Source organism: Saccoglossus kowalevskii, chromosome 7, assembly GCF_978046115.1.
Source record: "Saccoglossus kowalevskii chromosome 7, keSacKowa6.1, whole genome shotgun sequence".
In the NCBI taxonomy this organism is placed as follows: Eukaryota; Metazoa; Hemichordata; class Enteropneusta; family Harrimaniidae; genus Saccoglossus; species Saccoglossus kowalevskii.
This window is the reverse complement of record NC_140647.1, coordinates 19,993,904-20,065,992: the sequence shown is the minus strand read 5'-3', so window position 1 is coordinate 20,065,992 and position 72,089 is coordinate 19,993,904. Positions and strand designations below refer to the sequence as shown.

The 72,089-nt window shown below is 35.1% G+C and overlaps 1 protein-coding gene across 1 annotated transcript; it reads right to left on the bottom strand.

Moving 5' to 3' along the window:
• Window positions 1–30,206: 30,206 nt before the first annotated feature.
• LOC102801432 (gamma-aminobutyric acid type B receptor subunit 2-like) lies at window positions 30,207–69,526 on the bottom strand. Its single transcript, XM_085501843.1, has 19 exons — window positions 69,269–69,526; window positions 44,711–44,848; window positions 44,181–44,351; window positions 43,969–44,070; window positions 43,286–43,351; window positions 41,802–41,993; window positions 40,987–41,220; window positions 40,831–40,891; window positions 40,001–40,078; window positions 39,548–39,698; window positions 38,918–39,050; window positions 38,130–38,237; window positions 37,004–37,126; window positions 36,491–36,601; window positions 36,027–36,251; window positions 32,971–33,135; window positions 32,658–32,833; window positions 31,830–32,074; window positions 30,207–31,171 (listed from the first exon to the last, which is right to left on the bottom strand). The coding sequence occupies exons 1-19, from the start codon at window positions 69,524–69,526 to the stop codon at window positions 31,137–31,139; spliced, it is 2,772 nt and encodes a 923-aa protein (XP_085357969.1). The 3' UTR covers window positions 30,207–31,136.
• Between the last annotated feature and the right edge of the window lie 2,563 nt (window positions 69,527–72,089).

Here is a 72,089-nt window from a genome sequence, read left to right as displayed (position 1 = left end):
TGAGCTATCAAAACTTTGTGCATGTTTTATTGACGGATTCCCTACTTGTCAAAGGTGATAAACATTTGTAGTGGCCGCTGGTAACAGATATTTGTCCACTATATATATTGGTCGGCTAATCTAGTGTAATCTCACGAATCCTATGTTAATTCTATGTTAATCGCAAAATACTGAACTGGGCGTTTGGATCAAACCATTTTACAAGTAATATCAAATGCTATTTTACCCAATATGTCCAATAGGCCGTCGGTCGCATGGGATACGTAATCCGTTCGATATGAGAAGGAGAGTGAAAGATAATTTCGTATTATGCGTTAACATATGGACCAAATGTGGTTTGACGACAAAACGCGTTCTGATATACATTGAACAACGAGTCGTAGATTGAACAGACCAGTCCAATATACACAGAATATAGCAAAAGACTCAAAAGACATGTCATTATATATTCTTTGCATTTGGCGCTCGCTATGTTACGATGTTTACTACATCAGAACATTGTATTGATAAGTACCGGCTACACATTGATCAAGAAAATACGCTGTTTGGGAAATTTGTTACACTAACGCAATGTGACGACACCCCTGTGAACATAACCGGGGACAAATAATGACAAATAGTCGAGACAAAAAAAATATGCAAAGCAGAAAAATTACATGAAGAAAATAACTTAGTTTAAAATCAATGCATTTGTTTATAAATTGTTGCAAACGAATCTCGAAGCTTGCGCCTCCGTTAAAGTAGTTTTTATAAGTGTCAAAATAATTCAGAATGAAGGAAATCTTAAAAATCTACAAAACATTGCTATAAGACTGTGAACAAAAATAAAGTTAAAATCTGATTCGTGTTTCTTGAGAAATTAATTGAAAAACTGAAATTGGTTAAAGGGCAGTGGTCGTCGCGCAGCGCGTGCTCGTATTTCGTTTAAACAACGTATTTTGCACGCGCTATAGACGTCGCTATGGAACCCTTAATACACAGACGCGGCAAAGATCATCGTCCTTTTTGGGTAATTATTATGCAAGGCTTTCAAAAAAACACACAAAAACAAACATAACACAAGTGCACTGATATAACTAAAATTTGTACATATTTAGTGGTCATTGCAATCTCAGTGACAGCTGAAATTGGCTAATTATTATACTAATATATAAAAGAATCTATTATCACACGTACATACAGAGATAGTACGGGTAACCGCAAAGACTCCATCGTTCGCTTCTATAATGTACAACAATATTTGCTGTCACCATTTTTCAATGAAAGAGACTATCACAATGTTGGTCTGTTTCCGTTTATCTTGCTAATTACACCGACGGTATATCAACGCACTTGCATTGATGTAGTAGACTGTAGAGGTATGTCGCCATCGTATCGGTCGACTGCTATGCCGTATGGATACAATTGCATCTACCGGTGTTTGGGTAACACAAATCTGCGCCGACTGATAAACATCTTGCTAAGAGATCGAAATCTAGTGTCTACTTATTGTAACCTGAAACGCTGAGAAGGCATATCGTACACGCGTGTTAGGCTTCGGGTGAATGGATAACGGCGTATTGGTAGATAAACTAACTATTCACCCAAATAGTAGGCATTTACTAATAAGTACCCGCTATATAATTCTGATCCGTAGCAGTGGAAATAGTTTTCATTACATTTCAAGAATTATTATATTGAATGACTTTACGGTGCCTCGGTCTTAGGAATAGCAATCATTTGTTTAAATGTGTGATATATTAAATGAATCATAATCATTTGTCGTAATCAGAAACGGTGAATTACTAGCAAATGCATTCTTTCAGAATTTCACTGATTTGCATGTTTAAAAGCCATAGGATAAACGGAAAAAAAGATAACAAAAACACACTAAGTTATCAGTATGCTGAATCATTGGGTTAAGTTATCATCGAAATGTGTTTAGAAACGTAGAAAATCACAAAGCATGCTTTACACTAGACGGGCGCCAAGGAGACGAAGATTACACATCTAATACGACGGAATGAGCCGTACTATGTAATCGGAGCAGCTGTCACTGCCTACGGGGCATTTCGAATGCAGATATATGTTGCATCTATCAACACGATATGAAAGTAGTTGTAACACTAGTATGTATACACTGTGGGGGTGGACGTTTCAATTCAACCAATGTAGGGGCTACTATATAATTGAATGTTGAGCAAAATTTTGTTGAACCGAATTGTACTCACAACCATTTTGACCACCTAATTTTGCTAACAAGTTACCAAAACTTGCTTTCAAAAATGTTGACTTTAATTTCTGTTTATAGTAAGTTGTTTTATGCAATGACCCTGACTGTCATTGCGTAGTAGTTAAACATGTGATGGTATAATTAAATGAAGAAAATAGTTAATATGAGAAAATTTGATTTAGTGGGAGTTACATTTACTCCCTATATACATAGCATAGTTCGGTAATTAGCAGGGTGGCTTTGAATACAAGTATGATCTATTGAATTTATTGCTTCTTATATCAATTCATTACGACGCACGACGGTTATATTCGCTTTAATATTGCGTCATGAAAACTGTGCATTATAGTTTTATGTAATTACATTACGGTTCCTGACTCATGCGCTGTTCTTTTAATTACAATGTTTATCTTTCAGTGACCTTTGCAATTATAGCACTGCGTGATACTTAAATGATAACTAATACTATGAAGCAGGGAAGTAGTTATAAAACATGTTTCACAACTTGTTTTCATTTTAAATTTACTGCAAAAGTTTTCACCACTCTGATGATAATGTCACAAATGTGATACTCTTAATTACATACATCATGCCTGTTCTACGTGATTGCGATGTCGCCTTAAAATATGCCAAAAACATTACACATTTGACGAATTTGTAATAACTTATATTCAAATACCTGTTTTGAATATGTTAAAAATTAAACATTCTGCTATATACCGAAAATTTCGTAAATTCACCGACGTGTTTCAGTGTTAAATCGCATATACGGTCGTTTTTAATTCTCTCATAACCTCTTTGGCAGCCCAATCGATGTACAGGTCGCCGAATATTCTAAATATGAAAAATATAGTAGTAAAACACGGATCGAAAAACCGTTAACATAATTATTTCCTAGAAATTAAAAGTCTCTCTTAGTGAAGAGTCTTTATATCCCGTATGTCATTTCGCAGATTTTGAACGCAAACAACCAATTCTCTTAACAACACTTGAACGCGAGCATAGGAAGTAAAGAAGAGCGTCATTTCTTATTTCAATGACAGCCCATCATGTACACCTTTTCTGCCAATGATCCGTCGTGCTATATAATAGTGTGGTTATTTGTGAAGAAATAAGTATAATTTTGGTTCCGGCATGATTACAAATTGTAAATTCGATTCAATTTGTGTCCCTTATACAAGACCACGCAAAGTAATCACCGGACATGGGGAAAATAAACCTGCGGGGCGCGTACTAGGTGAGATTTAAATTGGGAGAATTACAAATGTGGCATTGAGTATATGTAACTTTATAACGAAAACACACGTAACGAGTGGCCAACTGAAACTACTAGAAACTACTACTATATACGAATTGTTATTCCCTAACAGTTATTCTCAACAAACCAAAATCTTAAATATTGACGTATTCTTTGATTGTCAACCAAAATATCAGATTACAGAGTTTTCTTTTGCATACTATGGAGTTATTTTAAATCATTACACTACTTTATTAGTAGTAACATTGAACTGTCATGATATATGATATACATGTAATTATAAAGTTCAGAAGTGCAATGAACCAATTATCCATAAAAATTCGATTACATTCGAATCCCTGACATTTAGCAATATTCGTTGAGTGATGAATCTAACAATATGATCTATTGACTACAACGTAAATCGTAGGACCATAAAGAAAGATACAAATGTTAACAGTAATATTGCCAATTCGAAGCTAATCGGACCAACCATTATAATTATCAATAACGAGCTTTTTACATAGAAAATAAAAATAATTACAATTTTATATACAAATGTGGTCACCAACTATTCTATGTTAATACCAGTGCAACTCCATCTCTCCCACAACATATTAATCAGATTCTAAAAAAAAAAAACTATTATATTTTTGCCAACATACCAACGTCGGAAATGTGTGTTCAAAGATGTTGTAAATGTACAAACACTTTTGACTCACATGTGTAATTATGCACAGCCGCGGAGTCCACCGCCCTTGAAGTAATTATCATATATGTTGGTAATTTATTATAAAGTACGTAATAAATTGAATTACGGTCGAAAATTAGTATTCATTTTACAAATACATCCCCGGAACCATCGCGTATATTTGTTTATATTTAAGCAAAATCTTCCAGAAATTATTAAATATAAGTCATTAAAAATTAAACCATTTTCTATTCTATTCATCAAAACATATGACACGCCATGTGCCGACACATACTACCTTTACTTGACTAATAAATATTTTATTTCGATTAAATTAGAAAGAAGCTTTATTTATAAATATTCTCGGTTTATGAAAAAATAACATTATCATCATTAGTTCTATTATTAGAACGAATCATTTATACTGACAATTGAAAAAATGGAAACTATATTGCCACAAAGTCATTCAAGTGAAACAATGTTAATGTATCTCTATGGAGACAAGATATATACGGTTACGTGAAATAATATGTAGTAGTAATTTATGACGTCATTTACGTGCCCAATGTAAAATATATTGCACATATGAGGTGAGAATATACTCATAGCGAATTGCCGCATATGAACCTCTCACGTGACATCAAACTTTAGTATTTTAGACAACGTTTATATAGTCGTATTTAATACTGATAAATGATTATAAATAGTGAATGAGTGGGCCATGTGACGTCATGCGACTGATTTCTATATTATATACAAACGTTACGCTTGACATTGATGTATCCAATGAAAAAAATGAGAATAAGAATAGTAGCACACGGAAATTTGTTCTTGAATGCAACACTGAATTAGGAGATAAATGATCCGTAAATTATTGAAACTATTTTGTATATACGAATCTCAATTCGTGTGCTCCATAAACCTATTGTACATGTTATTTTGTATAGGAAAGTGGCAATGTGCTCAATCCTCGCAACAACAACTAATGCGACTGACTGGCAAAGATTATCTTTACCTGTTATTACATAAATTGCGGCTATTACACATTATTGTTCATATAAATTGCGTATAACTGCACGTAATTTACACACGTACTACTCAGATGGTGATACGTATCCAGTAGTTTCCCGTGAGAGGACAATACACAACAATGTGTTTCTTCTTTGAATGTCACAAAGTTTGAAATAGTATGTCTGAATATTGTCTTGCAGAGTACGACGCATAGCTGGTTTTTGGTGTACAGTGCGTTTGTTTTGGCCAGTTAGTCAAAAAGGCAAGGATTTTCTCCGTGTTGATTATAATTGTATGTATATGTATCCTATTAACTTATTAACTCTAGTTTCCAATAACTCATGCTTATTCTTTTAGCTTGGGCAGAGCTGGGTGATTTTACCAGTTAATGTTATTCTTATCTCTGTATGTTTTGATCAGTGGTTTGACAGTGTTTCATTGCTTATTCAGTTACAGTGACTGTATTATATGTATATTTGTTGAAACGTTTCTTTATACTTTAAATAATATATGCTTTTCCCCCATTAAAATATATTAATAACGTAACAAAGACTACCTTTTGCTCACGGTTGCGCCTGGAAAATCCATAAATTCTGAATTAAAATCAGCTTTTTCTACAGTGTCAGGTGAATGCGATTAATAATTGAAACGTTTCGAAGAAGTGCCTTGAGCAGTTTTATATAATACCCACATATAATACACCATTTTTTATTTATGATGTGTATTTTAAAGCGATATATCGTAGCTGCGGCTCCACTTACACGATTAGTTAGTAATGGAAATCCGAATGGGAATAAGCTTGTCGTTTTCTAAGCGGTGAAAAAAACCCTCTTTTGCTGAGTCAGACCCATTTATGTAATGTAAAACAATGTTTTGTAAAGAAAAGAAAGCTGGAGTATGCCTTAGCTCATTGTGAATACAAAATAAAACTCCCGCTGTTTAATGCATCACAAGAGGTACCATGATTAAATATATATATGTGTGTGCGTGCGTGAGTTGTTCGGATTAATAAAGTAAATCAAATTGAATTAAATTAAATATTATTGTTCGGGACACCATTTTTAAGCTAGCGGACTTTTTTTTTCTATTCACGAATGAAACTGCAAGTTAGACTACATGAAATCAAATACTGGTCCTACCTTAGTGTCATATGATGTTATTCGCAGGTGATATCCCTGTAAAAGATTGGTGTTGTTATTCACATGTTGTAATGCTAAATCAACGGCGGGTTTAATACCCCAGGCGGTACGACTCTCTGGTTGTGGTGACGTAAAAGGAAACAAAGCAGCAAAGTTAAGATCTGTTCGACCGTCTTTGACACTGTGTTTCGGCGTCGTCGTCGTCGCCCAGCTTCTAATATCCACGACAATGAGTGGCAGTGCGAGTTGGAACCACTGCATCGTAATGCACAGTGTTCTGGAACCGGCTGAACTAAACGCCGTCGCTGCCTGAGTTGCTCACCAGCGCGTCGTCCCGAGTCTACCGAACTCACCCGATCAATCTATCTAAAACATAATTGCGATATCCGTCTGCAAAAGTGGAGCCCCGTTGACAACGTGATTAATGAATGGGATGTTACCATGTGTATCCGTACATCATAGACCTTATATCGCCGCATCTACTCATAAAACCAACGTCCTCTACGAACGGCGATCAACCTACGTGCGATGTTAGTATTCTATACCATACGATGACGCGTCCGGCAGAACACACGCATTAATGATACGAACGGCTACATAAAGTACATCTCACTAATACCTTGTACATAATAATACTAATGTGACCAATACTGTTCCGTCACTGCTACGAGCTCTCTGACCTGTGCCACTCCGTGAATTGTGCGCCCTCTATGTGGGCTGTGATGGTGAATATCTGTCACAACGCATATAATATCGTGTTTTTTTTAAATTAAATGAATTTAATTTAATTTATCATGTATTTGACGGGTTTATCAAACGTTTAGATACAACAATTATATTTTTATTAGAAGGTAACGCAGTGGTCATGTTTATTGTCGGGTTTAGAAAACGGAATATACTGTGATCTATAAGTAAATACCATATCAATCTGTACCAACAATACCTTAGATACTGTATGTAACAGAACGGGTATAAATTAAATTCACAATTATGCCTCGTTCATATATAAAGAAAATTGCGTCTCTTTTAAACGATATATTGGCACCCTGATAAAAAGAGAAAAAACAAGTCCATCAAAAAGATATAATATATATATGTAATATAACATATATTGTTCCTCAACAACGTCTGGCATTTTTTGTTATAATTCGCAATATTTAATCCGCAATTGCCCATTGTCTGGGTGTATCTAAATTTGAAATTGAGATGGATATCACAAGGATGCCTGCGTTATATGCAAGTGTAATCTTTCGATCGTGCTAATCCGCCGTACGATACCATCTGCAGTGAGTTAAGTGAATAATATCGTCACCATATGTGACCACATTATCCGAATTCCAACTGAATTGCAATGCTTTGCCATTATAGTGAATATATGTTTGATATTTGTTATTTGCAATAACACCGTTTCGTTGAGAACTCTATGCACGTACATAACTATCTCCCACTGGACGATCTTTGATAGAAACCCGATTAGTGTGTACGACTAACGACAATGTTACCGAATACAAGCAGCCGTGTTGACTAGTTTATATGTTTCGATAATAAACGTGATTTGATATAATTTCGTGTATTAGCTAGATCATGTTAGTTGATAATAGCCGTGGACTTCAAATCTGACAGCTGATAGATTATGTAGATTTCATTTACAGTTGACTAGTAGTTATATGCTAATTTCACAGTACGCTGACCGGGAACATATATCAGTACTTACAATCACAGATACACACTTTTGTTCATTGGAATTATGTAAAAAAAAACATATTATATATGTGAATGTGGAATTTACTTGTTCGCCCATGTCTCTCACAAAAAGGTTATTCATACAATTGCAGCACTATCGAGCGTTTAATATGCGAATTTATGATTCATACTGTACTTGCATGTCAATATCCAAATCCGTAGTAAAGACAATTTGATAGTGTGTATAGTGTTATGCAAACCATACTATAACTTTGTTTTTAAACGACTTAAACATACGTTGATATTGGTTAACGCCATGCATAATTGCATCAAATGCTGTTGTTGTATTTGCCTGGGGCGACTATGTGCATGTGCCAAACGCGTCCGCGTCTTTAGAGTAAGCCTTACAGCACTTGTCATATCTAGAATAAATCGTCTATGGAGTTGATTCCCAATAATTTTGAAAATTAAAACAGTATTTTTAGAAGTGTATATATATATACATGAAAGTCTTATGAAATTGCCGATTCTTTGTGAATAGATTGCTTATTAATGTATTTTGCGGAAACAAAATTGAGGTCGAAGGCTAAATTTCCATGGGGAAATGGTTTGGCCCGTTTCATTATGAAAATCCTTAAATGTTTGTTTTTTATATCGAGACAATGAGGCAATTTGTTAGAAATTGTATTTTACATACTGTAGCGTTTCAATAGTTTGTCGTATGTACAGCTCTAGTGCGTCCACTTAGAGCCAATCCTCATTCCTTAAACTATATTGACCAAACTCAAAAAATATTTCATAAAAAAAAGTATACTAAAAATATACAAGAAAGTAGTAACATCGATTATAACACAAGCAAACTTTATATCATATATAAAGTAACTTGAGGACTAAAAATCCAAATAAATCGATCAGTTTTATGTCTTTTAGTATTTTCTTCGAGATTTGTCATCTAATGTTCTTAATAATACTAAAGTTATAAAACTCTATCGTCCTGGAATCGACGCATCGTTCATTTCACTGATCCATTGCGTCTGGGGATATATTAATAACTAATCTTCCAATTGCTAAGTTTATTTCGTTCGAAACCGTACAATTCATGAGTATCCACTTTTCCCGTCTTTTGGTTCGGGGAATTGTGGGTGATACGGCTATGCGATGTTACGATTGAACAACTTACATGTCTGAAAAGTTTATCCAATCGTAACATCGCAGCTGCAACTGAGTCACATTTATCTACTAGTCTACCGTTAATGAATCACAACTCTTGTTTTATAATGAAGAAAATTGGACTTTATCGCCGTATTTCGGATTTAGACAAAATTTTATGAACGAACATATGTTAAGTTGACATTTCTCACTATCGGAAATGGAAGTAAATTGCTTTAAATTTTTTAGTACAATATATAGCCCTCTACCGAATATTGTACGACTATATTCATTGCTATGTATTATGTCTATTCATCAAGCAAATAAGCACTTCTACACGAATGCGTAGGACAGACATAAGGATTTTTATAACGTTTTTACTACTGCGTTAGCAAATTCAACGTGGTACATTTGTCACTAAGCCTGTACCCACGACACTCCGGCGCGCCATGGTATTATAGCTAGCTTATTATCATACATTGCACAACAACAACAGTTGTTAATTGCATTTCAAATCTACCTCTTTGTTACATCATACAGCATATACAGATAGCATAATATCACACGAAAAAACATGATATCGAAAGAGAATTCGTGATATAATTAGGTAACATGTTCATCGAAAAGTCAACAATCAATTACCGGAGAGCACCATGACAGGAACTAATGGCTGATCAAACATATTAGACCCCCACCGGGATTTGTGTTTCTACACCTGTGTATCATTAATAACATGTGATTGTCGAATAATAACAGCGGATGATGCATAATTTACAGCCAATGTATTAGGTACTTTATATAGGACATGTGAGTCAGTGAGAAGCAGAATATAATCATAGAACTATTTTTGTTTACTTGCGTTAGGCTATAATAATATATTATAACACATCACTCGTTAATACTGTACTGTAATTGCTCAAAACAGGATCACGTGTTATCAGCTAAATTACCATAGCAGCGCCAGGGAAATTACTAGTTCCCTAGGGAGACTAGTGCCTGGGGATGACGTCACTCGACACCTGATTGTGTGATTTCCAATATGTCGTCTGCTAGTTAGGTCGCTGATATCGATGGTCCGCCTCGAAAGACTGGACGATTTAGCTTCAGTTCAGAAGAAGAACTTGACACACTAATAGAAATTAAAGATGCACCGAAGATGAAGAACGCAATCAGGTTTTCTAGAAGCGTCTTTACATCGTTTTGTGAAAAAAATCGAGAATGTGTTATAAAACACATATTGCATGGCCTAATCTGTGCTCAATATACAACTGTCTGTATATCAATGCCATGATTATTGAGGTATTTGGGCCTTTGTTAAATGAATCTTTCAAAATAGCTGAAATGTTGTTTTGATAAAAGAAAAAGAAAAAGTTACATTTTCCAATAACAAAAACTGAAACGTAACTACTATGAAAATATCAATATGCAAGTCGAGTGGACATCAGTATTGTCAGCAGATTTACAGTGCCTGTATATGATGACGGCGTCAGGTAGAATGTACACTGCTGTTCGCTTTGTTTCAAATGCTGAAATGCCTATTCTAATGCCCATGATTTTACCGTGCATGCGTCAAAAACGATTCGTTGAAATTGTATTTTGTTTCCCGGATTGTGGACGTGTTTGTTGAATCTGCAGGTGTTAAAATCAGCCCTGGTGTATGTTGAGTTTTATATGTGGATATATGCAGCAAAGTCAGGGTCGTACATTTCCGATATATACTGTATTTATTTCTGTGTTCTGCGCTGTTTAATATGAAGAGATGGAGTTATCTACTTTATTAATGACTGTGTCATGGATGTAGCACATGGTTAATTATACTAAATGGTGATTAATTAACATAAATATGCAATCACATGTGTCAACTAATGATGCATGAGAACATAAAACCTGAGTGATTGTCAGTTGAAAACAATTACCCCCAAAGTTCATCATTTGTATATGTGTTATGTAGAAATGATAAAGCAACAGTGAGTATAGTTTTTACGAAGCGCCGCAGACTAAATCATATTATCCAGTTTGTGCGTACGATTTCGACAAACGATGCATACTACTCTTACATAAATTCCTCAACAATTACAACTTAAAATAAATGATGCATGTAGAAAGCTCACATAGTACACTGTCATTGCAGACATCAACATTACGGGTGGCAATAAAAGACGATGGAGCCGATGGCATGACGTTTACACTGGATGTCGTACAAACTATCGTATCGTTAATGAAAAATGAATTGATTTGCTTTATAGCCATTAGTGTCCGACTCGAGTTCATCTAATACCAACCGTATGTATGTATGTATAATTTCCGTTAAAGTGCCTGTGAAATGGCTGCTATTTTCTGGCCAAAATAATTCATCGTTACATCAATATTATTATTTTTTCATGTTTCTGAGCATAACATTTTTTTAAAGTGAAAAAATGCGTTTCAAACTCAGTCTAGGACAACTTTATTTTTGTGTATTTTATAACGAGGCTCCTCATTAGTTTCTCATTTGCATACAGAATTTCTTTTTGTGATGCCAGAAGGGGAACTTGCTGGGCAGCTTGCATTGCCGCTACATGTATATAAGGCGAATTTCTTGTGCTGTTTTCTCATCTTTGACTGAATTGCCACTTATGTACTTGTTCATTGAGGAAGAATCGACAATAATGAACACATAATATCAAGTTTGTCGCATAAGGTAGAGTTAGATGCGAAATATGTCCTTTCTGGTATGGCTGGTCACCGTGATCGTCGCCGTCAACAGCGCTCGTCTGTACATTAGTACTGTCTTTGGACCCCGGCACTGCACAACATTCAAGTCGGTAAGAAGTTAGAAATAACCCCAAGGGGGTAAAAATTGGCCAGGACTGCAAACTAACTTATATGGTAGTCAGTCGAAGTGCCTACTTGTATTTCCACGGTACTCTACGCTTCAGTCGATCATCGCCGAGTTTGTCAAAATCGAATCTGACGCCTGAATTGTCTGGTTGTTTGACATTCAAAATTAAAATATATTTTGACATTCTAAACATTTAACTATAGTGATCAATAACATAGAGAAATAATTAAAAAAAAGCGACAAATCGCTTACCAAATGAACGACAGCCGCGTGGCAATAAATTGATATTCTGTTGAAATGGGTGAACGCGTCTGGTCACGACGACAAGTGTGTGAATGGCGGCGTTAGATTGGATAACAAAAATAATTGAGATAAAGAAAAAGTTAGATTGTAATAATTATTACATCATATTAAAAATTTACTTGGTCAAAACATATTGAGATCCCAATCCCGGATTCTTATTTTATAAATTATTACGCAGATCAGACTGCAAGTAAAGGTAACGGATGTGTCACAGTCAGCTGGCGCACACGTGATAATAAAATAAATACGATATTTACTATATGGGGGCCGCCATCTTGAATGACGCATAAAACTAAATAAGAGACAAGTTGTGAAACGCGTTTTTCAGATTCCTACAAATCAGGACAAAAATACCAATCTTTCACAAAAATATGGTCCGTTGGGGTTATATTAAGCCAACCGATAACAAAATTCGGCCGAATTCGTCGTTTTTGTGTGGAAAAATCCCTTGCATACGAACACCTAATTACGCGAAGAACATAGAAAACTAAGTCGGGGTATTTGAAACTAAAAATTGGCATTCCAGCACAGCAGCCAATCAGCGACGGCCTAACGCTTAGATGACAATTTCGATTTCAAATACCCCGACTTAGTGTTCTATGTTCTTCGCGTAATTAGGTGTTCGTTTAAAAGAATGTTGAATGACACAGTGTTATAAAAGTAGGGCACAAAAGTATGGCCTCCCCTCAAATTTTGGCATTTGATGGCGCACTTTAACTTCGGCGAGAGTCGGAAATCCGGAAACAGTCGACCGTCGCAGTATAGGTGGGCGTGATTACAGCACTATAAATATCTACTAAATAACTTACTTGAATACGAGTAGTCATTTTTGTCCATTTCAGTGGGACACAGATCTAAAATGGTAAACGTGTGAGTGAACATTTCACAGGCACTTTAAGAACACACTGACCTTATTAAGGGGCTTGCAGGGTTTCGAACTCCTAAATGTAATCGGGAATATGTCGTCTGTCTGGTTTGGGATATTCCTTACGTATCGTTCTTTCACTGATTTGACTCTGTTTCGTTATTGTGTTCAGAAATTTGATATGGGTTGTTTATTTTCACGTCATCACTACTTTCGCCACGTGACGTGTGGCGTGATATGTGAAGCAATTACTAGTATATATTAATTTCAATGACATTTTCATTTTCTGAGAGAGTTATTAGGAGGATACAAAGTGATAACTGAAACATAAACATAGTATACAAATTTATATATAAAGTGTTTGCTTTCTAGATGTTAGTTTCACCTATTTGTCTAAAACATTATGATACTTTATTCGTAATTTCAACACTTTTGTTAACAAAAGAAATTACCTGAATGGAAGTCATACACGATAAGACGACTTATCTGTGCTTTAATGAATATTGATCTGTATCCCGGAAGATATATTCTATTCATATTCAGTAAATGATGTCCACGTTATGAAGTGTATCTCATTAGAATGCCTTTGAGTGTATGGGGCAATATCTAATAACTCAACTCCACAGCGAGCCAGCTAGCACAATGTATCAGGTATAAACAAAAGAAATTGAATATCGCCCTCTGGTGTTCACTATTTAATTTTGTTTTATAGCCATCAGCATTATTATCAGAATATTGGCTTTATTTTACACAAATAATAACACCTACTCATTTTATGAATGCTACACAGCGTACACGCTGGTACATGGAATGCACATATACTCATGAAGGAGAAGATTGCTTATTATTTCCACACCAATGTTCTCATAGGCCCTCAATGCTGTAAAAGTATGGTTCGGGTCAGAAAGATTGATTTGGATCGAAAGATTGTGCTACACGTACGTAATGTTAAGGTTTACTGTTCATCGGCATGACAACAATCTACATTACAGTCATATTATAATGACGATAGTTATGAATCTCTGACATACGACAAATAAATAAACTACATACAATTGTGCTTATACGTAATATTAATTGTAGTTAAACTAAAATGCGCTGACAATGAAACATCGTGCATATGCATTAGAAGGCAACCAATAACAACAAGGTTTTATTACAGGCATATGTATTTGAAAACTTATATGAATTATAGTGTCGTGGTTTAATATATGTCCTTTTTAGATTTACATTCCATAAATGGTGCGTTGTTTTTTACTTGACATAAATCTATCCGCATGGAATTAGTAGATAAAAAAGTGTACGTGTTTATTGCTTGAACCAGCATAATTTACTCCATGTGATAAACCTTCGAAGGCGTATTCATCAACCATGAACTCAATTCCATGTATTGCTTTTCAAAAATAAAATTGGTATTGATGTTATTGGGCGGTAATCACCAAGCACATTTGAGTCACCCTATACCCTCAACAAGGACACCACTTTTGAACACATCAGAGAAATACAAGATAGCAATGCAAGCATTGACAAGTTGCATTAAAATACAATTACCGTGGCACATAGTGTAACAGTTATTAATACCACGCGATGTCGCGATTGGCAGTGTATTCAAGACAATATTTTTATTTTTATTTTTACTTAAAATGGACACTTTATTGAATTATTCATTGCCACAACATGTTGTGCCAAAAGTCATTCATGTATTAAATAACTTTACGACTATTTTCCCTATAATAGTATTGTGTACACATGTGTTGGAATACTGCATGCAACATGGAACAAAACGACTGTATACATCATGATATCGAGTCAGTGTTTGCTCGAGAGATCGCCCAACATGTTGTGTACAACCACAAATGGAAGTTTGGCCACCATGATAGAGTGAGTCTTTTTAATTTGAACAGCGACTCCGATTGGTTCTCAGCGCACTCAATCATATCACTCGAAGCCTGTTATTGATTCTCTAACACAAAGACAAATACATATAAAGTAATAGCAGTCTTTCAATTTGTTGTATCTCAGTTCCAGTGACAAAGCATGACTGATCGCACAAGAGCAACGAATCCGATCGCAAACAAGTTTTCTTTTTCCGGTTGTTCTCCATCATAAGCTCCTTGCCAGAGCCAATAACTGCTCGATATGTGTACGGTCATATTAAAATTAATTACGACTGATTATCAAATTATGTATGTCCACTCCCTCTCTCTCTCTCTCTACCTATTTAGTATTTGATCATGTATTACGTAAACGATGCGCATATGCATACAATAAGTATTTCGCAATCTCCGCGGTATGTGGACTGCGTATGCCAAACATGACATGCTACACCTCAATTTTGACAACGCCCTAGTAGATACTAGTAGATTCTTCGGTGTATTTTACAAGTTGTCAGCACATTAACATTCATCCAAATCAAAACCAGCCTTAGTCTCAATTCCGAGTGCTGATCATTTTATGTGATATATTACACGCATCAGAACACATATTAAACATCTATATATCTAAAATTGTACATCACCGAGTATGATCAATGCATTCGGTCACGTGTCCTATGCGCCCAATTGTAGCTATCACCAGTTAAAACGTCTTATTTAGTGATTTGTTGCTTTCTGTAGTCGATAACTAAATGTCTATTCGTGGAAAAGTGATTGTCAATTAGGAACGTGGAGACAAATCGCATTAATTCAGTAAATTGCTTTTCGGTGGACTCAATTACTACAAGTAATAAGGTTTCTAAATAGGTTGTATCGTCAGTTCCCTGGTTTAATATCAGTGTCTCTTAAGCGTAACAAAAGCAATGTCGTTAGGCCAGCATTGTATATTATTATTTCTTCATGATCTTAACAATATATTAGCATTTATTTTGTCTTTTATTAAAAAATGTATTAAAAAATTGCATTTCATAATATTCTAGCTTAAAACATAATTTATGTCAACATTCCATGACTATGACATTCAATTATTATTATTATTATTAATGTTTTCAGTGTCAAATCATGTTCACACTGTTTGATCAATGTAAAAGCATTGTGTTCACATTTCTTAAATATTTATTTGAAATTAATGTATGAAGAAAAATAACAACATGCTAATTTAATAAAATACTCAAAATTTACTGCTGAAACCTACTTTATTATCCTTTTATTTCACGGCATCGTGTGCTACGTGTGATTCGACACCGTTCCATTTCACTGCTCTGTCCCCTCATGGTACATTGTGTTTAGATTTTTGTGAATTGAGGAGTTCGAATTTATCAATCAAGTCGTAAACAATAAAAACTGTAACAGTGAGTCTATGAGCGGTATGAAATATAGGAATATCCAGGTTATGGAACGGGTCGTTGCACACTTGTACGCACATCGTTGTTATTCATTGCAACGTGGCACTGGACCCAAAGTGTTCCTAACAGCGGATGGCCGACATTTACATATTATAGCTACGTACTTAAAATTTGAAAATATCATGCGTGTTTTTTCTCAAGGGTTTCACCTGATGAAATTATTCCGTGCAAAAACGCTCATAGTCTCTCAGTGATATCCGATCTCAAGTGTGTCATATTGAAGATAATTATTGATTTGTTTAATTAATTAACTAACATAATAAAGCATCATATAATTGTTGATGCTTATTTAATATACGTTAACAATTATGTGGCGAGCTACATATGACGTTATTTATTGAAAGCACACACATATACATACAGAAGTAAAATAAATGTGTTCGTTTTCGAGATAATTGCTGTGTACCTGTCGTGAGTTGGATGGTTTGTATTTTTGTAGAATAAAGTTTCCAAACATACCACTCTGTCCCTTTCCTAACCATACCTTGTCGTATCATGTCATTTACATTTGCTAGTTATTTCCCCGGGGACGCACGAGCTTAACTGTCATTACTGGGTATGCTAGTCGGGATTATGCCGTATTATCCAACAACGTCCAAACACATGCAATCTGCTGAATTGGGAAGCCACCAAACTTTACTTCACAGCTGCCAGAATTTCTAATTGATATTCTAAAGAATAATACGTTGGTACTATAACACATTTAATCGGTTTCCACGTATAGTGCACACGAATTACAAATTGTGTATAGTAGGCGTTGGAATGATATGAACAATATTGGCAATTGCATGTCAGCTGTCGCAACGTTATGGGACCCAATTTCAATAAAACTGTATCTTTCTCATTTACATTGTAATTTCCCCATTGTAAAGATTAATTGTATGCTGGGCAAGATATTTTATTTTCTTAGTTATTCATTCCATTTATAGCGCAAACAAATTACCAATAAAAAAGTATAGTTATATAACATATGATAGTTCTGTTTGTGTGTAAAATCTAATATAATGACAATTATATTGCATTAACGCGAATAATCAAACTGGAATACAATAATATAATATTTCACTACGATGCTTGTAAACAGTTTCTGTCATTTCTCGAATAAAATTGCGCTGATCGAGTTCAAAGTCATAATACTGTAAATATGCTGGACGACTATTTTAGACGAAAATAGAACAAATCAACATTATATTATACCATCAACCGTTTAACATACATGTCTGAGTCGGTTTGATTTAAACTTGCAATAAATAAATAAATATAAAACAATTCATTTAATTCCATATTTTTAGCAATCTTAAATGTAGTGAGTAAATTCCATTAAATAAAATAAATGTCTTTTTTTGTCGAATCTTTTTTCTAAAGGTTTTGTAGAGAATGAGTAGCCTCAACATTCAACATATTCAACCGAACATCACATCAGGTTTACTGTGACGTTCATATATTTTTCTCTTACTCATTTGACTATATAGGCAATGTCCAGTCATACTGTGAAGTTGAAAAAAAACCTAATTAAAATGTTGAAAATGTAATTACTACTTTAAATGAGTTACTAGTATACTAATGCACGTCATTTTGGGTTGTTATATAATTCGCAATGACACACGGCCATATTGGCTTTGTTTTTTACCTATCCTTGACCATTGTTTTGTGAATTTTATTCGAAAGGCCTGGTCCGGTTTCATTCAAACGAGGCATTGTTTTTATTTATTGTGGGTTACATATATTCACGTGATTTATTCTCGCAATTTGATTCAAACTGACCGTTTTTTTCCCGCTCGTCTTAACAATTGTTGAAACATTTTGACTTTAAAAAAAAGGCGAAAGCATTTCATCCCATAATTTTTAGCTAAAAGTTATATTGAAAATTTCACTTAATATCAGTGAAATGTAAATTCTTAAAATGGATTACTCAACTAAGCTAATACCCTGTGACTATTAACACACACGCAACTGACGTGCAACGGACCGCAGATAAAAAGAATACAGTCAAATAATCGGCTTGACACATTAATTAATTAAAAGAATAACTTACTTTTTGCGTTGAAAGCCGTTTCAATAAAACTATTTAAACCTCTGATTTCACAACACACTACATGTTAAATTATTGTTATATTATTTATTGTTTTTGTCTCCAAATAGTGCTCTATTTTTCCCGTCATCTTGTGCAAAATAAATTAGGAAAATAGCCTATGGTCTACAGCTCCCAATTTTATATATGATAGATCAGTTGACGTGAAGGCAGAAGGGAAAAGCGCACTGTTTGAAGGGCAAATACAATAGAGTCTTGGATAACGCTTATTGTCAATCAATCGGTCAAATTTACGCGTGGAAACATTCTGTGCAATACATGAAGATACACATACAAGCTAAACTAGATATGCTAATGAAATAGTGTGTTGAGAAGCCGTCGTAAACTGTGCTTATGGTATAGTTAGTGTAGATATTAATATGGCAAACCACGCAGAGAATTAAATTTGTCATCCACTTATTTATTTATGTATTTTTTTATTCACCAAGGATTTGGATATCTCAACCTATGTCCGCGTGTGAATATTCGTATTAAAGATGAAAGTTGGACCGACCTTTGTCGGTTGGCTGGGGGGCGTGAATGCAAGGAATGATGTGACACATGTGAACACGAAAATGAATAAAGCATACGTCAGCGGTCCCTGTATTTCATTACCTCAAAATGAACTGCCTCGAGTAATGGAGAGTAACTGATTTTAATTTGACGCAATGTATGACAAATCGAAGGATTGACTACGGAGCAATGCGTCTAGTTATCACAATGACCCACCGTGGGATTTCACCGACCATGAAATGAATCTGCACAGTAAAGCCTAGTCAAGCAGAAAACCTCAAGTAGTTCTCGTGAGTGAACATTGCCCGGTTTGGGGTATTTGCGAGTGTTCGAGCAGCTGGATGCGAGTCAAATTGAGTTTCCTATTACGGGGGGATTATCCTTATTTGGTTAGTGTCGAAAATCACATTACGATAAGGACACGATTATAGACTAAACTATTGCTGTCATTAGTCACACATATTTCGTTGGTGTGATTTTATTGGAGCGTCATAATCGAATGAATAATTTTGTATGACGTATTTTAGTTAACAGTGTTAGACTATTGCAATTAGGAAAACACACCAAGAACAGTCAAATCATATTAACACAGGCTTATATAACTACACTACAGTAATGCATTTTATTCATGACTCGACAATGTCTCAACTTGTGAGATGTTATTTATTTATATTTCTTTTGGATTACACACCGTATATTTTACGACGACGGAACTGTTTATTATGTCCACATATTATATATTGGAATTCATTTTTCAAATGCATCATATTGCATACACGTCGAATGCATCAATCATTTGCTCTGTGTGCTACCAAACAGCTACGTCAACCGGCAAATAGAATTTCCTTCCGGCAAAGTAAACTTGCTCTCTCATTTGTGCGAAAGCCAACGGTGTAGTTTTCTGTCCGTAAATCACTTCGAATATGACATTGCCGGGTTCATAAACAGGTCATGCAACACTTGAGTAAATCTATATAACTGGTCAGATGACGTTTCAAACACGTGAATGCGGAGACTGCGCACTCTATCAATACAACTATTTGGCCACTGTCCCGTGCGTATTCGCCATATTCAAGGTAATATTTGCTTACAACACGATTTATCAAACCACGAGAGAAATAATTGAACTTGTAATATGAAACAAACTACAACGTCGCCAGGGAGGAAAACATCAATAAAGCGGGGGCTTGGATGAGTGTAAATATAGGACAACTTCATAGTATTATATATAATGTGTGTTCAATATGATTACATCAGATTGATTAGTGTTACAATTACTATTGTTTATTATTTTTTATTCTACTTTTTGTAACTGTTTTGTCTGGCCCCGAAAGTCATAAGAAGGTCTGGCCAACTCGAATAGAAAACTCCACACGGTCAGCGTACAATAGAATTGCGAGTGTTGCGAATAACATACTCAAATGTTGAATCCCGTTTGTACAGTTATTTTATAATGTGTTCACTGATAGTGATTCGAGCGTTTCCCCATCTGAATATTCAAAAATAGACATTTGTCAAATTGAAAATAACGAGAAAAACAAAACAAAGTTGAGAAGAGAAAATTGCATCAACGGTTCCCCGAATAATTGCACTTTATAAATCCTGATTACATGTAAGATAACGTCTCCCAGGAAATCTCCTGTAATCTGTTGTAATAGGATATCTACATGATTAGAAAAAATCATTACACCCAGTGCACCAATCCGTGTATGTTTGAAAATTCTGATGAAATAAACAAGTGAAATGCTTGAACACAATAATGGTGTTGATTACAAGAAAATAATCCAATGTAATTTAAAGAATTGACTGCTCAAAACGTGTCCGCTTACATTTGTACATACCCAATTGAACACGTTATTCATCAATCGTGAGAGCCGCGAGTGTCCAAGTCTTGGCACTTTATTATTCCAGTACTTGTTAGTGTTAAGGAACTAGGATTAAGGCATCACGGTAATTCTCGTTTTCTAGCCTGCTAGGGACTGTTATTATACACCTATCATAGCGACCTTAGTTCAGATGAGCTGTGGTAGTACGCTACTATAAATTAAAACTAGTGTCACTTTTTTTTAATTTGTACAATCGATATTTATGGAATAAAGACCCGTATTGCGTGATAATGTGATTTACATATTTTACAGAAAACCATAAACTAAGTCATGAGTTTGAAAAAAAAAAAAACGCTCATCAACTTGTGTTCGTATTGTTCATACTGTTCTGGTAAGGAAAAGATATGCACTTCGTACTACTGTATGCACAGTATTCTAGTATAAGTAGATCTTGTATCACAGACCCCAATCAAAGATGTGACATCTATCTATTGCTCGTAAAACAAGGCCGGAGATTCTGATGGGTTTCGCACCGTGACAGTATTCCTGGATTTGTTGACGTCGTATACCGAATGACTATAGTGCTTCTATTTATTCTATCAATGTAATTGTATTACTCGTTGTTTATCTTACATACAAGTGGTTTTAATTAAATTGTTCGTTTAACCAGAAATTTGTAGTTGTATTGTGTTTGTGTACAGCGCAGTATGTTGTTTTGTTGGTGTTGCGAACGCATCACGTGTAAACGTCGCAGCTTCTGGGATGTCAAAGAGTCCCTCCAAGCAACTTTATATCTACAAAAATTTACAACAATTTTGGAAGTTATAAGTACACCCGAACCATTGGAAGAGTGATGAAACAGCTACTTGATGTCATTTAAAATCTGGGCAGGACAGATCTTTGTTTTTTTCTTTTTGTAAATATTACAAATGTTGATTCCAGCCTCGGTTGATACCCACAGACAAATCTGTATATATTGACTTTGGCCAGGGTCAATATTTCTATAATATAATCGTTCGATTCCAGATTGTTATTACATATATACCTGTGAGTAGAGATTCGTACACAAGTGTGAATTGAATTCTATCACTTCAAGACAGTAACGGAATAACGATGTATTATTGAACAATTTGACACACTGGAGTCATATAAGAAACGCCAATAAATTCCCCAAGTTAATTTACCTTCCAGACACGAACATGTTTCTTTTATTTTTTGAATTATTCACATCATAAAAGCTAAAGCGTTTTCAGAACTGAAATGTATTCAATTTACGAGTCATTTCCGTGTCTGAGGTACATGCCCCGTTTACAGTTGAACTAAAATCACAATGTACTCGGGGAAGCTACACTAACGATTCTTGTCAGTTTTATCGGAAATGGGTTATGTCATAAGTGAATGAGTTTATCGTGTTGCAAATAGTTGAATTGCTAGTGTAATTCATGTCATAAAATGTTTGAATGAAATGCAATTCATGCATTTTGACAGACATTGTCACACCGTGCATTACTAATGTATTAGTACACGCGAAAAACAAATTTTTAAAATCGTCTCAGGGTCCCTACAAATGCGCAGTTGTATGTATATACAAAGGCAAATGTATGTTTACCTTGCAGATTGAAGGAAATCAAATTCAGTAACAAACGATGCACAGTTTCACAGAGATATAAACAAGTAAACAAACAAGCTGAAATATACGATTGCCCAGGTGATCATGCTGTCACGATTACCGACCAGGTTTCACTACATTGTACCCCTACACGGGCCAGGAATACATACAATGTATTTTTGTACCTATAATTGCACAGCTGATGTAGTGGTATTGACAGTGTGTTTGTCCAGTATAGGCTTTCAGGTACTGTGATTGTGTTATTAATTAACTCCATTTCCAATATAGAGATATAACCTATTGGTCAGATTTGTATTTGTATTCATATGAGTGACGTTCGTATTCATACACTTCCGATATTCATAACAGCTTCCTGTATTTTACTAGTGTAAAACTGTGATCAATTTAATCTACTGTATGTTGCAAACTATTAATCGTAGACCAATGCGCTCGTTGTACATTTCTTCGTGACATTTTCTGGCTATAGCTATCAAACACATCACCTTGTTACTGGTTATTAATGGTTACTTTTAGGAAAAATTTGCGCTCGCCAATTGTTTCCCACCAAATACACAAGTTTCCTACCAGAAAAGTCGTATATTGGCTACCTTCGTTTTCTAGAACAAAAAAGATGATTCATAATCGTGTTTGTTCCATGACATGCTGACCAAATTCGCGTTTGACATAGGAATTACAGTTCGTTGTAAAACCACCTCAGCTCATCCTAAATCGGTAAAACCATATACAATAAATACAAATGTTATTACGCGTAATAATAACTTCGCAGCATGTTACAACTAGTGTGACTGCGTATATTGTCACTTGAGCATCAGCTGTCAAACAATTCGTCCAGTTGATTTATGTGCAAATTTAACTGAGTCATGATTTACACTGGGAAATAATCGATTATACAGTTAACGGTAATATGACTTGCATATATCAATGAATCATCCCTCAATGTATATTGACGTTGCCATGAGTGATGCAAGCCAGGTGTGATTTATTATCATTTAATTTATACAGTAATGTTAAATAAAGCGGTTAATGCATAGAATCTCTTGCCTTTATGGTACAGCTATTTTTTGTCTGTAAGTTGACCCGAAGACATGGCTTATCCCTGAACTGTTCATGCAGCAGGGAACCGTACACAGTCTCGAGAGATTCGGGTGACTGCGTATTGTTTGCTGCATAGAGTTATGTCACCTGGCATTAAAAGCTTGTCCATCAACTCTTTTAATGTTTTAATGATTTATGAATGAAAACGCATATACGTGTCACTGAAAGTGTTGATATGCATATAATTTCCCGAGCGGTATGATGTTCTATATCTTATCCCCAACAGTGTGTAGGTTTTATATTGTGCTGTGCAATTAAATCGTTTTATAGCTATAGTATAACGTGAATACAAGATTCTAAATCCAAAGTGTTGCTTGGATATTTTCACTTAGTTTTACTAAATAATGGTTATGTCATTTGCTGCATAGAAACAACGTAATATAACGCATGCATTGTGTTTAAGTAATTATATTAACGGCTTTAATTTCATTATACATTTTGTTAATCATAGATTGTCACGCTGTCGTGTTACCCCCAGGAGAATACTGTGTTACAGTACAATGCGCGTCGCGAACAGCAGTGATGTCTGATATCTCGCATATGAGATAAAAACGAATGTTATATATCAATACGTAACACATAATACACTGATAAGGCGAAATGTTGTGGGCGTACTTTTTTCATCTATTCAATTCTTGTCTCAGCGAATTCAGGTCGGAAGCCTGTGATACGGAAAAAGGCACATATGCTGATGCCTTGGGAAACATTCGGTGTATTTATACAACATATCTTGCACATCAATCTTACTATTTTGTATCTTCAATTCTACGTCGGTTTTCATAGGATTTTTTCAGCAGGAAACAACACGTTGCCTTCTACACTGATAACCCAAGACAACCAATGATCGGTGTGATAATAATTACCATGATGTCGTTTATAATTCTGAAATGCATTTATTACTGTAACACAATAAGACGTCACTACAAAATAATGATAAACTGACAGTTCGTACGCCTATTTGCCATGGCAACTGCAGTGTTGCACTAATTATATTTCACATTCAGTCTTCAAAATGATACATAAATATATACTAGTGAACGTAGTTCAATTCACATTCTGTTAACACTCTTCAAAATGGACAACATTTATTTTACTGTTAGTCTAACTCACAGATTCCCCTATAGAATGAAAACTTGCGTTACAAGCGGTTAATTTGTTACATTTATGTCAGTCCCCAAGCATTACTGTTAGTGAATTCGGTGAACTCATTCTGGTTATACGACCAACTTGTACAGTCAGTTATTCAGTCGCGAACAAAAGAAATGTGTCAGTATGTGATTCCTATACCGACCTCTGCGTGTTTGCAATACGCTATATGACATAATCACACATGTTTCGTCTCACCCGTCTTCCATGCATCACGGGTTGAAGATCAGAACAATATCACTTCCCAATGGTACTATATCTATATGCGAGTGGGAATATTATTCAATAGTTTATGCATCACGTATAACACAGTTCAGAGTTTAAAAGTCACAAAAATGATGTCATAGCAGGAAATGTGATATAATATTTTGAATTACATCATATGTCGATGGTATTGAATGTGTTACACATATGTTAACACACACGTTGCTAACAAGCCCTGCATCTGGGATGATTTATAACCGACGTTAACTATTCGCCGACTTGGCATGTGGTCAGAATGTGTATCTGATATATAACAGTAGATAATGCAATACACATGTATAAATCGGTGGATCTCAGACATGTTACGTTTAGCAGGAAACAAACATTGCGGCTCGTGGGAATTGCACACCCAATAATCAAGCGTAACGACGATGATTCCGTGAAAATAAAATCCAGCGAATATACATTTTTTCCTATATTTCACATTAAGCTCATCAAAAATCAGTGAAAATAAATTCCATACGAAAGTTAGACACGACTGAGGTCTTCTATTCAAGAAACCAAAAAAACAATTACTGTCTCGGAAATCATTAAAAAAAATAATTCTAGCAAGATCCTTATATGATATTTGTTTCTAGACAATTTCGCCTTTCAAAACTTTCAAAGCGTGTAAACCTTTTAGTATATATCATACTGTGATTAAACATATCAACAATTCATTCCGTTTATATTCATATGAGGTGCCCTATGTAATGCATTCATTGAATTGTCATAGCATAGCGATATAGGTATATGCGTATTGGTTGTCATATATGCCGAAGGCGCTGAATTGGCAACCTACATTAACTGATATTCAGAACCAATGTGTTGCAATAGAGAAGATTATTTCTAAAAGTAAATTAAAAATACATAAAGCACCATTCATCATAATTGTAGTTTCAAGTTTCAGATTTGTGTCATATGAAAACAAATATCGCCATAAACGTTCATTTTGAATAGACAGCTGTATATAAGTGTATATACGTTTTCCTACAATCGTCTTTTTGCTTTATGTCCGATATAGGTGGTATGTGTCGTATACAACGCCTGTAAAATGCATTGTTTGCTTACGGGGTATTTGAAGGTAGGTGTCCCATTGTGAAATCGCTTCCACTATATCCCCTATAAATATGTACCACTTACCTTTGTGTCGAAGAATTCAATATTCAATCGGAATCCCGGTAGTACGTCGTCGTGTTTATTGACATGTTCCAGTGCTAGGTATATAGCTGGTATCACCCCGCTTACAATATCCCCTTCTGTAGAATACGGCAACAGTGCAGCAAGGTGTACATCTACTTCGCTTGTAGAATTTGTTAATGTATCGTTTGACCCACCACACACGATATTCATCTCGTATGTCATAAAAAGCACTGGTATTAAAATTAACTCAAATAAATTTCTTGTACAGAATTTCATCGCAACCTCCGGCCAATGAAACCCAATTTCAGATCAGTGATCGTATATACACGTTGTTTCGGCAAAGCAATGTAATATAACAGTTCCTACAACGATATATTCCCTTTCAGGCAACTGTGTGGTTTTCAGACGCAACTCTGGAAACACATGAAACCGATCAGATTCACCTGCTTGTACGTAAACTGATGTACATCTAGAAACAGTGTCACATGGGAACTGAATGGCATTAGTAATGTTTAAACTGCGCTGCCACCGATGTTCGTAGTAGCGTGTGAACTGACCTAACACTATGCACGTTGTACGTCGCTCTGTTGCAGAGCATCTTGTCAAATATGCACATTTCATTATGGTGTCCAGGCTTCCTCCAATCACAATGAAATTTAATTATAACGGGTGTGTATATTTCACCGCAGGGTAACTGCCTTGCCATATTAATTGTTAATAAAGACAGACAGACATAATATCCAGTAACGCTGTTATCGGCAACAGGATGCTGTGAAGAACTTTTTCTTAAAATGGTCGTTACAATATTGGATACATTGCATTCATGCAGGGACTGGTAAATAGTTTTTTTTTTAGATTTTTTTATTTCTGATTGCAGCATTCGGAACTTCGAACACTGCGCGTTTGTTCTCAGATGAAGAGTTGAAGTATCATGTGCACGCTAGAAGGCAAATCAATTTTAAACATTGAAGCAAGACTAATTATATCTGAACTAGGGTAATGAAACAAATCCAGCAAAAAATAATCCATCAACTTTTAATAGGAGCTGCCACCGAACCAACCACACCGTGCACGCGACGAGCAATGTTGTATTAATAATGAATGAAATGTCGATATCAATAGAAACGCTTCATAGACCTGGACCATCAAATTTGATTACAAATGTGCCAGGTAATTCATCAACCTCTGTGTGCACTTGCCTTGTGACATTGACATGGACATTTTAAGACGTACTGTACTGACGTTCAACACAACAACTTTGATAACAAAAATAATCGAAAATTGGGGGCGCTGGTACAGCTTTTAAAAGACTTTAATGGACGTATGTAATGAATGAAAAGGCAGCGCTACAGTAATGTACGGGGACATGTATAATATTTACCCTCAGGCCATACGCCTTCCTCTATAGGTGAAATGAGATGGTAACGCACTCAGACCAATTAAATAATGTTCAATTCATTATGTTGGCGCTACTATGTGTTGTATACCTCAGGTTGCCACGACAAATAAATAAATAAATAAATAAATAAATAAATAAATAAATAAATAAATAAATAAATAAATAAATAAATAAATAAATAAATAAATAAATAAATAATCGTGGACATTCAAAGTAACTCAGATAAAAATCAAATAAAAACTCTAAATAAGAAATGAGAAAGAAAGGTGTCGTGCTTGCAAATTAACACAAATATCAGCCACGCTTAATTAAGTATGCAGTTGGATTCTGTGAAACAGCGCCTCCAAGAGTACTGTTTCCAATATTGGATACAGGCAGTCAAATCCGTCCTTGTACGGTCATATGATCGTCAGTACTACTGAACGAGGTAAATGACCGGTCGATGCTCGTCTGTGTCACGTGTCTGGTCCGCACATTCAATTAACTATTTCCGAGTTCTCTCAAACATTCCATTCTGTCGGATGACACAGCTGCAAATATGTCATTCGCGCGGGTTCAAACTGTTCGCGTACAGTCGGGTCAAAATTATGATCAATATTGTGATTATATTTGATGTATGCAAATTAACTGAATTTTAGTGTAATAGTTTAAAAACTAGTTTATATTGCACATTTTGCAAAAAACTGACCAAAGTAAATATGAGCGGTGCCAATACTTAATATCATATTTTGTGACAAATCGCAAAATATGGTGTAAGTATGACATTTCGATTTTTTATTATTATATGCACCTGTCAAATCAGTTTGAGATTATTTCTCACAGTTTACAAACTGAAAGTCTCATCAACACATTCCGGCATCACAGTGCATGTCAATTTCTTTCTTATTTCTCTCACAAATCAGGCATTACTGATTTACAAAATAAATAAAAAATGTAATTTAATGTAAATTACATGTCTACTAAATTATTAGGGTATGGTCATTTACTGTGGAATGATACAGGTCTGCCAAATGTCCGTTCAGTGTGTTTCTTCGTATCGGTTCGAGTGTGTAATGTTAAACCGGAAGTATAGAACCTCACAGCATGCGCCCGCTCACGGCGGAAATAGAATAAACTTTCTTATTTGCATTTTTTTTAAAGCGGAAGGGTCGTCACCTGCGCATGCGTCATATGGTCATAGCGTGTCATTGTTTACAAACAAGCGTCTACCCTTTGCGTTTTTAGCGCGTGTTGTTATCGTCGTTTGGGACTCAATTCCCGCTCGTGCGCAGGTGACGACCCTCCCGCTTTAATTACCTACTCCTTAGTACATGTATCTCAATCGTAGATTATGATAGTAGATGCATATCGCAAGTCAGCTCTAACGTCGCTATAGATAGATAGTGCTATCATCGCTCTTCAGTAGATTGTCATACAATGTTGTAACCATATATATATATATGTCCCAATATTGCCATTTGGAATTATATGTATTTACGATGTTTATTTCGCGCAGTACCTAGTGCGTGTAGACGTTGGGCAGCTGCTATAGGGAAGTGGTGCTTATAACTAATACAAATAAACCAGAGTAAACATACATTTTATACAAAACTTATTTTTTTGCGTAAATTTAATTTTTTTTTTGTTTTTATGTGTGAATATATTCCTAAAGCCACAATATATAAGGATATTGACAAAGGTGTCAATAATAAGGAAACGCTGTAGACAATAACACAACTACGATGTTTGTCGTCGTGATATCCTTTGGACATGGTTTTCAGACATATCATTTGCTTGTACTTCTCCCTCATGACCGGTAATGTATAATATATATCTTATATGACGCCAGTGTACTTATACTAGTTTTATTTTTACTTCATCTTTCTCAATCGCGTAATTAGTATTTTTTTTTCTGATTCTATTTTCACTTGTGTCCAGAAGCATCTCCCTGGTTTCAAACCTCCTATTTTGTGTGTAGACCGGGTTCATATTTATCCGTGTAACTGTGTGTATGTGATACAGTGAAACGTAAAAGCCACTCTTTGCGACGTTCACAAACACGCACACTAAACAGCAGGGATAAACAGACGCTCTTATTCAATTTGAGTGGGAATAGGTTAGCACTGCACTGAGTGCATTTAGAACGTTTCCCAAATGTGACCTGTTGACCTTTACGCCCTGTTGTTGCTCTTTGAATTGTCGTGTATATACATATACAGTTTTTTTGAATTGACGATTCGTTTAAAAGCAAAAGATTGTACGGTTATCATGTTTTTACCATAATTTGGTATGTTTGCTTCGTGGGGATTACGTGGCATTGCTCCATTCAAAGGGTAATATTACCACGTAACTCAACCAATTTATATGCACGTCATGGTACGCTAATACCAATCGAACGATACAAAGCATGGGCAGGATTGATCATCTGCTTTAACTGGCGTTCCAAGTATTCGTGTTATTCTTTTTTATTGATACTTGAATGATACTCAACTTTCTGTCACCGTCAACTTTTTTAAAACCCGTACTTTGTGGAAAATATATTCAATTGATCCAAACATTAATACGAAAAAAATATAATAAAACACACAAAAACTTAGGAAAATATTGCCCTAACGTTTTGATGCGGAAAAATTAGGTTGTTCAAAGGTGATGAACAAAAACAATTCAAAACAATAAAATAAAACAACTGACAACTATACCATACTAGATATTTATGAAAAATGATTCGATAGTTTTTAATACTTCTTGAATTCAACATGTGTCTTGTACCATACTATGTTCATTAAACAAGTGTGTATCCGATGTCACCGACCATAATTTGAAGAGATGTTCTTGTCAAAATAATCAATAACAAAACACTCTACAACCAACAAAATATTTTACATAAATATTCCCAGAAAAGTGTTTAATTACCCTGCTTTCCTTCCTCATTTTTAACAGTAAAATATCATTTAGTAGGTAAAAATATTTTTTGTTTACATTTGAAAAGTATATTTCCTTATATTAAAACACCCGGACGGACATCTGAAAATAATCCTGGTGTTTAACCATCTTCTAATATTCGTAACTCGCATTCGTTATCGTCCCTGATTACAATTCTTAAACAATCGCGATATGAGATGCACATATGTTCCGTCCACAGCAATCAACCGCGCACATCACATGCACGTACGCATGCTACTCTATGTCTTACGCAAGTGACAAGCCCGCCACGAGGCATGCAGTTCCATTTTCTTGATTAAAACACACAAGTATTTTAGGATCTATACTAGCGAAGTACTTATAAAGCTTTTAAAATGTTATGTTTATATGTACAAGACGTATCACTTTTCGACAATTCGCGACTTACAAGGGGATTAATTTACATTATATGTGGTTACTGTAAGAGATATCAATTTTGTGTGTATCCAACAAACAGTGTGACTGTAGCGCTGCATCATATTCAATATAATATATGAATGAACTCGATTTGTTGTGTCATTTCGCGAACGTTGCCTGATTCGCAATGCATAAGTTTGTGACGTCATAAGAAGATAACCAGTCTTTATTGACAAGTCGAAATGTTATCTTATTCCCGGATGACTAACAGCATTATCTATATATAATACAGGCAGAAATATATACAGTTCGATAATACGGATCACCAATACGGCGTTGTTTCTATCAGCGGCATTTCTGAAAAAAAAATATAAAATCAATGTTACTCCTTATTTACTTATACCTGTAGCATCGTTGATAGACTGTGCTGTCGCCTTACTGTAGAGGTGGAGTTATATGCTATGCTGAACAAAGATAAAAATCGCCATGCAACCGTAAATTGCAAGGAGTATACTTTTCTCCAATTCTTCTACGATTGTGCGTGTTATGATTATAACAGACATAACAAGCTATCGTGTTTTTTTTCACCGAGAAAATATATAATAATTAAATTTGTATCAGTTTATACTAAACAACGAGACATGCAATTAAGCATACATTTTTAGTTAGCTGCGGTGATTCATATGGGAGCAATGGAAAAAACAGTGTTTTTCTTTCTCTTAAATAATAGGGTTGACACGTATTTATACCAAGTGTGTGTAAATTTGAATATGGGGCAAGAAGTAGTCATCAGCTCAGATAACCATAAATTTAGACAACATACCCTTGAACTAAACATGGTAAAGGCGAATATCTCCGTTTTGGAAGGACGTAAACAAGTACGTGACGTTGTATTCCTTACGTAAGTTTAGAGTGTTTAAGCCAACGACGAACTGAGTGAGTGTGAATTGTTTTGCAGTACATTAAACACAGTATTCACGAAATAGTAGTTTAGATCTGTAATATTATGTGATACCTATAGTACTGATTATCTCTTCCGTATCTGTGATACTTTTCCCCTTGGCCATTTGATAATCTTCCTTTTGGTCTAATAACTGTGCTCCACTTCCATCGTCCACGACACTATTATCTACTTTATCAATGGAATCTTCGCCCTCATATTTTGACGTTATTGGTAAACACACATGCACTGGGACGCCGATGTATACGCAATCATAATCTGGAACCGACTGTGGAATATTTTCATTTGAATTGACGCTTCTGAGGAATATAAGATAGTAATATAATTAATTATTACCCCAACTGTTGTGTCCAATACAACTAGATTAGTATATGTATATATATGTTTCCATGTCTTTTTTGTGTTTAAGCAAAATAATGGACCTGTGCTAGAAGAACATGTTACGCCGACTTGATTTTGACTGTATTCTTTATGACTGTGAAACCGAAAATCTTGTGTTTGTTCAAACGAGTAGTAAGTACAGAAAACTGTATGATTCATACTTGTTAGCCAGTTTGATTCATTGGGAAACAAACATGTTCTTTTTCTATTATTATATTTTAGAGCTTTTGTCGTGTGTTTAACACTGAAGTCCAAAAATATCATGAAATGCATAACATCTCATTCTTGAATAAAATGAACGATGTGTATCAAACCTTGTATACAAATATTATATAGCACTGATAGTGTTCATAAAGAAAGTAATTTGATTAGATTTATTTAGAATATTATTAATTGTATGAAGTAAAACTTTGTTGATTTCAACACTGTAATCAATCACTATCCGATTCGCATTAATGGAGAAAACAAACATTGGATTCATGCATTAATGCTGTTACTTACATGTGAGAAATATCTTCATCTTCTGGAGTCTTAAATATCATGGAATGCTCTTTTTCAATATCACTGAGAACAAATGTTGTACTAGTATCTCTGGTATAATTACTCTGAGACGATTCGGAATGGTACGAATGCTTCATCCCAAGCTTTTCCAGAAGGCAACTTATTTGTCTGTCTTTCTGCAATATAAAGTATTATAGATGGTCCATTTCGTCGTTTGTCTCTTTTTAAAAAAGTAGACATAAACTAATATGTAACATAAGTATTTTCTGAACAGTATGCTTATATTAGACTGATAATTTGCGAATATTCTCACCTCTGACAGCTGCCTGGTCAACTTAACGTTTTCTGCTTTCAGGCATTTCATTCTTAGTGACAGATCTGCAGAGCTCGCACTGGGTGGAACTCGTAAGCTACCTTTACTCGCATTACATCGTATTTTTCTTTCTTCTCCCTTAGGATCTCGTCTCAGCTCTAAAAGCTGTCATGGAATAAAAGGTATAGTGAATCGATGTATCTTACACTCAAGACATAAGACATTACTTACTAAAACAGCTTTCATTTATGTTTCTAAAAAAGTTTAGATATCATATTCATGTAACAAACAAACAAACAAACAGACAAGCATAACAGTCATATTCCATGTGCGTCAACTGAAGTGACAGTCGTCAGTTTGACGATGTGATACCGTAAGTCAGCAAAATGACGGAGAGATTGAGTGGCATTTGAAAACCAATATCTCAAAGCAAATGATTACTAGTGACCACGGAATTGACGTCCGTTTCTGAGTTATCACTTTCTCTTCCCTCTCTCCAGCATAGAATTTGTTGAATTGTTTGCATGTGTGCTTGACACCAATTCATATAGGTCAGCACTTTCAGCATCTTGACCAATTGATTTCATGAAATAGAAAATTACATGCATAACACACGTCCATACATGACATTTTCGTATTACCGAAGATTTTGTTGTACAGGAGCAATTCTCCCATAAATAAATAAATAACTATCTCGAAATATATCAAATCAGAATTATAGGTGCCTGAAAAACACATTATACACATTGTTTTGACAGTACTGTATGCCACATTGAAGGCTTACCACGACGGCAGATACTGATTATGGTTATCACTGTTAAACCCCAAAACTCGACACAGTAAGCATGTCATATTTAGGATGCCAAATGCCTTGCAATTGATAATACTGGCCCACTGTTCATTTCGCTGTTGTTGCGAATGACAGAAATGCGACTATCAATTACATTGTCAAGTTTCTGAAATAGCTGCATGATAAGCGATCTGTTTATCTCAATCGTATGTGGTATCAAATATTTTGATGATGCAGGTCCATACTGCCACAACACGCACTCAAAATGAAAGGTATTTTCCGTCAATTGTTCTTTTCAAGTCATTGATTTAATGTGAGTTTAATGTTTTTATTCAGTGGTGAAGCTGTTATATTGTAGCATGATCATCAGCTTCTGAAATTTGTTGAATCCGATAATTCAGTGTATGTTAGCATTACTGTAAAATATGACAAACATCTCTTCTGTTCTGCCTCTTTGCTTTATGTTTATGAAACACATATAAGAACGTTAATGTAAGTATGGCGAAATGTTCTCCCACATCCATTCATTCATTGCTGTGTATTGAATAGTCTGTTACACAACCATTTTATTTCCCGAGTTTTGATCGTTTTGATTGGGCAAGCGTGTGTTTTTAATTATGTATATCGCGGTTAAATAGATGATATGCCTGCTTAAAACTTGAGTCAACTAAAATCGGTAAAAATATTATTTTTCGCTACAGGCATCGGGCGTAATGAATAATATTGGACCCTTTGGGGATTTCGGGTTCAAAAGAGACGCATGGGAATTTTTGTTATTAAATTACGCCGTTAAGCAAATTATTGCCGTTAGCAGTGGCTCGTTTGGGGATCGCTCGTGAATCCGGAAGTTGTGTTGGTTCTGAAAATATGATCGGACATACAAATTTATTTGGCGTCTGTGTTTTTTTTTTTTTAATTTATGTTAAATGAGCTGATTTTACATTTATCAACGTTGCCACTAGCAAGAATTATATACTAGTTCCAGGGCCCGTTTCATTTAAGCACAATTGCAGGTACGTCGTTTTGAATGCTGAGCCATATATTAGTACGTGGTCGTTGTTACTTTAAAATTATTTTCCAATGTAATATATTAATATAATTACCCGCCGCCGCAGGTAGGTATACCACGAGATATTGCATAATTTGAACAATACGTGCATGCGCGTTCCGCAGCTGTGCAATATTTCGCGGTATACCCGTCTGAGACGGTGTTTTACTCTTAAACATGAGATTCGTTGTAAATATGATCACTTAATTTGTGATGACTGATGAATTCAATCAATTGTGCAGCTATAAAACTGTTTAATATAAACCATAATAATGTTGTGTTATCACACAATTAATTTTGAAGTAATATATACAGTAGCATTCACATATATGTTCACATCTCTGTTTTGTTTATTAAGTTTGGGAGATAATAAATAAATAATAATAATTTGCATTGCTTACATGTAATATGGATATGCCGTTTAATTAGATAATACATTGATTTGAAAAGTATTCAAAGACGGCGTAGTTTCTTTACAACACGAGCGAGATGGTATTTAACACGACAGACAAATCACACACTTTATTTTAGTTTATTTTACAACGTAATAATATCAGTAATGTTCCCAGCCAAGAATTATAAAAAAATGCAGTGAATACAGTACTGCAGTGAAAATACCGCGATTTTTGTCATTTTTTAAATTTTCTGCATGTTGTTAGATCAGAACAACTGTTTGCCCACTTCATTGTTGATTATCGTAGTCGTCTAGACTTATTTAGATCATTTCTTTGAGTAAATATATCGGTACTGTAGACAAAGTATGCTGTTATTTGACAATACTTTGAAACAAAGGTATGCAGTTATTCTAATCTTACATCATCTACAGCAATCACAATTGCTAGGTTGGTTGCTATTACAGTGAAAATAAAGACAATGATGCGGTAAAGCATCATGGAATGAGAATATTCGTGTTATGTGTTACTTGTTTCGTATGTACTTGTCACCGAATGCATATGCATACGATCGATATTTAGTACACACGTAGTAAATGAGAGCGATCATATCATCAGAGCACACTATCTTAAAATACTGCTATGTGTAATTGATATGCAATGATTTAGTTTTCAGCATTTACAGTAACTGCTGCTAGCGTTATGCTGAATCGATGTACTATTCGATAGTTGTTTACTTTCTCTATGACAAAGATAACCACACAAAAACCTAATACTGGGTCATGCGTATATTTTGAAATACAATAAAAAAACAGTCACATCTTACCTTGGGAACAAATACAAGACACAGGGTGATTGTAGTAGAAAATAGAATAAAAAGTGATATGATACCAAATGCAGCATTTGGGTTGTCTTGAATAACAAACGATAACGGGGCGCCGATGGTACACATGACAACCACATTGTAGACGCTCATACCGATGTATTTGCTGTCATTCAACGCAGGTATATTTACATGACGTGTCTCCCAGGCGAGGAAACAGCCAAATATCTAATGAAAAGACAGAAACATATAATGTTTCATTTAAATATTTTGTACGATCTCTGTGTCGGCCGACGTTAAATTACGACTATTACAGTATTACTTAGATTAATTGAATAATAAATAAATAAATAAAAATAAATAAATAAATAAATAAATAAATAAATAAATAAATAAATAAATAAATAAATAAATAAATAAATAAATAAATAAATAAATAAATAAATAAATTTAGTTTTACAACTTACCATCAATACACCTTTGTATACGTACATGGATGCCAACCAGATTGACATGTGAACGCTTTCGCACCGTTGTATTACAGGTATTATTGATATATCTCGTCCTCCGGGGTCAGGCTACAACGTTGGAAAGAGATCTAATATCACTAATGGGGGCATTAAAATTATTCTACTAGAAAGCTTACGCGCAGGGTTAAGTCCTACCCCTTCCTACTTCATAGTTTGTTAAGATGAACTGATCCAGTCTATATGCAGCCAAATAAAAGGCGCCATGCGTTCAAATTGGGTTCTCATCTAATGTTATTATCTCTGCGCGTCACAGTTCTTGCGTATTTTCGCCGGATGTGCGCCAATAAGAGAAACACTAAAATGTATGTTGCTGTATCATGTAGTGTTATACTAGTACGAATTGTTTCCTGTTACATGTTTTTCAGCATTTCACAACCATACGAATATATTAAGGTGTGGTGAAATCGGTGGTGGTTAGTATAATGGGAATTTGCACAATATACTCAATACCTGTTCCGGGCCTTCTTCTTCCGTTCTTCTTAAAGGATCTTTCAAACCCCATGCTACTAGTATTACCACGTCAAAGAGAAGTAGCATGCCAACAATGCCATATAGGGTATTGTCTTTTATAACCTACAAAGACAAAACAACACAAATATATAGTAAACGATACATACTACAACTCCACCGATGAAAATATGCGTATATAGACGGTGCATTACTCGAATAGGTTAATCTATTTCGCGGGAAACTCAGATAGCTATCGTTGTATTATATTATCAGTACATGGTAATATCGCGCTGAGAATTTGTAAAAATACAAACAGGTGGTACACTTACCATATCATGTGTTATAGATACGATATATAATGAAATCGAATATTTGATAACAATCATTCGTGAACACACAGTGACTAGTTCATGCGCAAAATGTTATCCCTTAGCCATATCGGTTGATTGTTGTACTAAGTTTAATAAAATCATAAAACGTTATCATATAAATAGATGATATCTTTTGCGTGATCCTGCAATATCAGATTTCGAGTTTAATAAATCTGATATTTGAGAGGAAAGATTTTTTAATCCTGTGTATTACATGCATCCGTTCCGAGGTTAAAAACTAACGTGAAAATTTATGAGTTTATGAGCGCGTATTCAAAAAAAGCGTTCTGGCTCGCTTTCATAACTGATCGCCGTGCATGAACGTCGATCAAAGATACGCCGGTGGCTTACTCCAACAAAAATATAGTTATTTTTGGGATCATTTCTATATATTTACAGTATGAGGACGGAGTTCATTGGTGACATAATGACTGTTTTTTAATTAGCCAATTCAAGCCGTAGTAGTTTCAAAATCTGTGACATTCGAAATAATGTCTCACATAAATGAGGCTGTATATCACATAGGCGTTTTAGCCGACATCTGAAGCTGCCAGAAATATTTAAATTATTTTGAATGTTGATAATTCAAGAAATATTTTTTTCAGAAAACCACAAATATCTAGTCAGCCACGATGTAACAAGTTCAATCTATTTGAATGATTACATACATGTTATTACACAGTATAAAGTATACAAAATTGCCCCACTGTGTTATTACGCTGAACTGCAATAATATATGGGATACCTAGGCTTACCTTTTTTTTCATTTTGATGTTAGTGAATATACTGTAGACTCTCCATGTTTTGCTGAACATTGCTCCAAATGCAATTGTAAATCCCACTGCGAGCATCCAAGAGCGAACCTGTAAAATACAATGGAGTCGAATATCAACCATGTAATAAGAACTTTGCGACCGTTTAATATTTTACTTGATCGCAAACCAGCATAAGGTGTAAGCCTATTTCCATTGGCCAATGTGTTCTAACCATCACATGTGAAATATAATTCTAGCCTCATTGAATACAGTAGTTACTGATAATACACATGCATAACATAAATAGTTACAAATTGAATATTGTTTCATTGAACATCTACAGGGAACCAGTGAATATACTGGTTCTAACGACAAACGACAAATGTTGAATTAGCAATCCAACATTTTGATTGATGGCAGTCGCCGCTAACATCCTCCGCCAGCGACAGTCTTGTTTTCCGAATTTCCCAATTCCAAAATCTCGCTGAGCCAATTGATTGAGACTAGTTATTCACAAGTAAGCCATCATAATGTGTGACGCCATTTGCAGTTCAATGAATTGACCACGGCACTGTTTTGTTTGAAAACAGCGAATGTCCCAATCCAAGGTGGATTATCATATCAAAAACACCCGCAACTATCATACAAACTAAATAATCTGACATGGTCTCTACTCGTCTTACAAAAAAAGGAATACTTACAGCTCTTGTTCAATTAAGCAGAACTATTTTTGAAGACCACAAGTTGATTAAGTGCACTCCTACTTAATAACATGTTGGTTAACTCACCGTGCATATATTTTCAAAGGTCCGATCGTTGATATTAATCCCGTCCAGCCCAAGTAAATAAATATAACTATAACATATGATACCACCAATAATAATCAAATTGTTTAAAAATGGACTTGACATCTTGATGTATCTGGAAAAAGTAAAGAAAAGTCGTAGTTGATGAAAAATTATTAAATATAATTAGGTATTGGGAACAAAGAGTTTATACACGACACAAAGTAATGTTTCGTAATTATTTTCTAGAGAATACCGTGACAATCACGCAATCAATAACAAACATTGTTTCCACAGCGCGAGGAATGCGTATATATTAACAACTAATAATTATGCCTTTAATTATCTGTTTCTCTAATCATACACGTGATATCGCAATATACCTTGAACGCAATAGCCGCCGAGATCTCGGGTAGTACAAGAGCCACGATACTAATTTTTGCCTCTCAAAAAAGTACAATTACCCCCATTTATAGCGTCAGATCTTCCACTGATCTATGTAACCATAGTATTGTTGGCAGAGAACGTCATGACAAAAGAGAATGAAACACCATTTGAGGCACAAAAACAAGTCTCGTGCTCTCTCACTTTTAACGAGATATTAGCGGCCAGTTGCGTGGAAGGTTCTTTTACCTGTGTTTTCTAAACTTCATGTTGAAAAATAAAAACATCAATGCTGTCATGATACCCAGGTAGCTGAAGGAACCCATAATTACATACAAGATGAAAGACACGCCATTTGTGAAAATGTTAACTATTGGTCGGTCAGCGGGCGGTGAGCCTCCTAGAAGTAAATGCAATGAGCACCTTGTCGTTTTAAATTACAATTACTAACCGTATCTATTTGTTCACCCACTTAATTCTAATATTTATGTCATTATCATTAAAGCTGCATTGTTGAAAACTGATTCAGGATATTTATATGAACCACATGAACGAATCTCGGTAAATAAAATAGTGAAACGTTAAATGCCGCTGGTGTCAATTTTTAAGAGGATATAAGGCTTACGCGTACATGAATAATAGACAGGATATATATATATCCATGTAATACGTAATCTTTTAGTTTTTTAAAATATTCATTACCTTTCCATTGAATATTATCCATTAAAATGAATGAATCGTCATGCGCGTAATATTCGCCGACTTTTTGCTCTCGTCCATCTGTGAATATAATCAAAGCAAAAAGTAATTGGCCCATTTTCGATACATCAGCATCATTGTGTACTTCATGTTCCAGGAATTATTTCTCGGTAACAGTTGATAACTAATGGCTAAAACGCAATTAGTATTCTTTTTTCTGCGGCTCTTTGGGCAATGAACCATCGTTCTGCGTGGTGCCCCACGAGCTACAACTGCATACCAATTAAAGCGTTGCTATGCAATATCGTATTGGTATACCCGAGGCAACGATTTTAGACCAGAATTGTGAATCGAATAATTTGCGCAGCATTCCAATAAAATGTTCATCATTGCCTCTTAACATGTACAGCAAGACTTCTTTGGTGAACACCGATTCTTGCTTAGTGGAACCTGACTTGTCATCGATAGTCTACATGTACAGTTGAACTAAAGTAATATTATTTCTGAACTGTCATAGTCATCTAACGAGCGCGCCTAATATATGAACGACTTTGGTTAATAATACTGAAATTTAAACATTTGTTTATTTCTGTGTTATGCCGCGTGATATGAATATGACATTCTCAGAGTGATTGTATTTTAACAACCCATCTGTTATTTTTCGACATTTTAGAAAGGGTAAAAACAGTCACGAGAAAGAATTATTAGAGTAAAGTGCAGATTGTATGTGTGATTGTTTGGTATTGTATACATTGTGAAATACAAGCTGAATCACTAAGTCAAGACGTAGAGAGAGGTTTTTCGTTTGAAACAATGCGAAATGTTAAACTCACCTTGATATTGCTCATAAACAATGGTTCCTAACCTGTCGCCATCATGAAATCTCACTGGACCCTGCAGTGGTGCGAATCGGAATAATAGGAATCAAAAACCCGGCATAAGAATATCAAGACAAAACTTGCTGAAAAATAGACGCAATGTATACTCACGGTTACACCAATAAAATCCGTCTCGTTCATAGCTTCCATGAATAAATCAAATATGACATCGCCACCAACATCATATGACGAATTTTCCTGAAGAAAAACATCCTCTCCTATTTGTGATATGACCCGATGTAATGCTAAAGCCATCACCCAGACGCCGTCATAGGCATAGCCATGTAGATTACTGAAATTCCCATTGCACGAGTCTACGTAACATCTCTCATATTCATAAGCAGTCTGAAAGTATCACATTGTAATCTATTTTAACCAGGTATGCCAAGGATGGTGTTTTGATAGTGTATTGGTCTGTGGACATTGGTGTCATGTAACGTTTCACTATTCAACAATTTTAATACATATTCATGAGTCAACTACGAAAAACATGCACTTTTCTCGTATTTAAAATAATATCGAATGTCAAGATACTATCTCAGTTATATTCTCATTGGGTTCATGTCATCGGAATACCGAAAATGGGGAAACAAATTGGGGTCACAAGACTTTTTTTTGCGATACAACAGTCTGAAGTGTCATAGTTGATAATAATCTTTAGAAAACTCTGTGATATGGAATAAAAAAACAAAACAATCAACTATTACTTATATTGCAATGAGAAGTTCTCTTCCATAAAATCTTAATTCCATGTAGGTATACTGCATTGTTATATATAAATGTCTTGCTCCTGTTTTTGTAATGTTGCTCACATATCCTTGATACAAATAATAAACTACATACAAAATAGAAATATTTAGCTCGTTTTGCTATAGGTACATACATGTTTCAGATCTACCATCAGCTCATGTCACGATTTAACTTACCATGCCAGATATTGTACTTCGATTATGACTATCAATCGTGAGCATATCCGTTGCAAAATAACCCATTATAGCTTCCTGTAGTTCTTCCAATGTACAATCTTCGGGCAAGTCATTGTTATTCCACCAATTATCACTGTACCAACCAGGTATAATCCAAACATATCTACTACCAAACACTTTTTTCTTATATGCCTAATAATAATAATAATAATAATAATAATAATAATAATAATAATAATAACTTCTATTGACCAATGTTATGTGGAATCCGGTCAAACCCTGGTGTCAGCCATGTTGGTTTTTATTATTAGAGGACGATTACGCACGTAATCATTCCATATTTGGAATTCGCATTTCCTTATAATACCCCGTACAATACCGTAAAGTACGGCACGCTGTAACCTATGGCGGTACGATGACAGATGTATAATAATATACATTAATGTTAGTCTTAATATAGGACTTCTATGGTTGTTTTACTATTCTTGATTAATTTTGTATCTGATATCCACCAACCAGCTCACGACATATAAAGAGAGAAATCAGACAGTCAGCCGATAAAAGGAACAGACGGATAGGCATAATTATAATTCACTTTGAAGCTAGATTGGTGGCGCTATAATATTTAGCTATATGTTCATTTTGTGAAACCTTATCTGCATTATAAAACGCGTTATAGATTGTCTGTTGTTAGGTTCATCGTCAATTTAGATACATTGTTTGGTAACTTTTATTACGAACAGTTCATTAAACGAAACAACAACTTTCGGCAAAATCAATTACTACTTTGAGAAGAAGACTGACGCGTCTAATACATACAGAGTTGTCAATCAACGAAAATCAAAGGATTTTAATAGTCACATTAAAAAGTTCAAGGAAATGGTGCCATTGTCTAGTCGGACAAACAAATGTTTTGTATTTAGAATTCAAAACAGTGATCATTCATGTGTTCCAATACGGAAGTGATCTATAAAGTAAACGTTGATCAACGAGACATATTAAATAGTGACAATTCATCGCGGCATGTTTGATGCATTTACAAAAATAACTTTTATCAATATATTCAAAAATTATGGGATATGCGTTTTGATGGCCACAAATCCAATAAAAGCGACATTTCGACTGAAAATAAACCTCAATAAAAAATAGAACAAAAAGGTTTTTTTCATAATTCATTTACTTTGAACATCGGATTGTGAAACAAGCAGCAACGTGATACTCAATTATACGGTTGAGATCCAATGCACGACTACTGTGAATTTATTAATGTGACATTTGGGGGCAATTGAAATATGTTCTTATTTCGATTAATCCAAACATACACACAAGATGAATAAAGTCGTCCTGGAAATGACCGATTGGTTTTTCAAATTTACAATCAGAAAATTTTATTTGGCGATACGACATTAATTCCACATGTTCACGATTTCGGCACTCACAAAGGATCAAAACAAGCGTATGGCGGATTGAATATATTTACTTACATGGCAGAATACTTCCCTAGCCATGTGCTCGTCAAAGAGGCCTAAAATAATCCTGGCACCTGAATCCTATAATAAGCACAGAAATAAGTAGAAACAGAATAAATTTCAATTCATAATAACATGCCTTAGGGTTTCCATCATTAAATGGTGGTCCTCATCTGTGTTGTATTGACGCCGTTCCACATCTACTACTGTCACATATGGTAAGCAACACTCACAATTCGATACACCTTTGTGTGCAAGCTGCTAATTGGGAAAAACATCGCAAATCGTGCAGTTTGTAATACGGTACGACCTTTAACAATCTCAACCAGAAATTAGGCATAATACAATGTCGGCTTGGACGTTTTACTGGATTACTGCCTGTGATATTTGACCATAATTCGTTTCTCTGTGCGCGGTGGCTCGTTGCCAAGGGAACGCGAGGGAGAACTATTGAGTCGTAACTATGAAACGAGTCCATGGCAAATTACACAAAGTAGAGTGACTTCAAGCAGAATTTCTTCAAATTGTAGGGTTCCCATGGTAACAATGTTTCGTTTTAAATATTTGAATTTCTGTTGATAAGGATTATTACCGGATGGGACCTGATCTTACGGCTGTGCATGGAATGTACTTAATATAGTACAGCATATAAATATGTTTCGGGAGAATGTACCCTCAGACAATTTTACGGGGCTTACCTTGATTGCTTGAACAGCAGATTCCGAGTCTGTCGAAAAACTTTGAACTAAGATGAGATGCTTTCTGACGTCTTCAAGACCCTTTGAAAGTTTATTATGTGCCTAAGTTATAAAATAGAGTCCACGCCCAGTAAGATATTAACAGATTGTTGCCAAATGTAATTTAATTACACGTTATTAAAATACTGGAAAGTGGGAATATACAAACTCACAACTGAAAACCGTGCCGTGTCTTGGTGTATGGTTGCTACGTGAGTCCAGTTGAAATATTCCAGTAACTTTAGTTTGGCAGGGTTGAAGTCAGCTTCAGAAGGAACGGTGCGGAAAAACGTAGGGTACTTCTCACGTTCTGATAAAAATGGTTCCATATTAGCATACGACAACTGGTAAATATGAAAGGAACATTATGTATTACATTTAAATTCAATATATTTTTAGTGAAAATATTACTTTGTTTTCACATCGAATTTTTCAGTCGAATTATTGTGAATCACATGGGTGGTGCACCGTATATCATGTACTTGTGTAAATATATTACCTTTGCCAATGTGTTTAAAAACAAATTTGAGAAAATGTAATTTAGGGAAAAAAACGTTTCTCAGTTTGAAGCTTCTTTAACCATATTTGAAAACAAACATATTTAAATTACGTTTGAAAGTAATAGAATGCGCATGTTGGAACGGAGTTGAAAACACGTTCCAATTTGGTGGGGAATTGTATATTATGCGGTATCATGGCAAACCTGAGTCAGATTCCACCAGATTACAGCTTCAGCAATAGGAGCAGTGACGTTTGAACAAATCCCTCCAAGGATCATCAGCTTCTTGGGACCACTAGCCATGGCTTCAAAAAACGCTTGGGTACCCTCTGCCATCTCACACTAGAAAACACAGAAAAAAAATCAATACATATCGTAAATATAAATCTTTTTGACCGCGCATACAATCAATAAGTTTATCTAAGATGTATACGACACAGTTTGATGTGTTATAAGTGCCACTTCTATAACGTCGTAATGGATTTAGTTGCCGGGTGTATATATACGAGAGAAAGAGTTTCATTAAAAAGGCTATAGGCGTTCTATGCATTAAAACGTATCAGGGTCTTGCAAGGAAAAGATTGGGTTGATAAGATCTCTCATCGTGAATGAAAGTATACTCTACTTTGCACACGAAGTATCTTTTTTGCTGATTGAAAAAAAGTACAGCACGGTGACGCAAAAAGATTGATGTCGCTTGTATTAATCTACAGAACTAGGTCAGTATCTGAAGTCTATTTTATCTGTGTTCGTCAGGTTACAGTGTAGAACGAAAGTGATCATGGAATCGGGCAGCAGATTGGAAATCGTGATATAAATAAGAGAAATAGAGTGATGTCTCTGACGCATCCTATATATCGCTGTTTCGCTAATATCCAGACCTTTCCACTGAACACGATGAAGTAGAACTGTGAGATGCAATATTATCAAATGCATTTTTATTCTTACTGAATTTAATTCGGTATTGATACCAGCATTGCGCGCAGACTATCCCACAGCACTCATGGTTAAATGGACTAATTTTACGTTTACATAAATGTTCAAACCAAAATTTTAAAAAATCGGTGAAGATACGAGCCATAAGACTAAGTAGCGATGTCAGGTGTTCCAAAAATACTGCATATATGTTGCTCTATATAGTCTAATATGTGAAACCCGTCGATATATCAATCTGAGTCATATTGTCAAGAAACCTGTCTACTTAGTATTTTATAATCTGCACCAAAGCACGATCGTACGTCTTATAACTGTTGACGAGTGTCGAGTTTCCTGATTCCGGGCAAAGTACCCATCAGGTATAGTGGTCCATCCATCACGTATAAATAAATCATATATGTAAGGTACTATATCCTGAAATGTAGACAATGATCGGTAATTGAGAAGGAGATTTGCGGAGATGAACTAAAGCTTAAGCTTATACACTTAAAAACATGTTACAATTATAACACTCTGTAATATAAATAGGTTAAACCGTGTGTATACAAATATACACAGCTACATACATTATGCTAATTCATCTGCAGAGACGGATCATTGGTTATTATCAACATCAATTCGCGCAACAACGGTGTTACGGTTCCACTTAATTTAACTCACTGTTTAATGCTTTAAATTATAAATAATTAAATGCGTTAATTTTAACATATGGCTTGTGTCCCTGTTGGTTGAATACATTGAAACACGTCATCGGTACCCATCAGCAATCTGACCCAGTGTAGTATTGGCAGTGCGGTATTCGAAAAGATTGTTCGAGTGTGAAATGTTCTTTTTGAAGTCAACACAATAAAAGATGCCTGGCGATGAATAATGGCGTTTTGTTCCTTCGCCAATTTAATATATTCTACATACAAAATTGTAATTGAAACTTATCTAAAAATGAATTGTTAAACACTGACTGCAATCTTTAAAATTTCGCCCAGTCGATGGGTTTTAGAGTATTGTTTTTCCTGTGCATATAATTACAGACAAACCAACGTTCGCAGAACCTCACGCAATGCGAGATACGAACTCGTGCACACGACGTAGCGCATCGCCACTTCAGACGAATTGCGCATTCAAATAGAATCATATTATATCGCGTGGCCATTAGTGTAAGATGTCTGCTGTGTTAGTTTCACTCACTATATATATATACTCTTGGTAGAACATCCTGTAAAATTACAACTTTCCCATTATCTGCGGTATTAAAAATGAGAGTTGTAACATATATAACCCGACTCTCGCAGTGACGCGGTATTTGTGCGAGAAATGTTTTCCAAGGTGTAAATTGGTTTCGTTATTACATCAGACATGGATATATATGTTATTTATTTGAAAGAATGCATAATACATATATGGTATTTATATATGTATCGTTAGTTATTTATAGACGCCTATGTACGTGCGAGTCGTTTATTTGTAGTTGGTGTGAGTTTTTTCTTATATGAACGATGACTGTATGTAATTTTTCACATACGTCTGAGCGTGTTCATGTTTCGGAAAAGAGGCGAGTGCAGTGACGCGGACTACCATGATATTAATGACACATTGTACATAGTAGCTGTGCGTGTCGAGTGAAAACGAATGATTGCTTTTCATCAAAGGTCGAATTCAACGTCATGTGTAGCTTCGTTCGACTTGACCTTGCCACGTCTACTGTTAGATTTGCTGTCTCTGATTTTTCACTATGCTTAACTACATACATAGCAAAACGCATTGTGACATTGATTAACAACTATATCACAGAGATGAGCTTTGAAAGTGTTATTGCCGTGAATGAATATGTTACAACATCAAATATCTCTTGCAGAGAATCATTTACTATTGAAGCCACTACTGTATACACAGTGACTATCTCACCCCGCCTCAGAAACGAAGAAATGTACTTATAGAGCTTCTGTAACGCTATAAAACTATCCCTTGACAACGTGTTTTAATTACATTTCGAATATAAGCTCTTTGTAGAAAGCACTCGAGGAGTTTACAGACTCCTGACATTTATGAGCCAGTGTGAGTTTAAAGTGGTGATGCTGACAACTCGAATTTGAAACGTCAATCTGCAGGTAAATCAATTTTAAAGTGTTACTGTTGATGAACTCCAGTGAGTATACGTTATTAATCAGTTACATTAACCTTAGCATAGTCGGAGAAAATAATATATAAATTATTGTCAAATTACATGATTGTAACATGTACTGCGCTAAATACATTGAAAGACACTCTAGCAACGGTTGCCATATTGGATAAGCCATAAGACTGATATTCAATTACGTAACAATGTATACTGTATGCAGCAACAATTTAATTCTCTTGCGTATTTCTCTGACTTATTTTAGCCCTGATTAGTATATATTTAGAAACGGCACGCAAGGTAGCGGATATAAGACCTCTCTGGGTGAAATTAGCATATTTGTCGGGAGATAATAACCGAGCGTACTATTATTGTAAGGGGTGACGAAGAGCCACGTTTTTTTAATTTGGAAACATAATACCCATATTTTCACTGTTATAACTATTATTGTTATATAATGATTTTTACGTAGATTTATGGTTTTATTTGTGTAAACTGGCATTATGCTTCATTTTGAGGGGTTAGAATTTACCAGCCATGTAGTGCGCGTTTTAGATTTTGTATTCAAATTGAAGGGCTAAACCGCACTCCATAAAGCATACACATAGATGGACGAGGCGAATGACAGAATCAACAACAATTCTAGTATATTTCAACAAACTAGTGGTAATACCAACCATAAACTATTTCCGCACATACACGAAGCAAATAAAGAAAAACATAACAATTTTTGAGTTGTAAATCTTTAAATTTACGTCGATTTACTAAACAGACGACAGGTCCGGCGTGTGACAGGGACGGACGCGTCGATGAGGTCACATATCCGATTTGAATGCTATGCTGGCATCAACTTCACGAGGAGTTTTCTTAGTACAAATATACTATTTATGGCGAACAGTAGTAGTCTCCGATCGGTACAAAGCTATATATACATAAAAACATTTTGAATGCAAGCGCATTTGTTTTAATAGCAATTTAGAGGGTCTGCTAGCGACCATTTTAGTGCTAGAAATGCACCGAAAAAAAGATTTCTACGATTCTAAAAACTGAAATTTGCGTGTATGGACGAGATTCATTCAACTTCGTTTATAGAATATCATGTGAATTGAATGCCGACTAGCCACTATTTTGTTGCATGAATGCTCTACCTAAGCCATATTTCTGACATGCCCGAATTAACAATTACATTCAAGCTTTATACATATAAAACACAGCTGAATATGTGACTTAATTTCAATGTCGTTTACTATTTCATGACGGCGACTGCTTGATGTTTGCGTTATATCATCAACCTGATGTATAATGTCACTACAAAGTATGATATTAACAAGAATATCATTCTTTTCAACAATAACGAAACATAACCCCTGGAGTCATTACATAATCGGTGTTCTTGGTAATTCCTTATTTCGTAAAAAATGTAGTTTTCAATTGCCTGTGCTTTCCTCCAACGATCATTTCATCGTGTAAAATCGCGTTTCATGATTAAAAAATACATACACGATTCTCGACGTTGATGAATAGTGCAGCACGTCCTTGAAACAAAAGTTTCATTTGAGCAGATCGAAACTAGAATACGTCATTATAACTAGACAATAACCATTTATAGTGTACTCTTGAGCATGTATTAAGCATTTATGTCGCCATTTAGTCCCAGATGACTGAATTGCTTTTCATACTGTATACATTTTCTCGAAGACCATCATAATCACCAAAATCTAACTTGATCGCATGCACAATTGCTAGTGATTGATTATATTTGACCCCCAATAAAACATAACATATGAGATTGAACAAATATCGCCGTAAAAACCGTACGATAAAAACTATTGATTCAACCGCACTATTATTACTTTTGTTCCCTGTGGCGAAACGTGTTTCATTTTCAATTTGACTATTATAAAAGACAATATTAAACATCAAATGCATTCAAGTGCAGACAATTCGTCACTCTGGTGTAAAAAAACACTGAATAGAGTGTATGGATTTGCACACTTCGTAAGAATCGATGCACATAACGCGATGATTAACATATTCACGATATTTGTCAGATTTCCGACCGTTCTAATTACAATATTACAATTATATTATTTCTAAAGCTGTTACTATTCAGAATATTTAGAATTTGTATTAAACAAATGGCGAAGACACGGCACGAATATCTAGTTCATATGTGTAACATTCAAAAATTATTCATCCACTTTTATACGTTATGGAGTGACATACAGTATAATTTCTTAATAATCATTTTTTACGAACACTTATTGCAATGAACCAATTTGAAGCGATAAATTCAAGGCACAGTTATTCAACACATGTACTTTACTGCGATGACATTATAACGCGTACAATTTGTTCAATACTCACTAAACACTTTCTATTAATTTGTTGCAATCCATCTATAACGATGTAGTTAAATGCATTTCGGTCGGCTGTTCACATATTTTACATACAATATACACTGTTACATTGTTAGTTTCAGTATATATTCTCACAAATTGGTGCAATTATCGGTTGGCATAAACTTTTAGACGAAGCCACACACAGGCTTGACAATCTCGTTCGTATTTGGTCTCATCTTCAGTTACTGTAGATCATTATCTGAAAAGATACTACGTGACTTGGGAAATGTTATCTTTACTCAGTAGTCAAGATTGATAAAGGGTCAAATATCAACCGTGTCTACAAAGTATAAGGGACGGTTGTACACTACGCTCAAGTCGTCGCCATAATGTCGATTATTACGGTAGGGGTTGCATTGTGTTAATACTAATGAACGCGCATGCAACTACAATCGTGCGTACGTAATAGTGTTAGAAATATACACCACTTACATATTGAGTTATTTGTTAATGCTAATCACGAATTATACATATATGTATATCTTAAATTAAATGATTGCTATGCTAGTGCCTAGTGCCTAAGCGCCTCGGTATTCAATGTGTTAATTTGGAAATACATATGTATACAAGTGAGACGAATTTAGATATAATTAACAAAAATCAAGAAATCAATGAATTGTTCAAATTCATTAGAAAATTTGAATAGAACCAACTGAAAAGAACTAATAAATGAATGAAAAAAGAAAATAAGCTTGTTAGGATTAAACGATATTAGGATAGAGTCCCGAATCATTAATATTTGAAGTCAAAATTTAGTATGGCGTAAAGTCATCAATATATTGTACAATGAGTTCGTCCTCGGATTCTCGTAGACGTTTTATTATCGCCGAAATAAATCTTCAATAGTCTCAAGCATCTCGAAGTAGGAAATGCAAGAGGGAGCCTGTGGCATCCCGAAGGACATACAATTGTGCTGGGATTTCCACTTTAATTAAGACGCAGTCAGTGACTGTCATGTCGCATTGCACATACGCGAGTAAATTGCTCGCATTCAGGTAGCGCTGCTTTCTTCACTGAAATATACAGTTTTCGTATGGATGACGCAATATATATGTACATCACGTTATACTTAACTGCGATGTAGCTGATCATACCTGCAGGGATGAATTATAAATCGCATAATCCATTATATCGGTATAATATCAAGGAGTGGTCTGGCACCACTTAAAAAGCATATCACGAGAATTTACGATATTTTATGTCAACAGATACAGACTTTATCCCCGGGAAGACGACAGATGGTTACAATGTTCTGTGATAGATGGAGATGCATAAATATTTCTCTCTGCGATTTCTGCTTACGTGTAATCCCCAGAAGAAGAATACATTAAGTAGCGACTACTCAATGATATTCTTTACATTTTAAAATGTAAACTGTAAAATCCCGTGTCTGTGTATCTCGATCTGACTGTCTGTATGTGTATGTTATGTATGTACGCCTGAGTGACTCTAAATGAAGAAATAAAGTAGTTGGTAAATGTAATAATGGTTGAAACGGTTTTACAGCACTCAGCAGATTTGTCTTTATTTATTTATGTTTTTCATTTAAATTGCTTTACATGCGTTACAGTAATGCATGTGTACATTCAAGAAGAACTTGATAAAAAGGTGCGCAAGGTTCAGTTATACAATATAAAAGTCAGCTTCCCGCGATGGTACATCAAATTAATATCTCAAGCAAAATTCGTGACATTTATAAACCTCATACATGAACAAATGAAATACAAGTACAATGATAGTCTGTAATCAAAGATTAAAGAAATAATTATGGACAGACAAGGGAACCCTAAACATACGTCCCCATATTGGACTTCGTCGACTGGAAACTAATACTAAAACTGTATCGCCATTTTGAATGAGTGTCGACTTCATACAGGGTTAGCACTTGCTGTTGAGCGTAGACTCGACTTCGAATCCAACAAGACATCATCAATACATCTGTCAATAACGGCATTGTTTGCTTTTGTTTTTATTGAAAATACATGTATGTGTTCCCGTTAATAACAAAACTTGGGGGCAAAAATGGTTATAAAACTAACTTCACAGTGCGACAGCCTACAACGCCGATACAAGCAGACGACGCACCGTACAACTCCGGAAATATAACATAAGTTTACGGCTATACAAATTAACAATATTGGGCAGAACACAAAGCAATAGAATAAATATTAACTATACTAGTGTATGCTATATACAACAGTTATTATTATACATCTGTTACCGTAACGCCATAAGTTACTGCGTGCCGTAATTGTGCGGTATTTTACGAGGCATTTTCATCCTACCATATTATGAAATGCGAATTCCAAATATGGAATGATTACGCGCGTAAGTGTCCTCTAATAATAAAAACAAACATGGCTGCCACCAGAGTTTGACCGGACTCCACGCAAAGATGTTTGCTGATTCTGTTATTGATATTGTATTTCGGATTCCCATTATGTATCCTTGGAAAGGAAATATGTGCGGGGGGGGGGGTTCGGTCGAACCCCCTAATTTTGGAAGTGAATAGATTTATTATCGTAGATTAGAACATAATAAAACAAACAGTATTAGTTAAAATAATTATCATCGTTTAAATCACTTGACTCAGTGAGGTAACTATCAGATTCAGCAGCTGATGTTAAATATTAAAACAACATTGAAACAATAATGTAATGGTACTAGTAGTCATTCTCTGAATGATGTGGTGGTCCTGAATAGGGCCGTTTGTCTTGTGCGAGTGTTCGCTCAGTTAGTAAAGTGTCACGGTGGGGATCAAACGGAATTGACACAACACGACACTGTACTTTCTTAGTTTGGTTCATTAGTTTTGTATTCTTAAATGATGGCATATATCCTGTTTTGTTTCAAGTGTATCAGCCAAATGTAGTCAACTTATTGTATTAGTACGTGTAGCCTGTATTATTGGACACTAGTGTATAGCTACGGATTCAACAGATCATTAAAAAAATGCCGAAGATTTATCATCACGAGTTGTATAGGTCGAAGAGCTCCTTGTAGCCAACAATTTACCCCCACGGTGTTTTTTCAGCACTGAAACTATGCGACGAATCATATTTTTCAAACATATTTTTTTACACGTTTTTTGTTTTGATGTCTTAGAACATTTACTATATTTTTAGTGAGTTCATAAAAAGGAGATGTAGTCATTGAAGTCTATTGAGACCGCTGCTAAACTGCCACTATATGTATATTATTTTACCGCTCTCTTAAAACAGATTTACAATGAACCAAAACATTTACATACTGTAAGAAACTTGGTAGTATGCCGTTGGTTAGTGCATTTAATTTGTTTGATGCAATCATTGTGCCAGCTATTTCTTATAGTAGCGATAAGGGGGTACGAAAATTCGGAAATCGAGAGGGTACAGACAACATTTTGCAGATATCTACTTAGCGTTAATAGTTGTACTAACAATGTAGCGATGTTGGATGAATGTGGATGGCTGCCATTATGCTGTCGTTATTTTAAGCGTTATATCTCATATTGGTTAAAATTAAAATAGCTGGAACCCCAAAAGATGTTATATCATGCTTAAACGATTATACAAAACCGGCAGACTTACTTGGAATACCCACATAAAAATCGCCTATTCAAATATGGTTTCGGCATTGTCTGGTTTGTAAAACAAGTTGGAGATACTGCAAATTTCATAGAGATATTTACTCAAACAATAAAAACAATTTGTCAGCAAGAATGCCATGCCTCAATTTCACAATCATCCAGGCTGTGTACTTTAGGAAAAATCAAAGTAGTAGTATAACCTGAGAGATTTATTGGCAAGCAATCATAGACTAAAATATATACTGACGAGTTTTCGCTGTTTTGGCCATTAACATAATGTTGAATTAGGTATACACACAAAAATATAGTTAGATCAATAAATTTTTAGTTTTTGCAGTGATATGCTTGAATTTAGCATGGTCGAAAATGGAGTTCACTTTGTTTTCATATGTCCATTTTAAATGATCTAAGGGTTGATCTTTTGTCAAATAATGCAATATGCAATTTTGCAAATACTGATAGTTTGGGCTTACTTCGTCGCTACACAAACAGCCACACTATATATCAACTAGTTCTGTATCTTTTAAAAGTTTAATCCAGCTTAACTTAGTACCATATGTTTACATGGATGTTGTATTGTCTTTTTATAAAACGTGCTATGCACTTTTCTACTCATTACATTTTTTACGATGGGCTGAGGCCATGTACAAAAATAAAATTACATAATACAAAATTGACTAAATACTAAATGAATAATTGTAGACAGATATCGACATGAAATCGTGTCACTTTTATGTGCGCTAACATCTGCGAAGAGCGAAAAAACTCGTGAGTAGCATTCTACCTTAAAATGCTTAGAAAATAATGCTAAGATACGTATAGTCTTGTCTTTTTTGTGTTCAACATTTTGCCGTAGTGGATCTAGGGTGTCGGTGCGTTTGTCTGTGGGTGGGGAATGGCTAAGAACCCCTTCTCTAAAATCATATGGTAAAATAGTTCAAAGACGTTATGTGAAATAACTTACCAACGTATCACAAAGTAAACCAATTGAATTTAAAAACGAGAATATAAAAATGTCTGTAACAGAGCTCATAGACACTTTTTTTAATATTATTCAATTCACACGTTTCACGTCAAATATATTTTTTTGTTTTCGAACCCCCTATTCAAAAGTGCTGGCTACGGGCCTGTGGAAGATAAGGAAATCACCGGTTTTAGTCGTCTATCTAATATGTATAATCTGTATAAGTGATTGCACTTCTTAAAACTGTGACCAATGTCTGATTGAAACCGGCTATTGATGCTGTTCATATGCAAATATTGCAGGCAAATGTTATACAGAGATTTTTCTGCCGAGGGAAGTTGCCGATTTAATTTTCGCAAACAAAAAGTAGAGGAAACGCGTGCTTAACGTGATATTGAACGGCTTCAGACATGCACGTGGGCTTATATGTCGTGCAATATATCCAAGATTATTACAGGAATACGTGATTCGTTGATATTAATAATGTAAAATATCATTATTTATAATGAATAGGAAACTAACGACGACGCGCTGGCTATTATGGTGGAATAACAGGGCAAGGACGGGGTGTACCCAATTATGCGAGATACACAGACGACGAGCCCATTATATAAGCGAGCTTCCCGTCTGAACCCTGTTATTTCATAATAATGTGCAGTGTGGGGTCTTTTATTTCAATTATAATACCTCGAAAATAAAATATACCTGTAGTGGTACTATGAGAAGAATGAAATCGACTGTGTGGACATGAGTCGATGACTCTCGAAAGCAACGATAATTACAAAACGATTTTTACAAATTGTTAAAAAAAACTTGGTTATTGCTGATTTACGAGCAATCTTCTCCTTGTCACGTGCATTCACCAATTACAATCCGAAGTTAGTGAACAGCATGTGGTATATATCGACTAATAGGGAAGCGTTATTGCATCGCACGGTATGATAAAATATACATAATATTCGTGATAAAAACAATACCATGGTTTATGGCTTATAACTGACTAAGTATAATTTTAAACACGCCTAAAAATCGTAATATGCGCAATCGGCCAGTATGACCAATCCAGTTATGATTGCCCTCGGAGATATGTACATGTTCATTAGCAGTAACAGATAGAACTAATATGAGTACAGGCAAATTACGAATTTTTAATCACGCAACATTCATTCTCATAGCGCCTTGTCACTTTAGGCAAACGCGCATATCACTACGCTACTTTTATGGTTTATGTAAGAATGTCAGACAACAGCCTTGTCTTCAGCTTGCATGACAGTAACTATTTTATCATGTTACCCGATTACAAGTAATAATATACACCAGTCATTGTAGCTACTACTGGTGGCGTGGAGAAAATTGTCCAGTCTTTAAGACAATAACCCAAATTATCCTAGGGTTATGCAACACTTATTTCAAGAATAAAACTGTAATCCAGTATTTTGCAATAAGTATACATTCAGTTTACAACTAACTCTTGAATCTGAGAGAACAGAAAATTGCAGAATGACAACAAGCTAACGATGTAGCACCGATGCCAGTATGCTGACTCGCAGCGTTGTGCATTATACACGAAATGTCAAAATCTGCAAGAAAAAAAAGCGTTCGTTTAAGACTGATAAATCGATGAATGATCTGTCACTAATCGAAGAGATATCAAATTACTTGATGCAGGTAATAACCCCCACTAAACTAGTCTTTGTCATGCACACTTTGCACTCAATTTTCACGAGGCAATGGTAACACATGACTGGATCGTAATTAGGCGGCTCGCAGTGTATTTCCGATGATACAATTTTCATATTTCACGTCACTTCTATTCATTGACAAGATTATCGCCGTACAGTGCACGTGAAATCAGACGTGCTTAGTGGAGATACATTGACAGCGTGATCTATATATGAGCATATTATTACGAAATGATTTTACCGTTTTCTTTCTGATAATGTTTTGTTTCCCGCAAATAGAAGTGAATAGATCATGAAGTATAGACCTCCTGTTGGAATTGCATTAGTATTTAAGATAATCAATAAATGTTATTGATTATCTTAAATACTAATGCAATTCCAACATTTAATGTAATGATGCTTCAATGTCATCGGTCTTCCTTAATTGCTTCGACTTTGTCTGAGTCTACGTTACCTATTCACTAAACGTGTCGGGACGCCTTTATACACAGTAGCGCTGCAAACACATCATACGCTAAGTAATATCCGTTTTATATATATTGAATCTGTGATATATATTTGTGTCTAACATCCTATAACGACAAAAATGCAATTATACAGTATCGGAAGACCAAACTATTAACGAGGGCTGGCATGAGATAATTGTTCACCAGGCGAAAGTCCGTTGGTCTCAGTGATGATGCTGAGATTATTCAACCAGCCCGGTAAACACGATCGACACATTAGACGAGGGCATCGGTTGTTATCATCTCACTACGGACGTAACACGTGCTTCGTAGTATGGTCGTCGCTTATACTGTTGAGAGAGGCGTCGACTAGAGAGATCTAATTCACAGTCGTATTGATGTGTACGCGTTAGTGTGTTCGCCTCGCATCACGACCAGAGCAGGAGTTACTGTGTTCACTCGCTATGATGCGTGACAAACACGTTAACCAATGTACCCAGATTATGTGTTGACGTCATATCATATCTGGAAGATCAACTAAAAATAAAAGAATATCAAATTATCACGATTGTGTAGAGAATGTTACTTTCCAATTTCAATATTATGGACAGAAACCATTTTAATACACGAATTGAACCACGTGGATATCCTAAGATTGAGCTGACAAATTGAAAAAAAAACGAAGGGGTACACATTATTCGACTGACTTGATACCTTGGCAAAGAATAACACAATAAGAAGATTCACGATCTCCATCAAGCTAGTCTTGCTATTTGAATGTAACACCCACCTCATTTCCACACAGTAAATACAACGTCGATGGTTTACACTGCATTCTATTGGTTGTGTATGAAGCGTTCATACAGTCGTATATTTTCCAAGCCAATGCATCGTTAAGAATTGAAACGTTTCCCCCTGATGCCACCGTCAAGTATTATACACAAGGGGGTACTCATTAGTACGCATGTTAGTATCGTCACTATTAATGCGTGAACATTGTCGGTTACGTGAAAAACCTTGATTTAGAATTGGGAGCCCAGAGTAACAGGTCGCTAATATATACCCGGCTTGCAACTTAGATACGTGTATCTAGTTAAAACATTGTACGAGTCCCTTTAAATCTATCTATGTGTCCAAAGTTCATTAGTATACATCGATTATATGCACGTATACCGTGTTATGATTGATGGCATTGTCAGTATTCTTATGATCAAGTTGAATAGCGACGATTTTAGGATATTAGGTGAAACAAATCTATCAATCAAGTACATGCATGCATACAAGTGACATTTATTATTTAGGTATTTATGATTTATCATCGCTGTGTTGCGTATTATAGATTGATGCCGACTTCTATAAAGTAAAAAGTCAATATAGATACCGCAAGAGACATCATACGCTTAACTGCGATGTGATGACTCGAGAGAATACAAAAATTCAATCACATCAACGTTGGTCCTGAAACATTATTCCAGTCGTAGTTATTTAGTGAAAAAAAGAAGTTGACGTCACCGGCGAATAAACCAGAACACCATAATTTGTAACACAAATGGGATTTTATTCAATACAGTTCATTTCTATACATTGCATTACTATATTTTTGTATGACTGTGTAAAAAAAACAAGCAGCTGATACAATGTCAATTTAGTGCTGAAATTCGATTCTATGTTCTTAGGATCGTGTCCGCCGCTGTAGATCGATCTATATCCTTCATTAAACCAACCAATCAGCATTGTGGAAACAGACAACGTTTGTGTCTAGGGGCTATGTCATGCAGTCTGGGTGAATAGATAGTTGCGTAATTGAATAGTGTAGATAATATTTCTCCTCCACATCAATAACTTTTTCAGGTAACTAATAAAATCCTTAGAGTATATTATCCCTCAGCTGCATTTTACAATTTAAGAATTCATGTCATGCACTATAACGAGTTCATGTAGTATGAATGTAATAGCAACTACCGAATTAAGACAAAAGTGCAAATCAATTAAGTTCATTATTTTTATTTTGACAAAACATTTTTAAATGATTTTTTGCATGATCTGTCAGGCATCTATGTCAAAGGAGCTTATTTTATTTCTCAATTTTTTAATTTCCCGCTTATCTCTTGGGTATATGTATAGAAATATCTGGAAACCGCTGTATAGCGGTATGCTTCTGTAACAATAATACGTCGAATGTACACAAACCATTAATACATTGGATGACTGGAAACAGACTTTGATGAATACTGCCACAAAGAAAAAAAAGATGACCTCATAAACGATATAAGTATCATTCCATATTTCGGGAACTGATTGGAATTCATTTATAAAGCCTTCTTTTAGGCCACTGAACCATGATTATCTACTCTACAAATAGTGGTGTTCATTTCACTTTTTTGCATTGCGAGGCGAGACGTATGGGCAGCACTCGGGGGTTCTAACATTTCGCTAACTGATATTGCAATCTCTTTAAAGCTATAAGTTAAAATACTATAGGGAATTTAAATCTAATCTTTATGAAAATAAGCATCTCTGAAGGTTCTTTACGGAGAGTTTCCTTTGCATTGCATTACAGTACTGCTTACTAGTCTAAAAGAGAAATGCTAGTCATTTATATTTAAATAGAGTTGTATCTTTCTACATTTGTTGGGTCATGGCTGTGTTTTTTATTCAAATCCGGGTGTTGCAAAATGCAACTGAAAAACAGATTGGAAATGTTATCAAAAATGAAAACATCTGATGGAATATATCAAAGTATTTAACACCTATTTACAAGAAATTGTTGGAAGTATCATTTTGTTTTATATAATAATAAAACATCATAAGAAACCATTAAAACTAGAAATACTGATTTCGTCAAATTGAGGTTTACCTAAGTTACCCAATTATCAACGCAATCAAACTTTCAGTTGTCAAGACGAATTCGAAAATATATATACGTTTTTGAAAAAATTACAAAAATAAAGATTAAAATATCAATGATTCCCACACGAAATGATCAAACCTGACAGAGGTCCACTCGAAGTATTCACATATAGAAAAAAAAACTAGCAATATGGTTAGTGGTTTTCAAGATAGGAAATATCGTTTTTCCACTAAAAAAAGCAAAGATATTAGGCAAAATATAAAAAATGTATGTGTATTATTATTTTGTGTAAAATAATGGAATATATGATACTCACTCACTAGATAGGATATATGAGGATAAATACTGGTATTACAATTCATCTTATTACTGTCTGAGAAGTAAATTACTATAAATTATATATGGTTTAACAAAATATATCTTTCCACGAAACAAATAACACATTTTATCTTATTAATGTATCAGAACCAAAAAGATACGGAATATAATCCGATAACTATCAAGCCGCTTATCAATGTCGGAGAATGAAATTTGTTGTCAGCAAGATAACTAACAGGGAAACAATGTCCCCCAACACGCGATGCTAGACTTAGAACCCCCTGTGGCCGCTTGAGAGCACGGAGTAATTTCCGAAATTGTACGTTTGTCGGAAGTCTCAGCATGGAACGGATTTTTGCATGACAAAAGATCCGTATTGTGACATTATTAACATGCAAAAATTCAATATCGGCTGCGCCATGTATATACTTATATAAAAAGAATTACATCAGTCGAGTTATTAAATTGAAGACGTTCATTTCTGGCTCCACTCGAAAGATTATCTCTTTTAAGATAATTTTATATTTATCTCACAATTCCTTTACCGCCGTTTGTATTTCTATAATCCCCCTTCTGTGTATATCACATACGTCTGTCAACGTGCCAAAACAGCGAAGAATGAAATGCGTTTTATTGTAGTATATATTACGAAATCGCGACTGCTAAGTCCGTCAATTGCGATCCCTACTCTGCTATTACAATTGATTTAATCGATTTATTTATTTTTTGTTCAAACATCATATATATCATCTGTCTCAATGTCCTCTACGTCTTGCTCTATAAATAGATCATAGTATCACGACAGACGTAAGCATCCCTAATAAAAGAAATTATGTCACCTACTTCAACCACGGAAAACATTTATAACTTGGAATGCGGAAACACGCCATGCCTAGATCCGTGTCGATGGACGACGAGTAAATCTACGAGTCACCTGTAAAGCGGATTTTATTACACAATGTAATATATATCCGTCTGAATACAGCAAGAATATTAATCACGCCTGTATAACAGGGATACAATATACGTCGTGGGTTAAACCTGGTATATTTCAATAAACACATGTACAAGTTGATTACGTCATTTCTGTTTAACTGTGACAAATCATCGTTGTGTAATGGGGTGACATTATATTAAACAAATGTTCATCGACTCGTGATTGACAAGCTGTGAAAAATGCCTGAGATTACACACACACACCCAAACCGCCGACATCATGCGGCAATGTAAATGAACGATATAGTGGAACCAGTAAACCATTAGAGAAACTATTTTCTTCATACAAACACATTTACTGCAAGTAAAACAAATAATTCCCACGACCTGGGTGACATTAAATGCAACTGAGGCATGTATGTGGCGTGGGCGGATGTTGATGATTGGACTATACAAATAGAGTAGTGAATGTGTCTCTGGTAGTGAATTAGTTCAATGTAGTTAGCAGCATATATACCCGATGCTAGGAATTATCTACAACTGATAACATAATTTATATCTTAGTTAAATTCTAGAACAACATTAATACTTTGAGGTAACCATATAAAAAATAGAATAGATACGCAGAAGCTATCAGATTAGGTATTAGGAACAAAAAGGCAGCATGAGGTATTCATTTATGTCTGTTTAATGGGAAAACACACATGGACATTCACCGCGTGCAAGTTCACCAGTCTATGGGGGTGAATAATGGCCTGAAGCACGTTCTTACTCGGTGTATGCGGTGATGCAAGGCACGAATGCACCGCAATGTAGTATTCGATACACATCTATATTTCGGATGACGCCATAGGGTAATACGGATTTAAAGAAAGGTTATTCCGATTCTGCTACGATGTCACTCGAACATGCTGTTATATATAGTGCAGAGCTGAGTATTTATAGTATAGCCTTGAACATGCACGCTTGCTTCTCTTGGTAATTAATGTGTGTAGTGTATAGTGCTTTCCCAAAATCACAATTAAACTCGGGTGAAACAGGAATTTGTTTGATGAAACATCCGGTAAATATCGTACAAGAATATACACGACAAATAGACATTTCTAGAAATACTAATGCAAATGCGTGAGTTAGTGAAAGAACTGGTTTATGTTTGTATTGGGCGGTTTTCCCAATGGCCTGATATATTCGCAAAACTAAATTTTGCATATATTTTGTAGGTTGTGTTCGATGTATGAAGTATTATATTCCGAATGCAATAATAGCAATATTCACAAGCTGGCCGATTATTTTCGTAAATTCGCTGTGTGTACTTTCCTTATAAATGTATATGAATACTAAGTTCAGCTGGGAGTACAACTTTACAATGCGCGCATGCGATCACCGTCGAAATTCTCCGTGCACAGATATCAAAGTTACATACTCTTATCTTAATGTTTGGTTGAATGACACACAATATATAGTCCATTGCTCATTGACTGGAATATAATTTCATACATTCATTTTTTTCAGCAAAAACATATATGCAATTCACTAATAACAAATACAATAGAGTTTGATTTACGCGGTTCCACTAAATGCACTTACAAATTGCAAAGTGCATTCCACTTGCAAAATGAAATTTACATTACACGCCCATGTGCTAATAGACACTGTGTGATTAGAAGTTACATGATGAGATGAAGTTTGATATTTTTCAAGTAAGGCACTTTTTACATTTCCCATATTTTATATCCAATAATGAAACCTGCCCAGAAACTGTCAATAAAGGTTACAATTATTTCAACATTTTATATACCTCTTACCACCCCTAAAGTAATCAGTCTGAATAAACAGACATAAATTGAAAACCCTGTGTGTGTCACGAATTAAACTTATAGCAAAGCTCAAAACCAAATGGTCGGGTTATTTGACATTGTTTTGCCTGAAAAAACAGTCCGTACAAATATACACAAATATAAGGTAATCCGATACACCTTGTGCCACAACATAAAATTAACCACAAAGACACAACATTATACAACATTATTATTGTAGTTCGTCATGATCAGAAAACGGTCTAAACAAATTATTTTAGAAAGAAAGAGAAACAAACAGATTTAGCTTCAAATGCGGTCGAAAAAAATTACCAGTTAATTTCTGGTTGTCAACTATTTTAGACCAGTTAGGAAAAACGAACATAAAAAACAAAGAGCAGCAACCACATTACTAAAATATAAACATGAAATTGAACTCGCAACTCGGCAAATATCCCCAACACTGTAAGATGATGGCTCCCTGTTACGCAACATCGCACATCCTAAATGATACAATCCGATTACTGCTGGATATAATAATGAACTGGTAAATAATGAACGATGAACATATCTAAACGTGTTCATTGTATTTATATGATAGGGTCAGTTTACATTTCAAGATTCTAATGAATTGGTCAAAGAGTATACCTCGCTACGTGTTAACCACCCTATATATATATATATAATAGTAAACTGACGTAGACGTTCACCATACGTGACGTAACTGTCAGAAAGCATATACATCAATGAATGATTCGTATACCAGGTCCTGTCAGTCACAAGGACTAACATGAGATCTGTCTCTCCTCATTTCCCGGGTATCATTGGTATTTAATCTATTATTTACGTCGGCATTGTAGAATTATGGCGTGTTCTGATTAGTATTTGCGCGAACTAGATCACTTCGAATCACTAAATTCTGACAACATTTAGCCGTATGAAGTAACATATTGCTAGTCGTGTTGTGACAATGACAGCGTTGCTACGAGTGTACATCTCAGTCCCCAATTATTTGTTAATATAAAGTGAACCTAACTATGCAGTTGTGATTTGTGAACAAATGCACGTTCATTGAGTATATATATATATATATCACAGTCGAAGCAGACTCACAGGGCGTAAAGTGATTACTCTATCACACTTTACACTTAACGTTGCATTTCTGCGAAAGGTCAATGGGAAGAGTGGAAAGTGGATAAATTATTCAAAGCGTAAATCTTTTGCAACTTCAAGTAGTGCACGTCAGCTTCAATGTTTCAATCCTAATTCTTCAGTCATTGTTCAATCCTGTCAATGATAATCCATTTAAGTACATATCTGAACTACATTTAACACTATCCCAAGAAGAAAACACTTTGATTTAAAACAAGATTGCGAATGTATAAATAGACTCGGTATTTTTGATAAGTTAAACCCCATTTTCAGTACGTGTCTTTACTTTTTAATAAAATAAAGAACGATAACTCATAGCATATGATATCTCCTATCCAGGGACGCCACGTTTCACAAATACTGATATGTTATAATGATCTTAGTAACGATATCTTTAATATAGAATCATTTGTTAGTGAAAGCATGACATCTGCCAGATGTTATACTTGTATGAAAGAATTATAATTTCATCCTACAAAGCTTGGATTTATTAATAAAAAAACATAAGCATAATTAAATTGACTCAATTAGTGATTCAAGAGTGGCCTGAATATTTAAAACAGAAATCGACCATTGATATGACGCAACGAAGAAGGTATTTTGTTATGAAATGTGACAGGAATGTTCTCATTAAATTGGGTCAGAATAAACATAATAAACATAACTGTCGGCGACAGTCGTTAATGATACGCTTCAGTATTGAGTTCTATGAAGCAAAAATAGAAGCAGGCCTACTGGATAGTTATTTCGTGACAATACAATGGATTCGCCAAATCTAGTTTCTCGTATACTAGCAAATTGTGCCGTGACTAAATGCTCGTCAACAGCTCATTCTACTCACTTTGAAGGGTAGGTATATTTACAAAGATATGGATTGAAGAAAAAACAAGGTTGGACGTGCATTCGGAGCAGGCATTCTTTTTGTGTACTAACTAACAATGTATGTATATTAATGTAACAGTTGTTCATATAACCATGCCTTATTCGCGTATACAGTGTTGAGACGTGTTAATATGCCTACGGTATATTGGTAACTCTCAGTCATTTCAACATATTTGCAGTGACGTGATGACAGTAATGATGACCGATAATTGTGAGACCTTTTGCTGTGTGGTTGCATCATTACATTCTAAGTCATAATACATATGTCATTCTTATCAGATTCCGATCTGACATTCAAACCATGCTCTATTCTTACAGTATTCTCTTGTTTATACAGCCTGTGATAACTAATCTATCGAATTACTCTTTCACTAGGTGTAATATATAAACCCCATTGGTAACCGTAATGATGATGTCATTATCACGCAATATCATCCCATAATTCATGTGTGTTCACTCACGTAGTTAAATATTTGGTGCCAGATATCAAGAGGCTTGAATACAAATTAAACACATAATTGTTAGTTACGTTCCGGGTAACCTTTCAATGTTTTATATTTATAATACGTCTTCTTTATTTGAAATTATATTCCTTATTGGCGTTTCCGTCATAGTTATACATTTGTGTATACTCCCAGGAAGTTTCCTTTTAGGTTAGAGTCAGTAGACACTAGAGATAATCGCAAGAGTTTTGTGTAAATCCGAGCCGATGGCGAGGATTGACGCTACCCTAGTGGTAATCGCGAGTGTCTATTGACGTAAACCTACAAAAAATATTAGATATTAATCGCATGCATAATTTACATCAGAAAAAGTAAAACATTGGACTGTTGAAAGTGAAACTCTTGCTGAAATAATACCGAATACGAATATATCATTGCGCGCGCCTAATATGCTAATTTTGTAAACGGTGTTCTATTTCAGGCGAACGCGAACGCGATGGCAAATTTATTTTTCCGATTTTTGCTTAAATTCGCTAGGATTTTTAGAAAATGTTCAACAAATGTTTTGAAGCAATTGAATAATAATGCAGAAAATAAATACATCACCTTGCCAGTATTAATTTTTTTACCGCAGCCTGCTGATATCGGGCCTCACATGCACCGAAAGCACCGGACAAGCTCCAGGTAGCGCGAACAATTAAAAATAATCTGCAGGATATGATGTCATATTATGTGATATGATATTTCGATCACGTCACACTGTGGAGACAAGCAAGTTATGCGCGCTTATTTACTACATTGGCTGCAGATGTCTGTTACATCGTTTAGATTGCCAGGTTTGGTACATACATCAGTCGATATAACACATGCCTTATAGCACACAATTGTATATAGTGTGAACAGGGTTAGGGCTTCTAGAATTAACAAATTTATAATGACGTGATATATAAAAACAAAACTAACTACATCCCTTATTTGTCACTCATTTCATATTTATGTGATGTGACACATACCATACAGAACAGATAGTTAGTATATACTTTGCGTTAATGCAGAATGTAATAAACTCCTGATATCACCGAGTATCCGGAACGCCCTTTTTTCTCAGCAGGAATACTATACAGACTGTCATGACCAAACGTTAGGCCTTGACGAATAAACAAGGAGGCGTTAATTTTCTTCGATCGTTAAAAGCGCCAAGCCCCCAACAAATTGTAGATTAAATAGTTAGATGGCCGCATACCACTGATCGGTCGTTTTTTTGTTTAGCGTGACTTCTACATGAGACTGCCCAGTGTGATAATTACCGGTGCGTCGCCACTAACAGTTATTCATGTCCCGCTCCCCGTGTAGTAGGTTGTTAACAGTATATCACAGAGAGCGATATAATGAAGGAAACACCGTGTCTGCTTCAAACTATTATCCCAGAATAGTCGGTCAGAATTTAGCAAATAATAACCACAGCAACAGAAACGCAATGAAGCCTTATGGGCGATCAACTTAAAAGTACAAATAAGATCTAATTGAAAATCCGGCATTTTGTATATTTTAGACACTAGATGTATTGTAAAAAATACTGTTAGTATATATATATTGTTGCCGACCACATACGTATAGATATATATATATATGTGCATAGCTAGTAGCAACATATAGATAATTGGAAATATTGGCTTGAATACTGGCAGATTTATTATCAAATCTACAATATGAAAGATATGCGACGATAACTAATTTGCATGATGTATATCAGAATAAAAACGCTGTATAAAAAACGATATTAAGTATATTATGTAAGTAGTTTGTTATTGTACTCTTGAGTTCAATTTGTGTGTAGGGAATTCTGTAGGGCAATATTTACTCAGATAGTTTAAATGTATATTAACCATTTTGATACGAATTTGACAGTTTGATGCCCATTTATAGCATTTGAATATTTCATTAATTAATAATGAAAGACGATATATGGGGTTTCGTTTGAGCATTCATTAATTTATGCCATGTTTTATGGTGTATAAATAATATCCTTCTGTCATTTTGCAATTATTTAGAACGAATATGGACGTTAATGTTTCATGATACCTAGATACTGGGAAATGTGGGTTATTCTTCAATAGTCATAATATGTTGAATGAAATGTAGTTAAATTGTATAAAATATTACATATGAATAAAGGAATATTCATTTTATTCTGCTTGTTGTTTTGTGAAATATTGTAAATTAAGATATTGGTACATACAATTAAATTAAAAAGCATATGCTCGAAAGGAACAACAAAACACGACAAATCCATACTGCACCATCGTCGTAAAACCCCGACCAATTTGCGGCATATGCTGGTTACCACAATAAAGACTTGGTAAAATGCGTCTACGCTGTAGTGTTGCAAAAGTACCAATCAGTGTGCTTACTTTTCATTATAGGAAACCGATCAATCTACATCATGACGTTTTCATGACGTTTATTCATGGATATTCAATTCATAGCCCATGTCAGCGTATATATGTTTAGAGCCGCGTAGCAGCAACCAGTTAAATATAATTTTGAACATGGATGTGTAAATTTGTATCTAATGCATAGACCTTTTTGATTTAAAAATGGTTCTAGCAAGTTCTACGCAAGACGCGGTCATTTCTACTGTCTAAGCCAATCTTCAACAACCCAATTTGAACTTTAAACCTGAACACCCATAGGGGAATGCACATTGTTTACGCTTTTCCTGCAATGTTAGCATAGTTTAGAATAACATAGTGCGTTTATACATGCTGCATATAATGAACGATGATTTATATAGCAAACAGAAAATATCGACGAAGTGTTGAGCTAATGCATATATCTACACTCAACAAGAAATTAAAGACTATTCTATGACTTACTGCCAAATATACGTCTTGTCCAGAAATGTCAAACCCGAGGAAAAAGAATATGTAGCAAATTCTCGTTAAATACTTTACTATTTTATTTCACAAATGCGTCATCTTCGGTAACAAATTACCCGCTGAACTGTTCTGTGAGTGAAACCTTCGACTATGTGGAAATACAGTTAGCCGAATACATGGAAATTTTAACTATATTTAGTTATCCCCTCGCGGGCATCTGCTAAAACGTCTTCAAAATCTTACTCAAATGACATTTTGGGCGAACTGTCATGTGTAGACCAGGTGATTTGTTCATAATTGAATGATTCTGTCACAGGCCATTATAATGACATATGACCCTGTAATGTTAAACAAATACTCTTTGCGTGAACAGCTGAAATAGCACAATATAGGTCCTGAGTAAAAGTCAAACTTTACTTTAAATTGAAAGGTTTACTAAAAGCAAATCTACGACACTTAAACCATTGTGTTTACAACGTGATTGTAACTTCGACTAATACACTTTACGTCCATTCAGTTTGTTTAGAATCATCTACGTCCATCATCGCACCACTGTGGGTGACAAATGCAGACAGAACGCATGTGTGTGTGAAACACTAAACGCCGTGTATGCACACACGTAACTCCATTATCCGGGAGTAATTTAATTTGGTCACATAAACAAGATTTGTACTTCCCTGCAGAAGATTCTAAGAATCCTTAACAAGCTTACTGGGCATGTGCTGTGCATATGGAGAATTAGGGCTACGGGGGAAACAACACATAATGCTCGTAATGATTCCATTAAGGGTTTGGTGATACAACAAATCGTTTATAATCAAAAAAAAAGAAGAATATAGGGAATGTATCTGTATATATAATGTATGTTTTAAAGAACCATTGCATTATATATTCAAATAAGTCCTTATTTGTTACGGATGAAAACGTAACTAAATACCATGATTAAAATAATTCATCATAAATTGCAGACGGAAATTATTATGACGACGATTTTCCAAGGTAACACGTACGCATAATTACTGTTTCTTTTAATTTGTGACTATAATTAGTACATTTCAATAAATCTGTTCAGTCGCACTTTTATATCCATATTAGAGTATGTGATTAGCCCAATATAACAAGACAGTGTGTCGTTAGTGCAGCAAGGCGGCTACTCAAGAGCTATAGTCGTAATGACTTGTAAGATACAAATACGAGAAGGTCATTGCAAATCAGACCTAATTTGTCAGGACAAAATTAATGCATTATATGGTAATGTGTTTATTTCAATATATGGTTCATATGCTTACGATCAGAAAAAAATCAAAATCTTCTTAAACTAGTTGGTGTCTGAATATAATTTATAAATCAACAGGAGCTATATTCATGGCAACTTTTGTTTTGTTAAAACGTACCTTAGTGTCGTATGTTTGCATACGTAGTCGATAACCGGTGAGAATTGCTGAGTTATTATTGATATGTTGTAGTGCTAGATCGATTGCCGGTTTAACACCCCATGCGATTCGACTTTCACTTCCTTCTGATGTGAATGGAAACAGAGCAGCGAAGTGCAAATCGTTTATCTCGGTGTCGTTGCTAGCCAATGAAACTCCTAGATACAGTGATGTCAGCGTTACAAGAATGGTTTGCAGTGGTCCTGCACAATAGCCCATGATTGGAACACTAAGTAACGATATCCTAAGAATGGATTGACGAGAACGACGCTATGCATACGTCCAATGCCTTTGATCCCCGCTACCGTTTCACTCTCAAATGCACAAACTGTTCTGTGAATGGACAACATACATATATGTGATCAGTATAGTCGCGTTGACAACTAAAGCATCATGGGAGAAATCAAGCATTGTATCCACTCTTCAATATTCATGAGGCGAGATTCTACTAATGTGATCTCATCCCGTGCATCGTAACCATCCTCGTGTATTGACTGCGCCCTGACTAACTAACGCATTCGCCGAACTCCACAGTGAAACCGCACCGCGAATGCTTTGTCATGGCATCGTTGTAAGGCCGGTCGGTCCAGGATTGATGCGATAATTGGTGATACACTGTCGTACAGATATTTACAGTATAGGAATACGATCATTTATTTTAACCTCGAGATATATTGATTGTTCAAAACATGTAACTACATTGTACACGTATCACATTTTATCGAGACATATCGCGCAGCCACGGAAACGGCTGTTTCAGCGCCATATTCGCTAAACCAGCTAGCATTGTCTTATTCTGGTCGTTTACATGATGTAGTATGATACATGTAGCAAAGAGAGAATGAAGGCGACGAAGCGGTATTTTTGGTTTATTCATTTGGAGACGTGCTGGTCAACGTACATCGAATCATGTATGGTATTTTTTTAATAAGGTAGCATGTAATACAACTGACAATACCATCGGGTAATATATTGGTAAATTGTCATACAGAGAATTCAGACAGTGTATTTTACAACCACTAAATATGTTCCCTATCGAGATTTCCTTATTTGTTTACGCCACGTGTTTTTTGTGTATTTTTTGGGTTTTTTTGTTCCAAATTATTATTTTAATGTGTCAAGACGCTAATTCCCACATGGTTTACGCGCACAAACGTGTTAGATTATTTATTTTAACGTAATTCATAATTTACAAATGTATGCATATAACGCGTGTTTCAGCAGATATTCATTAGCAGAGATCCCATAATCCTGCGCGAATTTAAGAAACGATAAATGTTCCACGCGCAATGTGACATGATAATTAGCGCTATCACCTCATATATCTCAGCACATTACAGTACACAAATACGACATGTCCATTTCAATTTTTGAAAACTGTTTTTATAAACAACATCAACGAACTTTTATCACCTATGAACATATGCCACGTGTCTGTATAGAGATGACTGATGCCATATATCACAATTCAATGTGTAAATATTACATGGGGGTAATTTTAGCTTATTTTCAATGTGACTCAATTTTCAAAAAATGAACAATACACGCATAAATTGCAAATTGTATTGCAATATACTCAATTAATTTTAAATTGAAAACTCATTAAAATACACATCTGTTGCAAATTTAAATTAAGTGGATTCCAGGCACTAATAATATTACATATTACATATTACAAAGACCTTGGGAATACGTCTGTCTCATAAAAAATGCCATTATATTGACAACGTGTTTTTTTCCTATTAAATTTGCAAGGTGAATCAATAACATGTATTATTTTTTCATCATATTTCCTGGAAACAATTAACATTTTAATCACGGAAATTACTTTATAATGCGAGGTCATTTAATATGACCTCAAATGTTGCTTAATTCATCATACTTTTTTGTATAATTACCCTGCTTCCTCAAACCGTTAAGCTTATCTGACGTTTGATTGAGGATTTGTATTCTCATGGCAGAGATTGATGTTGATTCAGAGCATACATCATGGTGGAATCATGTTTTTGTATGTCCTCTGTAATCACATATAATATATAAATAACTAGCAAGCCGTGTTGCATTCCAATGTACCAGGAACGGGTCACAAAATGGTGATCATATTTTTATGTGCAGTTTCCAACGCAGCTCGATAATGTATGTCGTTCCATGTATGTATAGTATATCATTTTCTGCAGTTATCCAAAACGCATTACAATCATCAGAAATGAGACACAATACTGGTGTGTCTACTTTAATGTGTGTTGTTAGGTTCGACTTTTTATCAAATTGCATCACAGCCAGAGAACATGTACTGCATGTGAAACGGCGTTACCCAACATTTCCCAGAATGCATCAAACTCGTCAGTGACGGAACACATAATGGAGTGTGTTCGCTACCACATAATCAATCACAGGCGTAGTGTATACTTACATTATTTGAATAATAGTCCTCTTCAGAGCGAAGGGAAGAGGGTATATTTTCTATGGAATAGATATACATTTGTTCGCTATCTAACAGATGTCTCGTTTTATTTGATTCATTCTAGAATTTTTTTATGATTCTGTCGCGTGGAAGCAGTTTTCTCATTTTTCTCTCGAGAATTTTAAGTGCACACACTTAATGTTTAAGCGAAATTGCCAGGATCTTATGACGTCATTATAATTCATCAACGTCGTCGTAAGATCTAGTATTAATTAACAATCAGATAATATTCAGATAACAAATAAAGTATTACAACGTAGTTGTAGAATGAAACGATCCCAAAACTTAACTAGTCGCATGTGGTGTATGGAATATATT

Coding starts and splice junctions, on each gene's coding strand:
- LOC102801432 (XM_085501843.1), bottom strand. CDS start 69,526: ATGGGCTATTGTGCAGGACCACTGCAAACCATTCTTGTAACGCTGACA. Junction 43,352..43,968: donor CTGCTGTTCAAGCAATCAAG/GTAAGCCCCGTA, acceptor TGCTTATTATAG/GATTCAGGTGCCAGGATTAT. Junction 38,238..38,917: donor CCTTTGAAAATATATGCACG/GTGAGTTAACCA, acceptor TGTATTTTACAG/GTTCGCTCTTGGATGCTCGC.